The sequence below is a fragment of the Lynx rufus genome, unplaced genomic scaffold, assembly GCF_022079265.1.
Source record: "Lynx rufus isolate CCGP_SWC_20201006 ecotype Redwood Valley unplaced genomic scaffold, mLynRuf1.p SCAF_7, whole genome shotgun sequence".
Lineage (NCBI taxonomy): Eukaryota > Metazoa > Chordata > Mammalia > Carnivora > Felidae > Lynx > Lynx rufus.
In genome coordinates this window covers 43,616,123-43,688,211 of record NW_025814889.1, presented here as the reverse complement: position 1 = coordinate 43,688,211, position 72,089 = coordinate 43,616,123, and the positions used below count along the sequence as shown (strand labels likewise).

The 72,089-nt window shown below is 40.1% G+C and overlaps 2 protein-coding genes and 1 pseudogene across 3 annotated transcripts in view; 1 reads left to right on the top strand and 2 right to left on the bottom strand.

The window, feature by feature from the left end:
- The window catches only part of CLEC2D (C-type lectin domain family 2 member D), a 16,467-nt gene extending 10,454 nt beyond the window's left edge, over positions 1-6,013 (bottom strand). The window contains exons 1-2 of one of the 2 annotated variants that reach the window (XM_047065684.1): positions 5,860-6,013; positions 2,647-2,757 (exon numbers count right to left, since the gene is read on the bottom strand). In XM_047065684.1, the coding sequence (XP_046921640.1) occupies positions 2,647-2,757; positions 5,860-5,920 (172 nt within the window). In that variant the 5' untranslated portion in view covers positions 5,921-6,013. The remainder of the gene's footprint in view (positions 1-2,646; positions 2,758-5,859) is intronic. The other variant, XM_047065685.1, reaches the window with a different exon arrangement.
- A 40,144-nt stretch (positions 6,014-46,157) lies between these two features.
- On the bottom strand, positions 46,158-55,998 carry LOC124501852 (RNA-binding protein 8A-like; annotated as a pseudogene).
- A 2,495-nt stretch (positions 55,999-58,493) lies between these two features.
- Positions 58,494-71,851, top strand: KLRB1 (killer cell lectin like receptor B1). Its single transcript, XM_047066786.1, has 6 exons — positions 58,494-58,640; positions 64,562-64,660; positions 65,323-65,397; positions 66,609-66,763; positions 67,359-67,474; positions 70,933-71,851. The coding sequence occupies exons 1-6, from the start codon at positions 58,556-58,558 to the stop codon at positions 71,078-71,080; spliced, it is 678 nt and encodes a 225-aa protein (XP_046922742.1). The 5' UTR covers positions 58,494-58,555; the 3' UTR covers positions 71,081-71,851.
- Positions 71,852-72,089: the final 238 nt, after the last annotated feature.

The window sequence follows — 72,089 nt, the reverse complement described above, 5'->3', positions numbered from 1 at the left end:
TGATGAGGATGAGAAAAGACATAAAAATAGAGGCGGATGTGAACGTAGTACTTTAACCAATTATTACCTGCGTGTGAATTGCATCATGGATTTTGTTTTATGTTACTCAAGGGCATAGTTTTCCGTATTGTTCTGCTAACGCCAGGGCTTATCAGGGAGTCTGACCTCCTGTGAACCATCACTGTCTCCTGGGGCATGTAAGTTTGACAAGGCTATGATTCAACAGTAGACCTTTCACTGAGAAAATGAATGAATAACTTTCTTTGGCGGACTGCTCTTCTATCACAGTAATTCTCAAATATTCTTTGCAGTCAGAAGGAGAAAACAGTGGAAGGCAGCATGCGCTTGCATACTTCCCTCAAAAGTATCTCCCCGTCCCCAGGAGTAGAGGGCAGTACGATGGTGAACTGGGAAACCCCAAGTTCTCGTTCCTCCACAAGAACAACTTAAAAAATAAAAACAAACCAAAAAAAAGCCCAAGAAATTAGCTGACTGAAACTGGTAAGACCTGTGGAAAACAAAGGTTTATAAAAGTCTACACAAATCAAGCCAACACCCAATCAATAAAGGCCATCTTCAAAATGGTAGGAAAACGTGTTTTCTTCTCATGCATGGAATACCTTCTGACTAGTGCAGCGGCAGTTTGGGCCTAAGGTAGAAGGCAGCCCCGTCCCCTGTTCCCTCTCTCAAAATGGAGGTAGCAGGACAGACATTTCTCTTACTAAAACGGAAAAATTTCAGTAGAAGGACTTAATATCAGATTTGAGCAGCAGAAGAAAGATTCAGGGAAGTTACCAGTAGGACAACTGAAATTATCAAGTAGGAGGAGCGGACAGAAAAAAAAGAATGAAGAAAATGAACAGAGCTTAAGGCACTTGTTGGATGCCATGAAGCAAACCCACATACGCATCACAGGGGTCTCAGAAGAAGTAGGGAGACAAAGAGTGGCAGAGAGATTACTGGAAAAAGTAATGGCTGTAAACTTCCCAAATGTGATGATCTAAACATTCAAAAACTCAGCCAATGCCCAGTAGGATAAATACGCCCAAACCTCACCCTGAGACAAATCCTAATAAATTGTCAGGTCAAAGACAGAGACAGAGTTTCATTTCCGTGGGGCTTTCTTACTAAGTTTCCACAAATGAAACTTGACTTGGAAGGGATTTATGCTACTTTCTGTCCTGGACCTTAAAAGACTGAGCAGCCCTCCTCATTGTACCCTATTCCTTTCTTTCAGGAAACCCAGCCTTGATGGTGGCACCTTACAGAAGCCAATGATATCTTAAGAGAATAATGGAAAATAGCAGCCCCATGGTCTTATTCACTCACAACAGAATTATTGAGAGGTCAAAGAAGTCTCTATTTTTTAAGCCACCATGGTTTTGTGGTCCTCTATTTTTTGAATATTATCTCAGCCTAGATCCTATTAATACACTGTTTAAAAATTGCTGTGGGTGCCTAGGGAGGTCAGTCAGTTTAAGCATCTGACTTCAGCTCAGGCCATGATCTCACGGTTCAGAAATTCGAGCCCCAAGTCAGGCTCCGTGCTGACAGCTCAGAGCCTGGAGCCTGCTTCAGGTTCTGTGTCTCCCTCTCTCTCTGCCCCTCCCCTGCTCACGCTCTGTCTCTGTCCCTCAAAAAAAGTCAACATTAAAGGAAATTACTGGATTCTTGGCAAATATTCAAGCACAAATGCAATTTCATGAATCAAACACATCAGTTTCTACAGCTCTCTTTGGATGCGTCCTCCATCAGGACCTACACACAAGATCTTTGAAGTAATTTTAATTGAAAATGTAACTTCAATTATATTGTATGCCTGAAACTTACATAATGTCATATGTCAACTATAGCTCATTTTTTTTTTATATGAAGTTTATTGACAAATTGGTTTCCATACAACACCCAGTGCTCATCCCAAAAGGTGCCCTCCTCAATACCCATCACCCACCCGCCCCTCCCTCCCACCCCCCATCAACCCTCAGTTTGTTCTCAGTTTTTAAGAGTCTCTTATGCTTTGGCTCTCTCCCACTCTAACCTCTTTTTTTTTTTTTTTCCTTCCCCTCCCCCATGGGTTCCTGTTAAGTTTCTCAGGATCCACATAAGAGTGAAACCATATGGTATCTGTCTTTCTCTGTATGGCTTATTTCACTTAGCATCACACTCTCCAGTTCCATCCACGTTGCTACAAACATTTTTGATATATCCTTAACCTAAGAAAATTGTTTAAAAAAAAACGTAATTTGAGAGTAAATTTATATATAAATATATTAAATATATAAATATGTAAGTAAATACTTATACATATATAATATATATAGAAATGTATATGTATACATATATATAGTAAGACTACATGATAAAAGGCCTAGCAATAATATAAATTAAAGCACAATATGACTGGCAATGGGGTTCTACCTTCTGCAAACTCTGAGCATTCTATTAAAGTTTGTAATAATGTGACCCCTATATTACACAATTAAAATCTTAGACCCCACTTACAAGGTTATTGGAATTTAACTCAACTGGTGAAATGAAAAAAAAAAAAAACTTAGGAACTGTAAAGAACAGGGAAGTCATCAATAAGTCCTCTCTTCTTTTGGAAAGTGGACTTCTCTAGATGAACAAAGATTACAAATTACTTACCTACAACATATATAATTATTCCACTCAATATAAGTATGAAACATGCGATGATGAAGGAAAAGGCTCTATTTGGTTTAACTTTAGTAGAATGCTTTTTTGAAAGCAGGTAATCTGGAAAAAACATAATGAAAAACACGTTTTTGTTTTAGGTTTTTTTTTTTTTTTCCACGTTAACTGCAGAACAGACGTCAGACTGCTAGAAGCATTAACCGTCAAAATGTTACTTCCTCTTCATTCCTTTTCACTACAGGGGACAACTGGCCTGTCGTTTTATGAATGTACAATTTTGTCTCTGGAGTTTACTTGCTCACAGAAGAACTGATCTTAGTGCACAAGCCATGAAGTGGCTTTGCACCTGTCCCCCAAAACTAAATACAAATCTCATTCTATTTCCAGATCCAGCTACCAATTTAACAGAAATGTAAGAGAGGGAGAATCATGTTAATTAAATGACAGGAACGAAATCAACAAACTTGAGACTGTTGTAAATTCTACGTGATAAATTACCTTGAAACTTAAAAAAACACGGAAAGCGCATTTTAAAAAGCAATCACGGGGGTATCTTTTCATTAAAAGGGACTTAAAAGTCTTTTTATTTAAGTCAAAATTAAAGTGAGAAAATGATTCTCATAAAAGTCAATTTAGTGTTATTCCTAAAGACTGCCTAGAGGGCTTCTGAGATGGGTGGCAAGCTTCTTTATCTGACAAAGATAGTATTTTTTTTTTTTTTATTGAGAGAGAGAGAGAGGCAGGGAGAGAGAGAGTGTGTGAGCAGAGATGGGGCAGAGGGAGAGGGAGAGAGAGAATCCCAAGCAGGCTCCACACCCAGCATGGATTGTGAGATCATGATCTGAGCCAAAATCAAGAGTCAGCTGCCCAACCAACTGAGCCACCCATGCACCCCAGACAAAGATAGCATTTAACAAGGACGCTCACCTTAGAATAATTCATTAAGCTGTATATGTGTTTTGTATACTTTTCTATATTTGTGTTGTATCTCAAAAGACCCTACGTTATCTAAAACCTGCTGTAAATGTTTTTTTTTTTAATGTTTATTTTTGAGAGAGACACCATGAGCAGGGGAGGGGCACAGAGAGAGGGGGACAGAGGATCCGAAGCAGGCTCTGTGCCGACAGCAGAGAGCCCGATGCAGGGCCTGAACTCGTGAACCATGAAAACATGACCTGAGCCAAAGTCAGACACTTAACTGACTGAGCCACCCAGGTGCCCCTAAACCCTCTTGTCAAATTTCCTGTTGGAACCCTCTTCAGAGTCCATCACGTGGCCACCATACACACTTTTAGCTACTTCTTTTAAAGACTTTCTTGGTGAAACAGGCATAGTTTCCTGTAACATTCTATCCACACTAGAAAGTTTTTCATTAATGTTTCCCAGAACGATCAATGGTTGATGCACACCCAGGAAAGATCTGAATACCACTACAAAGGATCCAAACACCGAGCCGACATTGGAATTAGAGCCCACAGAATGCTGAACCAAGCCGGAGTAATTGCCGGCTAAAACCAAAAATATCAATACACCCCAAAATTTAAACAAAATCAAAAGTCTCGTAACAAAATGTTCATTCAAAATGTCCAGATGCCATGAAAATTTCAACGAACGTGGCCAAAGACAGTCAACGGAAGCCAATGCTGTGATGACAAGATGTTGGAATTATCTAACATATACTTTAAAGCAGCTCTTAGGGAAATATGCAAAAATCCCAAAGGAATAAAGAAATAAATGAAGTCACTCAACAAGGATTAGACATCGTCTTGTCCTCATATGAACTGCCTTTTCTCTAAGTCGATGACAACTTTTATCAAAGACAAAAGAAATTTTTTTCACTCCTAAGTTATGCCACTTCGATTTTCTGCAGCTGGTACAAAACTTTTTTTTTTTCCCCCACTTACTAAGTCATCACATAAAGCCTTGAATACAAGTGGTTTTTTACAGTTTCAAGCTTTGTATAAATGTATAATATATATAATATATATATAATGTATAATATATATAATATATAACGTATCTCATATAATATATATGAGATTATATGTGTGTATATACATTATTTTCTTCTTACTGTGCCTCCGATTTTAGATAATTCCATTTGAATGCTGTACTGTTTTTCCTTTGCTTTCTGTTTACTATTTTTACTTGCTAAAAAACTCTATACTGTTTGCCTTTTCTTTGCTTTTTATTTCTATCTTTTCTATGTATGAGCTTCCATTGTAGATTTCTACCTCATTTTATTTATTTGTTTGTTTATTTATTTTTAGAGAGAGAGAGAGAGAGAGAGACAGTGAGTAGAGGGAGAGAGAAAGAATCCCAAACAGGCTCCCTGCTGGGCATGGAGCCCTACATGGGGCTCAAACTCACCACCCTCAGATGATGCCCTGAGCCAAAGTAAAGAGTCAGACACTTAACTGACTGAGCCACCGAGGCGCCCTTATTTTCTACCTTATTTACCATTATTTACTTATTTACAATGCAGATACCCTGCATCTGTATGACACTTTAAAATGTGCATTGTTCTTTTCTGTGAAATTCACTGTTATTAACATTTACTAAGTTTTAGCCTCATAATTTAATTTTTAATTCCATTTTCTTTTTTTTTATAAAAAAAATTTTTTTTTTAACGTTTATTTATTTTTGAGACAGAGAGAGACAGAGCATGAACAGGGGAGGGGCAGAGAGAGAGGGAGACACAGAATCTGAAACAGGCTCCAGGCTCTGAGCTGTCAGCACAGAGCCCGACGCGGGGCTCGAACTCACGGACCGTGAGATCACGACCTGAGCCGAAGTCGGACGCCTAACCGACCAAGCCACCCAGGCGCCCCTTAATTCCATTTTCTTACGTTTGAATTTTTACTATTTGTGAACTGATATTTATTAATAAAATATGACTGTATATGTCAGTGAGATTCATTGTTACAAGGTTTATCCTCTGTCATCAATGGAACCGGACTCGACTCTCTGTCATCTTTCCCTAACAGTTCTCCCTCCTCACTTGTTGGCACAAGTGTACCCAAGTAGCTGCATATTTTTACACCAATCGTAAACCTGCAATTTATAACCTCTAGCATTCCATCTCTCGGCCTTGAAAACTCTCTCCAAAAGACTGTCTTCCCTGTGCAGAAACCAGACCCGCATTACTGCTCTTATCTTACCGCCCCAATTCCCACAGTCACTGCATACAGACCAGCTCCTTACTTGGGTTTCTCAGCAATTCCACCGGCACACAGGCTTTCTCCACACAATTGCTATCATGCATTTTGCCCCTACATCGCAGACAGCTAACAAGTGGCTTCAGATCGCTTCCAAGCCAAGAGAACCACCTCTCCTTTCAGTTTAGAACTTCCTCATTTACACACCCGCCTCCTGAAAAGAAAGGGGACCACATGAGTCAGAAAGCAGCTTGCCTTCAGAGAAGGTGGGTGCTTAGCAAAAATTTCTTTTCTTTTCTTTTTTTTTGCAAAAATTTCTTTAAAACTCGGTCATGAGAACAGTCAAATTTGTTACTGCTTGAGCATTACCAGAAGTACTGCTGTGAGGATGGAGGAGGTGATTCTCAGGGGCAGTAAATATGACGCACATAAAAAAGCGAGGGCAATCCTAATCTCCAATTAAAACCTATTCTCAAGAGCTCATTTTCCCTTAAAAAAATTTTTTTTTAAATCCAGAATCTTTGCTGGTCTTCCAGTTAACCCTGAAAACTCTCCAATACCTTAAAAGACGTTTGCTCCAATGCCCTCAAAGAGGTGTTTCTGGTTTGTTTTTGTTTTTTTTTTTTTTAATCGGCCCCTTCTGGTTCTCAGCGTAAGCTTGGGGGTCTCTCAGCTTGTAATACCATTGGCAGAGTAAATATGAATTGTCAAGCCGGCCCTTTTTGTATTTTTTCACAATTTTGTCATCAAAGGGGACAGAAAGTAAACTTTGATAGGTTTCACACTATACTGGAGTTCCTACATAGGTGGCACAATTAACAACATCAGTTTTACTATTATTATCATGGCATGATAACAAAAACCTACAGTTTATTACCCTTTACCATGATCTAGGAACACGGAGAAAAGATTTACACACGTGTTCTCATTTAACTGGTGCCACTAAATAACAGGGCTGACATTATTACTTTTATTTTAAAATGAGCTCCTCGAGTTAAGGGCAAAGCCATTTGTCTACGTTCAGTTACTGATAGATGCCATGATTAGATGATCTGTCTGAGGAACTAGTTTGAAACTAAGACCCTCCATAGTCAGTAAAGGTCAAACGTTGACCTTGTTAGTCAAAAAGCCACAAAAAACCCTCTCAGTTTCTGTTCCTGAAACAGCTCCTCTTAATGAGCAAAAGAAACGGAAAACTAGTGCATACAGTCCCGATGATGTGTTAGCTACATGAAAAACTACCTTTCTAAAATACAAGGGCTCTATATTAAACTGTGTGAATTTCATGACTTATAAGCCCTAGGATTCTGTTCACTCTTCTTATCAAATCTTGTGTCTAACAGGTGTTACCCTATACACGATACACTGGCATGTTTTTACACGGTGAAAAGACAGAGTACCCAGACAGTTATTTCAAATTTCACTTAGAAAAAAAGGATTTTTTTTTCTTTTCCCAAACAAGATTTTTTTAAATGAGGCATATATTTAAAAGGCACAAATGAGTGACTGTCTGGCTGTGGCGAAAAAGCCCTTCAAGGTTCCCGTCACTACTCAGTAGAAGGGACTCTCTCAAGTGACTAATGTAAAAATAATTGTAACAGGTTTTGTTCTGTTGGAACAGCTCACTGATAAGAAACTATAGGAAACAGCAAAACCTCATGAAAAGTATTTAGTCCTACTTTACCTCTGCCCCACTTTTCTTGGCCTTTCTGGTTTTGACAACAGAATGGATGACAGATGTATTCAATGTGAGGAAACATAAAAGATTGTGTGAAAGACATGGCCTTTGGAGCAAAATACTCTCAACTCAAACACAAGTCTTATAGCCTGGTAGTTGTTTAACTTTACGTGTATATGGTAGGCAGAATATTGGCCCCTCAAAGATTCCCCGTCCTAATCCCCAAGCCTGTGGATATGTTACCTTACATGGAAAAGAATTTAAAAATGTCTTTAAGAGGGGTGCCTGGATAGCTCAGTCAATTAAGCATCCAACTTTTGACTTCAGTTCAGCTCATGATCCAAGGCTATGGGATCGTGGCCCTGATGGGTCTCCATGTTGAGCATGGAGCCTGCTTGAGATTCTCTCTCTCTCTCTCTCTCTCTCTCTCTCTCTCCTTCTGCCCCTCTGCCCTATTCATGCTCTCTCTCCCTCTAAATAAATTTTTTATTTAAAATAAAGAAAGTTGAGGCACCTGGGTGGCTCAGTCAGTTAAGCATCTGACTGCAGCTCAGGTCATGATCTCACAGTTTGTGGGTTCGAGCCCCACATCGGGTTCTGTGCTGACAGCTCAGAGCCTGAAGCCTGTTTCAGATTCTGTGTCTCCCTCTTTCTCTGCCCCTCCCCTGCTGGCACTCTGTCTCTCTCTCTCTCTCTCTCTCTCTTTCAAAAATAAATAAACATTAAAAAAAATAAAACTAAATTAAAAAACAAAAAAGGTCTTTGAAGATGTGGTTAAGAATCCAGAAATGTGGTCTATATATACAATGAAATATTACTCAGTGGTCAAAAAGAATGAAATCTTGCCATTTGCAACAATGTGGATAGAACTAGAAGGTATTATGCTAAGCAAAATGAGCCAGTCAGAGAGAGACAAACATCATATGATTTCACTCATATGTGGAACTTATGAAACAAATTAGATGAACATAGGGGAAGGGGAAAAAAAAGGGAAGCAAACCATAAGAGACTTAACTATAGAGAATAAACCTAGACTTGCTGGAGGGAAGGTGCATGGGGAATGGCCTAAATGGGTGATGGGTATTAAGGAGGGCACTTGTTGGGATGAGCACTGGGTGTTATACAGAAGGGATAGACCGCTGGGTTCTACCCTTGAAACCAATACAACATTATATGTTAACTAACTTGAATTTAAATAATTAGATTTTTGAAAAATTAAAAAAATTTTTAAAAATGAAGACTGTTGGGGCGCCTGGGTGGCTCAGTCGGTTAAGCGTCTGACTTCAGCTCAGGTCGTGATCTCGCGGTCCGTGAGTTCAAGCCCCGCGTCAGGCTCTGTGCTGACTGCTCAGAGCCTGGAGCCTGTTTCGGATTCTGTGCCTCCCTCTCTCTCTGACCCTCCCCCATTCATGCTCTGTCTCTCTCTGTCTCAAAAATAAATAAACGTTACAAAAAAATTTTTAAAATGAAGACTGTTAAGATGGAGAATTATTCTGGAATATGTGGGTGGCTCAATTTAATCACATGGGGATCTCTGTTCGAGGAAGGTGGCAGCGTTACCCAGAGAAAGGCTTGAAGGAGCTGTGCTGCCATCTTTGAAGATGAAGCAAGAGGCCACAAGCCAATGAACGCAAGTGGCTTCTAGAAGCTGCAAAAAGCAAGGAAATCGATTCTCCCCCAGAGTTCCAAAGAGAACAGAGCTCTACCAACACCCTGACTTTTGCCTATTAAGATCCATTTTGAAACTCTGACCTCCAGAACTATAAGATAATAATTCATATTGTTTTTAAACCACAATGTGTGGTAATTCATTATTTCACAAATTATTACAGCACATTAACTAAATTCTCTCACCCGCAAGATCTATATGGTGACAGGCTTGCTCTGAAAAACGAAATCTATGATTTAGGTAAACGTGTCCAATAAACTTCAGCTTAACACTTAGTATCCAATAACTATTAATTTATGCCTGCTTCAGGAAACATTATGAACTTTAGTATCTAAAATCTTCCTGATGAAGCTTTGGTCTGGAGAATATCAACAACCTTTTTTCTGCCGGGTTCAGATAAAGCCATTTCCCCCAAGTGGACCACTGGCCAGAGATTACTCTGATTGGCTCATGCCTGGGTTAAAATATTCTGAACATCAATGTTTCTTCAAGGGTAAGAGTCATGGGGGGCGGGGGCGCCTGGGTGGCTCAGTCAGTTGAGCGTCCAACTTCAGCTCAGGTCACGATCTCATGGTTTGTGAGTTCAAGCCCTGTGTCGAGCTCTGTGCCGACAGCTCAGAGCCTGGAACCTGCTTTGGATTCTCTGTCTCCTTCTCTCTCTACCCTTCCCACCTCCCTCTCAAAAATAAATATTAGAAAAAGCCGGGGGGTGGGGGGGTAAGAGAAATGGTGTGTTTCATCCTAGTGCATCATGAAAAGAATCTGAGAAAAATGAGGGAAGCCATCCAGACAAAGCAACTATTGCTAAGTAGCTCAGTAAAGAAAGCACCCTCTTCAAGAAGCAAAAACATTGAACATGAGCAGTTAATGATGAATTGTAACTGGGGAGAAAAATGACTCTGTGCAGGACCAGGTACATGGACATCAGTCTGTCCAGGAGCCGATCTCCATGCTCAAAGGGGCTTTATACTCAGTTTAATATGCTGCCTTCAATGTCTTCAACTTATTACTAATATCTAAACAAGACACTCCAAGCTTTTATTTTGCACGTGACCGTGCAAATTACGTAGCAGGCCCTGACCCTTTGTGCGTAAAAGAGGTGGTGTAGTTTTTGTCTCGTCCAATATAGCTTTCATTTTTTTTTTTTTTTTTACCTTTCATGTTTTTAATTACACTTGGGTGACTGGGTTGGTTAAGCCTCAGATTCTTGGTTTCAGCTCAGGTCACGGTCTCATGGTTTGTGGGATCAAGCCCCATGTCAGCTTTCCATTAAAAGGAGTTGGACCACACAAATCATATGACCACTTTGCCGGCTCGCTTTGACATGTTACCATCAACGTCTAACTTGCCTGCCTCAGAAAGCTAATGAGGCCAAGAAGATGCTAATTCTGATGGAGCTTGGCATACCTGAAACTTCCGGGGGTCACTAAGAACAAAGACTGGGGTTTAATGAGCATCAGAGTTTAAAATATTGTGACTTCCAGTCGGTTAAGCGTCCAACTTCAGGCTCAGGCCATGACCTTGCGGCTTATGAGTTCGAGCCCCACGTCGGGCTCTGTGCTGACAGCTCAGGGCCTGGAGCCTGCTTCGGATTCTGTGTCTCCCTCTCACTCTCTACCCCTCCCCCTCTCATGCTCTGTCTCTGTCTCAAAAAAAAAAAAAAAAAACATTAAAAAAAATGAAAATATTGTGACTTCCAGAAAGACTGGTGGAGTAGGAGAATCCTGAGCTCACCTGGTCCCATTGGTACACCTAAATAACACACACATCAGTGTAGCTCACCTAGAAAATGACCCCAAGACTTGCTGAACAGACTCTCCACTCTTTTTAATTTTTTTATGTTTATTTTTGAGAGAGAGAGAGAGACAAATGCGAGCAGGGGAAGGACAGAGAGAGAGGGAGACACAGAATCGGAAGCAGGCTCCAGGCTCTGAGCTGTCAGCACAGAGCCTGACGTGGGGCTCGAACTCACGGACTGCAAGATCATGACCTGAGCTGAAGTTGGATGCACAACTGACTGAGCCCCCCAGGCACCCCTCTCCATTCTTGATCATAGAGAGGAGGCCACATCAAAACTGGAAAGATGGCCTGGAGACAGGCTGGGAACCAAACTAAGCTGCAAGGCTCACCGCAATAGGGAGGTACACCATAGGCATGGAGAAGGGAGAGGAAGAGACCCACGCCGGGGACCCCAGACAAGGGGGACTTGCACTGAGAAGATGAATCCCCATCATGTCTGCCTTTGAAAATCACAGGGGCTTAACTTCACACGTTTTTATAATCAGCAGGGCTTAACACCGGAAACTCTAACAGTTAGCAGGTTTGGTTCTGACGGAGCTTGAGGGTGACAGGGAAACTGAGTTCCAACCCTTAAAAAAAAAAAAAAAAGCATAAGAAACAACCCCATCTACACAGATATAACATAAGAGCAGCAGTTTGAAAAGCATAGCATATGGGGTATGCAGTAAGGTAGACTTATTTCCTGGCCTCAGAGCATGTACAGGAGGGGCAGACATCTTTGGGACACTTCTCTAAGAAGTGCCCTCTGGCTGGTGCCATCTCTCTCCTCGGCCCACTAGCCTAGATACACGGACACCTGTGGGAATCAGCCCAAAGACTCTCCACGTAGCTTTGCTAACGGTGCACCCTGCTCCCACATTCTCCTGCAGACTACACCCTCCAACCGTCCTCATTCAGCAGAGTCCCTCTAAAGTGGATGCAGGTCTCATCCCCAACAATGGCCAGCACCACTCCAAAGTGACTTGTCCTGGGGAGAGGGTAAGATAACCACACACGTAAGTAAGACTCTAGCCCCAGCAGTGGGCTGAGACCGGGCGTCTATCTGGTCTGACCCAACTCAAGCCCAAGGTGGCCTAAGACTGGCCCTTTAACATCACGGAGACCAAACCCTGCCTATAACAGGCCAAGGGAGCCATTGCAGACAACTAGACTGAAGGCAAACACATCTCAACCACAATAATAGGGCACACGTCTTTGCTCTGCTAATTTATCACCTTCTAGCCCCCCACTACCATAACCACTGACCTTTTTATTGTCTCCATAGCTTTGCTTTTTCCAGAAAGTCGTATAGTTGGGATCACAAACTTTTTCAAATTGATTTCTTTCACTTAGTAATGCGCGTTTAAGTTTCCTCCAAGTATTTTCATGCACTGATAGCTTATTGCTTCATAGCTGTGAATAATATTGCCTTGTCTGAATGTTCCGTAGTTTGTTTAACCACTCAGCCACTGAAGGACATCTTGATTGCTTCCCAATTTTGGCAATTATGAATAAGGCTGCTGACATCCTTGTGCAGGTTTTTATGCGGATGTAAGATTCCAGCTTCTTCGGGTCAATACCAAAAAACATGATTCTCTATTTTGACCATTACGTTTGGAGACTCTGGGAGCTATACGTCCTTATTTTAGTAGGGAGTCAGCTTCTTTAGATGTAGCATGCACACTCTGGCCCACTTTTGGGTTCTGTGGTTCCAGTGACAATTTTCAGAGTCAGGGTTATTTTGGTCTTGGTTTATCTGGTACCACAGGGGCTCCCGTGGTCTCTCCTGGTGCTGCAGGAGGGGGGCAGAAGGAGCGTTCTCAACCCGCCCAGCCTGGTGCATCCAGCTGGAAGAAGGGAGCCTTCAGCCACAGAAATGAAGAAAACTGCCTGGACAGTGTGCTTATTAGGGTGTGTTCACCCCTGCTGGCGTTCCTGGCCTTGTGGTGTCTCTGCACGGGAGAAGAGAGTCTCAGGTCTGGAAGGGTGAGTGCTTTCTTCAGCTGCTTACTGACAGTGGGGATCCCAGTAGATCCCTTTCACTAGCCCTACTGGACTTGCCTGGTAGTGTTAGTGGGAAGCCATCAATCAGTGCAAAAGAAGAATCTACCTGGGTTGTCTTTTATTGTTAGGTTGGGGGTCAGGAAATACCAAGCTGTAGTTGACTTCTTTTAGGTACAGTGGGAAGGGCATACAAGGTGCCCTGCCACCGTGTTAGTTCTCCAGTTCTAGGATCCCAAACCAGCTCCCTTCCATCTCACCATCTTGAAAAATTCTCGACTGCCTATCCCTGGTGTGATTTTCAGACGGGGATCACGGACAGATAATGCTAGCCCAGCCTGTCCTACCAGAAGTTATGGCCCCACCCACATTTTCTATCTGAGTTCCTGTTGTGATAAATCTTATCCAAGGTCACTTCCTTTGTCCTTCTCTCTTTTTCCATTTTTATTACTTTGTGTCTTCCCACGTCTTGCTCTCCACCTATTCTGTGGTTATCCCTGCTCTTGAGGTCTCAGTGGTCTCTCTGGTTATTACATTGTATTCTAAGAAACACAGAAGTCCAATCTTAGACCTAATGGGAATGCTGAAAGAATCCAATTTTCTGGGGTGCCTAGTGGCTCAGTGTCCGACTCTTGGTTTGGGCTTCGATCGTGATCTCACGGTTCATGAGATCAAGCCCCAATCAGGCTCTACACTGACACCGTGGAGCTTGCTTGGGATTCTTTCTCTCTCTCTCTCTCTCTCTCTCTGCTCCTCCTCCCCACTCTCTCTCTCTCTCAAAAATAAACAGATGGTGAGTTAATATGGCAGAGCAGCTTGGAGACGCTGAGCTTGTCTTTGTCCCTGAAACGCAGCTAGATCAGTACCATACCATTCTCAACACCTAGGAAATTGAGCTGAGGATTAACACAACAATCCGTATAACTTGAGCCACAGAACTCAGCAGGTACCTGGTGTAGACAGGTGAACTGGGGGAGAGAAAAGCCACAAAAAGTAGGGAGCCACTTTCACAGAGAGAGGACAGAGAGAAAGAGGTAAATTGTGGCGCACTGGGATTGCGCAAGAAAAGTACTCCCCCTGAAAGTAGCTGGAGAGAAAGAGTGAAAACGCTCGCAGGGGACTAAATAAGAAATCTTTTCCCCAAAATCATCGATGGGGAGAAAGGAGAGGGATTCAATACCACCAGGATTCTATAAACAGTGGAGTGCAAAGTCTGAAGTTTCAGAGGTTAGTGACTGGCGGTGCTCTGGTGAGGAACTACGGTGAATTCCCAGGAGCAAGCAGCGGGGTCTGAGGGGTCTGTATGCCGGAGAGAAGCAGTTCCCTGCTTGGAGGGCCTTTGCCCCCCTACAGTCAAAGGTCCCAGCGGACCCTGGAAAGCAGCCACGTTTGCTGGTACTGGGACGCAGAAACCAGAGTGCGGCGAAACCTGGCATCGGGCTGTGGGTTGTGACTTGGCATCTCTGAACCTCTGCTACTACGTGATCATAAGAACATTTTCTGGGGCAAGCCATTGCTCGGCGAGACCCTCCCCCAGAGAGTCAGTGGGGGTCCAAGCCACAGGGATCTCTGAAGTGTGGGGTTTGGAACACAACCCCATCTGAGATAAAGCTCTGGAGTGAACTGCCACCTGACAGGCAAACAGCTTGGACATGGACAGGGTAGAGGTGGGGAGTAGATGGAGGCCTGAGCCAAAGGGGAGGTGCCTGAATGCAGGTCAGTGAGAGCAAGAAGCTCCTTCCCCAGAGACTAAGGAGCTGGGTGAAGCCATTTTCACCTCTCACATGCACACAGATCCACCGCAGTAAGTTAAGCAGCAACAGTTAGTGGAGAAAGGAGCCATTATACCAAGCCATTATACCATTAATCCAAGCACATCCCCCAGAAGACCAGCACAGTCCCTCCACCTGCTTAGCATATGGACTATAGAATGCTTCATAGTTTCAGTTCTAGGGGAAACAGGATGTAACTTCATTTGGGTTTCATTCTGTTTGCTGGTTCATTTATTTGTTCATTCTCTTTGCTTCTGTTTTTGCTTAAATTGTTTTCTTTTTTCTTTCCTTCTTTCTTTCTCTTGGACACAGAAAGAGAAAAATGTATTTCCTTGTATTTTATTTTTTATTTTTTTAAAAAGTTTTATCCGATTTCATTTTATATTCTATTTTATTATACATTTTTTTAATTTTTTAATTTTTTCTTTCCTTTCCCTTTTTTTCTCTATCAAGCTTCTTTCAACAAGGACACTGAAACACACCTAAAATCTAGCTTCCTTTGATTTTTTTTTGTTTTGTTTTTAATCTTTTAAAAGTCACAGGATATAAAATCAACACACAAAAATCTATTGCATTTCAATACACCAATAATGAAGCAGCAGAAAGAGAAATCAAGGAATCGATCCCATTTATAAATGAACCAAAAACCATAAGATACCTAGGAATAAGCCTAACCAAAGAGGTGAAATATCTATGCACTGAAAACTATAGAAAGCTTATGAATGAAATTGAAGAAGACACAGAAAAATGGAAAAACATTCTATTCTCATGGGTTGGAAAAACAAATATTGTTGAAATGTTGATCCGACCCAAAGCAATCTACATATTCAATGCAATCCCTACCAAAGAACACCAGCATTCTTCACAGAGCTAGAACAAACAATCCTAAAATTTGTATGGAACCAGAGAAGACCCCAAATAGCTGAAGTAATGTTGAAAAAGAAAACCAAAGTGGGAGGCATCACAATTCCAGACTTCAATCTGTATTACAAAGCTGTAATCATCAAGGCAGTATGGTACTGACACAGAAACAGATGCATAGAATAGATCAAGGGAACAGAAGAGAAAACCCAGAAACGGACCCACATACATATGGCTAACTAATCTTTGACAAAGCAAGAAAGAATACCCAATGGAAAAGAGACAGTCTCTTTAGCAAATGGTGTTGGGTAAACTGGACAGTGACATGCAGAAGAATGAATCTGGAGCACTTTCTTACACCATACATAAAAATAAACTCAAAATGGATGAAAGACCTAAATGTAAGAGGGGAAGCCATCAAAATCCTAGAGAAGAAAATAGGCAACAACTTCTTTGATCTCAGCCATAGCAACTTCTTACTTGACATATCTCCAGAGGAAAGAGAAACTAAAACAAAAATGAACTATGGGACCTCATCAAGATTAAAAGCTTCTGCACAGCAAACAATCAGCACAATTAAAAGGCAACCGACAAAATGGGAGAAGATATTTGCAAATGACATATGTGATAAAGCGTTAGTATCCAAAATCTATAAAGGACTTGTCAAACTCAACACCCAAAAAACAAATAATCCAGTGAAGAAATGGGCAAAAGACATGAATAGACACTTTTCCAAAGAGGACATCCGGATGGCTAACAGACACATGAAAAGATGCTCAACATCACTCACCATCAGGGAAATACTAGTCAAAACCACAATGAGATACCACCTCATATCTGTCAGAATGGCTAAAATGAACAGCGTATGTTGGTGAGCATGTGGAGAAAGCGGAACCCTTTTGCACAGCTGGTGGAAATGCAAGCTGGTGCAGCCACTCTGGAAAACAATATAGAGGTTCCTCAAAAAATTAAAAATAGAACTACCCTATGACCCAGCAATTGCATTACTGGGTATTTATCCGAAGGATACAAAACTGCTGATTTGAAGGGGAACATGCACCCCAACATTTATAGCAGTGCTATCAACAATAGCCAAATTATGTAAAGAGCCCAAATGTCCATCGACTGATGAATGGATAAAGAAGAAGTGGTATATATACACAATGGAAAATTACTCGGCAATCAAAAAGAATGAAATCTTAACATTTGCAACAACGTGGATGAAATTAGGAGTGACGATGCTAAGTGAAGTAAGTTAGGCAGAGAAAAACAAATATCATATTATTTTACTCACATGTGGAATTTAAGAAACAAAACAGATGAACATAGGCGAAGGGAAGCAAAAATAAGATAAAAACAGAGAAGGAGACAAACCATAAGAGACTCTTAAATACAGAGAACAAGCTAAGGGTTGCTGGAGGTGTATTGGGTGGGGGGGATGGGCTAAATGAGTGATGGGCATGAAGGAGGGCACTTGTTGGGATGAGCACTGGGTGTTCTGTGTAAGTGATAAATCACCAAATTCTATCCCCGAAATCATTATTAAACTATATGTTAACTAACTTGGATTTAAATAAATAAATAAATATTTAGGAAAAAATGTAATCCTTTCCCTTTTTATTGTGATCACGAAACTGAAGGAAACCACAATATGTACCCCAAAATATTAATTAATTGAATTACTACTGTCAGGGACCGCACAAAGCAATGAGAACATAAGCAAGAAGTCACTGTGACTTCTCCTTGCATGCTGCAACACTGTTATTGGGAAATAAGAAAACTTGGGTAAGTAACAGAAACGCAGTGTAATGAGGTTTCTGTTGGGGAAGTAACAGCTTTGGGAACACAAGCATGTCGAGAAACTCAGTATCTCCGCGAAAGGCCATGATTAAATGAAGACTAAGGATGAGTTGACGAAACTCCTCTATGGTTGCAGCTCTCTACACATAAACCACACCCCCAGTTGATCCGCTCCTTCAGTCTCTCTCCATCGTCTACGCCAGAATTCAGGTCTATGGAACCCCAGCTGCTGACGCGACTATAATCCCAATTACTCCTAGACGGCTGCGCCCTGAATGCTTCTCAAGTTGCTAAAAAAGCAATGCAGCAGTCCCCCCCCCCCGTATCCACAGGGAACACGTTCTAAGATCCCCAGTGGATGCCTCTGCAGATACTACTGGGAGCACACGCACACACACACACACACACACACCCCTATGACAGAGGTTAACTTATAAACTATGCACAGCAAGAGATAAGCAATAACAATAAGAAAAGAGAACAATTGGAATTGGAACAACACACTATAATAACAGTTATGCTGATGCGGTCTCTCTTTCAATTGATCTGCTTTTCTTATACTCACCCTTCCTCGTGCGATGGTTGAGACGATAAAATGCCTATGTGATGAGATGAACTGAGGTGAATGATGTAGGCAGGCAGGGAGATGGAGTGTTAGGCTACTGCTGACCTTCTGATGTTATGTCAGGAGAATCATCTACTTCCAGACCACAGTTTACCCAGGGTCTCTGAAACCACAGAATAAAGAGACAGTGCGTTAGTGGGCGACTCCTGTTCTCATTTCCAGTGGACGTGAACACCACGGAGCTCTGGCTTGACTACTGCGCATTCTGGAACGCTTCTACCAGTCCGGAGCTATCCGGTAGCCGGAAAAGTATTTAGGGTACGATTTCTTTTATTTATTTATTTTTTGGTAACAAGGTCGGGGAGATGGGGCGCAGGCATTTGAAAGATGGAAAGGAAACAGTGACATAATTCTATCATATGGCCTTACCTACTGTTAGGAGTTTGGGTTGCACACTGAGAGCAGAGGAGGAATTATAGAAAGATTTTATGCAAGAACGTGACCTGATCCTATCTGTATTGAAAGGATCTCTCTGGTCACAATGTAAAGAATGAATCAGAATGTATTTAAATTAGGAAACTGGGTAAGTCCCAAATTACCTAGACTTTTTCTGTTATAAACCGTGTACTTTTGCAAGCTTGTTCTCATAAGGACATGTTTCACACATGCGCTTTGAATAATTAATTCAACTAATCATGATTTCCACAGAAGTATCAGCAATTGACTTAAACAGCTCACTGACTTCCTGCTGGGAGGAGCAGAAGACTGACCATGAACTTAACGTCACTTTGAATTCCCCACACTGGTAGCAGAGCTATTGCTGGTACTTTATTTTTATTTCCATAGAGCTATAATGGAAGAACAACATATTTTAACATTTACTATGAGCTTCACATGCTGGCAAAGACTTTTATGTTATCTCATTTGAACCTTGTCACTAGGCAGTGAAACTGCTCCTTATACTTACTGTTCATATGAAAAAATTCTGCTCAAGGGGCTTGGTCATGGATCAAGGTCACAGCCGGTTGAGAAATGGAATCCATGCTTTAGATATATGCCTCGGAACCTAGTTTGTAAAAGAACACCAGGTTAGGGCCACGCTTTGACTCAAATTTCATCTGTGAGTCAGTCACACACAGTTTGTCAACGTAAAGTCTTGGGGTTTTTTGCTTTGTTCTGTTTTTTACTCTCCAGACGTCTGGAGAAATTTACCCGTCTTCGTCAAAAAGTTCACAGAAACCACGCAAGTAAGACGGAGTCTTATAATAATGAAGGCATGTCCACAGACCCGTTTCGAACATGTGCTATATCTGAGACACACTGCCAGTCTCCGAGGATACAGACGTGAACTAGATGGGAGTTCGTGCCTCTTGGAAACCCTGAGCTATAACAGATTGTATGGCAAAAAGCATCATATTCAGGGTGAAATAAAGTTACTACTCACTGGAAAAAAAGATTTAATCCCTGAATGAAATTTATTTGCATGCAGCTAATAACATAGCCTTAAAGGATATATAATAAGAATTTCATGGAATTACAAGAAGAAATTGACAGATACACCAACAAAGGAGGAGAAATGGAATAAGGGAAAATTGCAGTGTCAATTCCTAGTTGTTCTTTTGGGGATTCATCAGTCCCGTGTAGCTAACGCTATAAGGATTTTTAACATTTTGTTTTTTAAAACTCAATAGTATAGAAACAGCCTTGACATCGGGTGCTGAGTGCTTAAAGCGTTCCAGAAATTAACTCTGTGTGATTTAATCTGGGATAAAAGCAGAATTTTAAAGCCAAGAAAGGGTAAAATAAAGAGCGCTATTGGTTTATAGGTATAATATTTATGTAGCACCCTGTAATTTAAGACATAAACACCAAGAATTAAAGTGCAAAAAGCACTTTTCAGTGTTTCTAAGTTTTTAACATACAGAGAACAAAGTAAAGAGTTTCAGCACTTTTCAAATTCTCCTATATAATTGTAAGTGACAATGAGAGAATTTTGAATGTGTTAACACTTTTTAAAGGCCAGTCACAGGCCAGTTTGTAATTTTCTCATTGGTTATCAAAATAATTTAATAAATGGAAGAGCACAAAAAGAATTTATATATCTTATCCCATTGTGCAATACGTGTTCCATGAGGTTAAATTTTTCCCATAAATACAATGCCCGCGCGTGAGCCATACATAATCCCAGTAGAAAGAAAAGAAAGCTCAAAATATACCAGACACTATATTCAGTGTTGTCTGTACATTTCCAAGTGTGATGGGATGATTCTCTGCTAAGGCCTATCTGAAGGTCAGAAGGGTTTTTTATCTTTACAGGAAATTCTATTCTAAAAGGAAATTCTACTTACAGGAAGTAAGTACGTGTGTTATCTTTCTGTCACATTGCTCTTGGTTCTCTCTTCTCTACAGCCTTCTCTCTTTCTGGGTGGTAGCATGGTAATAAGGAGAAGCACGGACTTTGGGGTTTGACTTCCCAATTTCGAGCTTAACTCATTCAATGTCTCTGATTCCAGCTTACTTTTGTGAAACTGACCAAAAATCCCAGCTCAGGGAAGTCCCAGTTTATGCCTGTTGTGCTACAGAACCCTCTGGTCATTTTCACTTCTTAAATGAAGATGATTAAGATGATATTTAGATGACAAACTATAGGATCACCATACTTCTTCATACAGTGGGAGCGACAGAGCTAGTCTTGTAGGCTAATTATGCAGATTACATGAAAGAGTTGATCTAAAATATCTCACAGGGTTCCAGGAAGAGAACACAATAAATGTTAGGTACTAATATGCACCCAGGCCCCCAAGTCTGCTGGGATAGGGTTCTTCCTTATCCTTCAGCTTTAATCCTATGCAGTCTACCCCTCTCAGAGGGCGAAGTATTCAACAAACAGCATGATCCAAAACCATTTTTTACCAGTTCTTCCAGGGTTTCAAACTGAACCATGGCAGCTTGAGTCACAGAAGGTCTAAGTGGCTCCCTGCAGGTTCCCACTAACCTAGGGCCTCCTCCCCACCAGTGCCAGCCAGCTCCAGTGACCAGGATCCGGGCAGGGTCCCGGAAACCCAGGCGTCATTTCATCCAGGCACCTGCTGTCTCCAGTGGCCCCAAAGCCACTCCTGTGACTCCCCTGCAGGCTCCCACGAGTCATGAAACCAGCTCATCCAGCGCCTGCCTGATCCAGAGGTCCCAGACACCATCCACGGCTCCAGACAGCTGCCAAGGCAGGGTTCCCTGCAGGCTCCCAAGAATCCAGGCCCCTCATTGCATCCGGGAATCTGGCAGCCCCAGCATCCCCGTGTGGCTCCAGCAGCCCCACGCGGAATCCTTGACTCAGGCAGGGAAGCACCCGTGGCCCTAGGCAGCTCCCATGGCACCAGGTTCTACAATGCTCCCATGAGAACAGACCCTGGTTCACTCTGGAACCTTCCAGTTCCAGTGACCCCAGGCAGGCCACACGCTCTAGGCAGCTTCACTGGCCCCGGCCTCACAGAGGGCCCCTGGGAAATGAGGCTCCTGGCCCACCTTTATGCCAGCTAGCTCCAGTAGCCCCTAGTGGCTCAGTGGCCACAGGGAGCCCCCATAACTCCAGGTATCTTTCACTGTTCTCATGAGTTCGGGCCCCTGATCCACTCCATCACCTACCAGGCTCCTATGGCCCCAGGTAGCTCCAGCTGGCTCCCATGGCTCTGGGTGACTCCTATGAACTCAGGCTCCCAATCAATACCCACAAACCCTAGCTCCATGGGAGCAACACCTATGAACCCAAGGTCCCACTAGGGCTCAACATCAGGGTGAATACAGCTGGTCCAGACATACAACCATTTTCAGCATCAGGTCACCCAAGGACTCCAATAGCAAGCCCACCCCTGGATAACACTAGACTGCCCACCCGAATCTCTGGACAAGCTGAGTAGTGAAAGGCTGGCCTTCCAACACTAGTTTGTGAAGACTGGAGAGGTGCCTATATCCTCAAATGTACAGACACCAATACAAGGCCACAGTAATCATGAATAAGCAAGGAAACATGACACCATCTCCAAAGGAAACTGATAAAATTTCAATGATGGACCCTAAAGAAATGGAGATCTATGGACTGTCTGACGAGGAATTCAGAAGAATCCTCCTAAAGAAATCCAGTGAACTCTAAGAAAACACAGATAGACAACGAAAGAAAATTCAAAAAACAATGCATAGACAAAACGAGATGTTCAACAAAGGAACAGAAAACATTATAATAAGTCAAGCAGAAATCCTAGAGTCCAAGACTACAATGCCTGCACTAAAGAACTCAAAGAGAGCTTCAACAGGAGACTGCAACAAGCAGGAGTAGTGAAGACAATACAGGTCTATTAAAATCATATGGCCAGAGAAGCAAAATGAAAAAAAGAGTGAAGAAAGCCTACATGAATTATAGGATATCATGCAAAGAAATAATCTGTGCATTGCCGGACCCTCCAAAGGAGAAGAGTGGGCAAAAGGAACAGAAAGTTTGTTTATTTTTTTTTAATTTTTATTTTTTTAAATTTTTTTTAATGTTTATTTATTTTTGAGACAGAGAGAGACAGCGCATGAACAGGGGAAGGTCAGAGAGAGAGGGAGACACAGAATCTGAAACAAGCTCCAGGCTCTGGGCTGTCAGCACAGAGCCCGACACGGGGCTCGAACTCACGGACCGTGAGATCATGACCTGAGCCGAAGTCGGACGCTTAACCGACTGAGCCACCCAGGCACCCCAGAAAGTTTGTTTAAAGAAAGAACATCTGAGAACTTCCCAAATATGGGGAGGAATTTAGATATCCAAGTTCACGAAGCTATTAAGTCACCCCACACTTTCAACCTAAAACAATCTTCTCCAAACCACAAAATAACAAAACGGCATAAAATCACAAAGAGAGAATCTTTAAAGGAGCAAGAGAAAATGAGTTTTTCACAAATAAAGTAACCCCCGTAACGTTATTAGATTTCTCAGCAAACACCTTGCGAGCCAGGAGAGACTGCGATGACATATTTAAAGTGCAAAAGAAAAAAACTGCAAACCAAAATTACTTTACAGGGCAAATTTGTCTTTCAGGAATGAAGGAGAGATAAAGACTTTCCCAAACCATCATAAACTGGGGGTATTCATCACCACTGGACCTACCTCACAAGAAATGCTGAAAAAAGAGTTCCTCGGGATGAAACAAAAGGATGCTAATTAGTAACAAGAAAACATGAAATTGTAAAACATCCTGGTAAAGACATATACAGTAAATATACATAGTCAAGTGCAGAATATTCAAATACTGGAGTATGGTGCTATGTAACCATGGCTTTAGCATAAAGGCTTAATGGGCAAAACTGTTAAGAAATAACTATAGTTATGAGACTGTTTTCATGGACCCACATCATAAAAAGAAATAAATTATGACACTGAGAACACAAATCATTGAGGGGTAAGTAAAAGGGTAAAGTTTTTGTGAGCGAGCCAAGTTTTCAGCATAAAACGCTCTGTTTTATCTGCAACACATGTTATGTAACCCTCATGGTAACCACAGACCCAAACCCATGGTAAATTCATCAAGCATAAACAGACCAAATCCACTGCATACCCCTAGAGAAAATCAAGCACCTACAAAGAAAGCCAACGAAAGACAAAGAAAGGAACACAGAACTCCAAAAACAGTCAGAAAACAGCAGGATGGTGTTAGCAAGCCCTTACTTATCAGTAATTAATTCTCCAATCAAAAGGCACAGAGTCGCTAAAAAGGATTTAAAAGCAAGTTGCAACTGGTCATTTCTTATCCAATCACCAAATATTTGTAGAATGTTTACTGTTGTGGCTTGAGAAAGGAAAGTTTTGCATACTCTGAAAGGGGGGGGGGGGAGGAGGAGGGCAAGCACCTTTGACATCTGCAGGAGAGGTCTGGACAGATTTTCCAGAATGAGCCAGGCAAGGTGGGTGGTGTCTAGTCAAGAGAAGGATATCTCAAAAGGTCATGATTATCTGGTACCCTGAAAACCATGGCAAAGCCAAGAGCAATACGTTAGGAAAACAGTGGCACAGATAAGCTGCCTGATAAAGGAACCTTTTTTTTTTTTTTTTTTTTAACACACCCCTGCTCTGCCACGAGGGGCTTGAGGACACCCAGACCCACTTTATTTTTTTATTTTTTTTTAATGTCTATTTATTTTTGAGACAGAGAGAGACAGAGCATGAACGGGGGAGGGTCAGAGAGAGGGAGACACAGAATCTGAAACAGGCTCCAGGCTCTGAGCTGTCAGCACAGAGCCCGACGCGGGGCTCGAACTCACTGACCGTGAGATCGTGACCGGAGCCGAAGTCGGACGCTTAACCGACTGAGCCACCCAGGCGCCCCAAGACCCACTTTAAAAACAAGTCTCCCCCCAAAAGTTAGGGTGTTTGTGTTCGTGGAAAAGGAGACAGGGACCAGTTCCAAGTGGATCTCTACCTTCCACTTAAAATACCAACGCTTCTTGAGAGGAGCAGCTTTCACAGATTTTCCACCCAGGAAGGCCAAGGAGTTGGGGACGAGTGGGGGGGGAGGACGATATTGAGAAATAGGAAGGGCAGGGACCCTGAACTGGAACACTAAACACTTGTTTCCCCCTGCGGCCTTTCCAAAAGTCCTTAAGCTTCAGCCCATGGGGTCTGTCCCAGGGACTCCATTACTCGCCCCCCCCCCCCCCCCCGCCCCTAAGTTCTGCAAACTCTGATGAACAGAATAGGTCAGGGGCTCAGGACGTCTGGGGTGGGGGTCTTAGGTCGTATTTTTTCAAGTGGCCTGGCCAGGGCATGTTCAGCAGACTAGGAAGGCCCTCGGAGGTCACACCCTGGGCGAAACCCGGGTGGCCTTTTCTTCTTCCGCCTTTTTTGGCTGCCGATGCTGGTTCCTCCTTCACTCTCTGGGAACTCCGGAGAAAGAGGAAAAGTGGGGACGGAGGAGTCTTAGGGCTGCCCACCTCGGCAGGCCTTGCCTTGGCGTCTGCAGAAGCCCTGCGCTCCGCGCCCCAGCTTCTAGGCCGCACAGGCCTGTCGAGGGCCGTGCCAGGTGGCGCCGGCAGCCGCCCAAACCACGAACAGGGCCTGACCGCCACCTGGTCTGGTTCTTACTCTCAGTTTCACCTCCTTGTGTTTCTATTCGCTGCCACGAGTTTTGAAATAGACAAAGAGGAAGAACGGAGCCGCGCAAGCCTGTAAACAGGAAGCCAAAGTGGTTCACTGGCTCCTTGCCACACTCAGCTGGGCCGCTCGACCTGCTGTTTGGGGTCCTGGTGGACAACTTTGGGGACGCCTTTACCCTTGTCCTGAGTGGGGACGGAGCTCCTCCCAGGGCCCCTGCCATGCCCTGCTGCGCCACTCACTGCAGGGGAAAAGTCTGCTCCGGACTCGACATCGTGGGCGTGGCCTGGCCTAGCAAAGATGGCGACAGGGCTCTGCCTCTTTGGGTTGAGTCTGTCCCCATCACCCTCTCTTGGATTTTCTTGGGCGGGGGATTAGATTTCAAAGCCGACGATGGTCCACAGTGAGATTTGTCCAGTTGGAGCAGCAATGACACGTGTTTCTATTAAAACAAGACAGTAACTGAGGAAATCGGTCTTAGTTTCAACATTTTTCCCCTCCGTGGACTGTTTTAATTTCTGATACATTTTAGAAGTTTCAGCAGGTGATGATAATAACAAAGCACTCGACTGTGAAAGGCAGCAGTTTCTTAAGAAACTAAATATGCTTATCTTAGGATCCAGACCTCGGCATTTCACAAATGAGTTTCATTCTCTGGGCATTTCACAAATGAGTTGAAAATGGAGTTGAAAACGGATGTCCACAAAATACCTGTCCAAGCTTGTTTGAAATCTTTTTTTTTTTTTTTAATTTATTTTTGAGACAGAGAGAGACAGAGCATGAATGGGGGAGGGGCAGAGAGAGAGGGAGACACAGAATCGGAAGCAGGCTCCAGGCTCTGAGCCATCAGCCCAGAGCCGGACGCGGGGCTCAAACTCACGGACCGCGAGATCGTGACCTGGCTGAAGTCGGACGCTTAACCGACTGAGCCACCCAGGCGCCCCTGCCCAAGCTTGTTTGTAGCAGCTTGTTTGTCTGTCTGTCCCACAGCCGCCATGTCTGTCAATAGATGGATGGATAAGCAGTGTGGAACATCCAAACAATGGCATATTATCTAGGGACTTAAGTAAGGAGTGTGGGGGGGGGGCAGTCCTTAGGTCAAGAAAAGACCTAAAAGAAACTGTAATGCATGTTGCTAAGTGAAAGAAGACGATCTGACAAGGCTACATACTAGAAAACCCCAACAATTTGGCATCCTGGAAAAGGCAGAACTATGGAGACAGTGAAAAGATCTGTAATTCACAAGGCTGAGGGGTAAGAGAAGGGAGGGATAAAGAGGCAGAGCCCACGGGATTTTCAGGGCAGTGAAACTATTCTGTCTGATACTGTAATGCTGGACATGTTCTTATAGATTTGTCAAAACACAGAGAATATATAAATAGAGACAGCCTTAATGGAAAGTATGGATTTTTTTTGGCAACAAATGCACCACGCTAATGCAAGATATCAGTAAGAGGGGAAAATGGGAAGGGAGGGGAAAGTTGGCATATGGGAACTTATTTTCATCTGTTACTATGTGGCCGTAGGTTTTTAAGTGGACATACCCTGACCTCTAAAACTCCGACCTCCTCCTGTGACCGGCTCCCTGGAGATATCACCCCATTGTTGAAAGGTAAACTGAAACATATTTAAAATGCTGAGGGTTTATTTGAACAAAAATGGATTCGAGTCAGCAGCATCCGGTCTAGCAGACGGAAGGAAGCTTTGAAGAGTTTTACAAAATGAAAGACTCTACAAGATAAAAGAAGGGAGTAGCATCGAGCAAGTTGTGTTAGGAAAAAAAGTTAGGTCGATCTTCACAAAGTTACCTTCCTTTAGGGGATCGCAGGGGTCTATCGGGCAAATAACCTCGCTAGCACTGATCAGGCGATTTCTGATTGCCTGGCTTAAGATGCCATTTCTGGGAAAGCTGAAATTATAATTAAGTCTTTTCGGTAATGTGGAGCTTAACACAAGTGACTCCATTTTGGACCTGTTGTTTTGTTCTTAACACCACAAATGCCATTCCATAAACCTCTAATTCCTTCCACATACTCTTGAAGTAAATTTCCCTTTATGCGCGTCCCAGATAGCCCAGAGGCAGGGGGGGAGCACCCATAACCGCCAACCATCCCTCCTCCCTTAACTCACTTTCCTTATAGACTCCTCACCCAGTGAGAAAGTCGCTTCCCACGTCTGTCTCCGTCACCTTCAAAACCATTCAGTTGCTCTTTCCCTCTTTCCCCATTGCCAGGCTCAGAAAGAAGTGTAGTTTTAAAGAGAAAAACTTCTTGGGCTTTAACGAAGTCTGAAACAGACTCTGAAATCTTTGTTAGGTAAGTAATCTACATCCCTCCTTGTACCTGAGTTTTACATAGTTGTATACCGAAGTAAGAAAGTTAAAGCTACCTGCCAAGTGCCTAAATCCACATTATTTAATTTGATGCACCAATAACTGTGTTGTTGACTGTGCAGATCAGGGCTATACCCTGTGATAAAGTTTAGTGCTTCCTGTGCAAAACTGCAAAGGAGCCTTTGCAGATTAAAAATCCGATATACACAATGACTTTCCTCCCTACTTCACAAATTACTTAAAAGATAACAATAACACCATTTTCCATGACTTTTTTTGAATGATCAAAGGATGTTATATATACTTTTATGGATAACTTGTGTGTGTGTGTGTGTGTGTTTATTTTTGTAGAGACTGTAACTTAGCATAGGCAACATATATTAGGCCAACAGAGGAGTGAGCCTACCACCAGCCAGAAACTTTCTTTTTTTTTTTTAATTTTTTTTTAACGTTTATTCATTTTTGAGAGACAGAGAGAGACAGAGCATGAGCGGGGAAGGGGCAGAGAGAGAGGGAGACACAGAATCCGAAGCAGGCTCCAGGCTCCGAGCTGTCAGCACAGAGCCCGACGCGGGGCTCGAACCCACGAACTGAGATCATGACCTGAGCCGAAGTCGGACGCTCAACCGACCGAGCCCCCCAGGCGCCCCCCAGAAACTTTCTTAAACCCATTACACATGTGGTCTCAGTCTCCACAAAGCATCCTTATCTCCCGATTGTACTGGTTGTACTAAGAAATCTCCTCATGGTACTAAGAAATAGGTCTGAAAAGATTACTATATCTTGTCCAAGGCAACAAAATAAGTAAACAGGAAAGGGAGGGCGTGAATCCTCGCAATGTGATTCTAGGGTTTATACAAACTGACAGTTGAAAGACCTAGTATGTTGCAACTACTAAGTGAAACCTAAGTCAGGCACAGTTCTGTGGGTCCGAACTACAACTAGGTTTAATCCTTTACACTCTACTAAGGTACATTCAAGCTAGAAGTATGAATGAATGATCCCTATGACAACAAAATGACTAGAATAAAGTACCAAATAAGTGAGTACCATTTTCACCTATTAAACTGGCAAATATTAGAGAAATGAAAGGAAAGTTCTTGGGGATGTTAAGAATGAGAAGTGGCACTGTTATGCTTAATCAGCATGGAATTTAATTGACACAACCTTTCTAGAAAACAATTGGCAAGAGGTCGAGGATCTTAAAATTTTTGAGACCTTAAAGACCCAAAGATAAACAGTATGGACAAAAATCCATTTCTCCTCATCGTATGACAGTGTACATTTTGTTATGGGAAGCTTGTCTCCTTAATTTCTCAGATCTGTATACCTAGAGAAACTGTACTTAAAGAACGATGTCCAAAGAAGCATCCACCTATGAACCTGATTTATCTGGTAAGATTCCACACTAGGAGCTGATATTTTAGTGGGATTAGATGTTTGGGGCTTTTGGGAGGATGAATGTATTTTGCACGCAGGAGCACGGGCTGGACCTGGTAACTAACTTCTAATGCATAGAATACAACAAAATGATGGAATGTCACTTTTGACATTAGGCTACAAAAAACTGAATTCTGTGTCCCATAAACTTTCTTCCTCTTTATTCCTTAGGACCCTATGGAGAGATCCACATGTCAAACAACTGATATCTACAGCCAAAAGGCATTGAAGATCGGAAGCCAGCTAGCCGCCATGTGAATGAGGTTGGAAACAGAACGTCCTCCAGTTGAACCCTGACATGCCTGTCTCCCTGTCCAACATCTTGGGAAACTCTCAGGCAGAGCATCTCACTGAGGGACATTCAGATTCTTGATCTAGAAAGACTGCAATATAATCAATGTTTGTTGTTTTAAGAGGCTAAATTTTGGAGGTGATTTGTTAAACAACAACGAAACCAAAAAACCCATCAAAGATGAGTCAAGAAATAGAAAATGTGAAGTGGGTTAGGAGAGGATTAAATGTAGGTTATGGACTGCCAAAGTTTCCAAATTCGAATAGTATTATTATTAATACTTAAAATACTTTTCTCATAAATGAGATATTAAGTGTTAAAGAAATCACTTGGGTATGTCCACTATATCTCAATGAAATAACTAGTTGGAATAAAATAAAAGAATTCACTCAGGGTTCTGGAGGTGAAGACCATTTGAATACCATCAGAAAATGGTGGGGGGTGGTTGAAAAGTTTGGAAAATGAGTTGATTTTAAGAGCTCTCCATAGGTATTTAGAGATAAACAATGGATTTTTTTCCCCTATCAGTTGTTTCAAAATGGTATCATATTTATTTATATGTTTTTTCCTTCTCTATTCCACACAAATTCTGCTTGCATTGTTCTTAAATTTTTTTTTCAACGTTTATTTATTTTTGGGACAGAGAGAGACAGAGCACGAACGGGGGAGGGGCAGAGAGAGAGGGAGACACAGAATCAGAAACAGGCTCTGAGCCATCAGCCCAGAGCCTGACGCGGGGCTCGAACTCACGGAGTGCGAGATCGTGACCTGGCTGAAGTCGGACGCTTAACCGACTGCGCCACCCAGGCGCCCCTGCTTGCGTTGTTCTTAATGTGTGTCTATATGATTTCCCTCTTTGCTAAAATCTTTTGATGGTTTCATACCATCCCTGGTATAAAATTGGAAATTTCCGGATCATCTATATTATTATACCCATCCCTTCCAAAACTATCTTTGAACAAATGACTGGCTTGAAAAGCTGCCCCATACAACATGAACAATGTCCAGAAAGAAGTTCCAGGGGATCCATGCATAGACACCCTCTCCACGTTGTTTTATTGTTGTCCCCACTAAAATTAGCATAGAAAAGCAGGTGAACACTTTGTATGAGAATCCATGTTTCGGGAGAAATTAGGTAATTGCATAGAAATACTTTTTCATACTTGAAGAAATTATGGATGATTCAGACTGGAAAAAGAACTCCTCTAACAGGTAAAATGGAAAGGGTAAAGACATAACAGAGAGACGAAACATGAGCTGGAGGCAGTCAGCACAGAAAAGGGAGGTGAAAAATACCTCTGATATTTTTATCAGAAAGATAAGAATGCCTTCTGATATCTCAAAACTACGTTAGAGATATCATGATGTCAAAGTGACTCTGTGAACCAAATCAAAGCAATGAGAAAATGGTTGTTAAGAAAGAGTGAGCAGTTCTGACATGCATAGAATCGGTGTTCCTGAAGACTAGCCCACAATGGAAAACAGCTAAGCATTAGTAGAAGAAAACTTCATTGAAATAAGAAGACAACTAAATCTGAGCATTGAATAAATAAATAAAGCAGTCTGGGTAAAGTTTCTTATTTTTCGGTACAAAGAAGAAGTCTGTTGCTTACAATGCAGAATGTGAACCCCACCCTGGACTTTGCCACAGGCCCATCGATGGCGGGAAATAGAAGAATAATGTCTACACTGTCTGAGAAAAACAGCGAAAGAGGCAAGTTCTTATATCCATCGAGTTGTCATGCAAATTAAAACCAAAACTTAACATTAAGAACTTATTGAATATGATAAATATAGCATATATCGTTCGAAAAATAAACAACTTGATGAATAAGCCCAGCCAACTAACGGATGATTAAAACTAAGGATCTCAGAAAGGATAAAGACGTCGTATGAAATGACTAGAAGTGCAAATTGTTCACTGGGGTTAATGACTGTATTTAATATGAAGTTTAAAGTGGGTGCTGTATAACTAATATCAACACTATGTATGATGAAGTAAGTACTAAGGCTGAGCTACAATTGAAATTATCGTGACCTAAATATATAGATAGATAGATAGATAATATATATTGTAAATGTGGCTAAATTCTTCTTCTGGCAAAGGTAGAAATTCGTGTGATAGACGTTTGGTCAGCCAACAAATATGAAATTAAGAAAATCAATTTAAATCATAAAAGTTACGGAGCAACATCATAGCAGCGTAAGACATTCCTCATTTGCCCTCTCTCAACATCTGAAATTGGGCATCTATCCAGGAACGAAAGTGCTTCCGTGGGAGCCTGCGTTATCTAGCACCATATGCCAAGGGATTTAGGAGAAGCCTTACTCACCTGTGAACTGGATAATAGGCAGATAGACCCCAGTGGAACCAGCAGGATCCTGTGAACCAGATCCAATCCCTTTTGGTCGTGGTGCCTGGAAAACACAGACTCGGGCAGATATTTACAGACAAGAGGGCCTTCAGGAAAGTTCAGGTTTACGGAGGAAAAGTTCCAGCGCGAAAAAACAAAAAACAACCCAGAAGAGTTTGGATGCCTTGGAGTGGGTGGGAGGAACTTTGCAAGCATTATTCCTCCCAGAAGGTGGCACACTTTAGAGAAAAAAAAGAAAGCTGGTATTCCTCCCATGAGAAAAAAAGGGAGACCAAGTGAGCGCCTGGCTTACCCAATTTGTGCAGGACACTGCTAGAGAAGGCCTTCTCTCCCACACAACCCAGAGCATAAGCGTACGAATTCTGTGAGTCCGAGAAGGGGGATTGGGAGAGAGGGAGATGAGAATATCAGAGACACTGATCTTAAAGTGACACTGGTCTTGCCAATTGCCTTCGAGGCTCCAGCAGGAAGTCTGGCCAAGAGCTAGGAAAACCTCACCTGGGGATTCCCCGAGCTGGCCCTAAGTACTAAACTCACACTTGCTCCCACTCCGTGACTGGCATTCTGTGTGCACTTTCCAGGGTGGAAGCAAGAGGCAGCGAAATAGACAAAGAGAGGATGTGCAGAAAACAAGCCAGAGTTTGACGCAAGGGAGGAAACACAAGCTTCAGCTGTAGCACCACCTTCAGGAAAAGAAAAGAAAGGTTACCAAAGCCAGCTTGCTCTGTTTGTTATAAGGTGAAGAGAAGATATACAAATTTAAGAATTATGCCAAACTAGGAGCGCCTGGGTGGCTCATTCCCTTAAGCCCCGGACTCTTGATTTTGGCTCAGGTCATGATCCCCATGGTTCGTGAGATTGAGCCCCGTGTCGGGCTCCATGGTGAGCATGCAGTGGGCTTGGGATTCTCTCTCTCGCTCTCTCTCTGCCCCTCCCCTGCCTGTGCTCTCTCTCTCTCTCTCAATAAATAAACAGTTAAAAAAACAAACAAAGTGCTGAAAAAAAAAAGTTGCCAACCAAGAATACACAAGCTGGCTAAACTGTCCTTTAGAAATGGAGAAATCGAGATTTTCTCAGGCAAACAAAAACTAAGGCAGTTCATCACCATTAAAACTACCTCATAAGAAATGCTGAAAGGAGTTCTTCAAACTGAAAATGAAAAGATGCTAATTAGTACCATGAAAATATACTAAGTTATACAACTCACTGGTAAAGGTAAATGTGTAATCAGATTCAGAAAACTTCAATTCTGTAACATGACAGTGTGTTAATCACTTAACTACATTACAAAAGTCAAGGCAAAAGAGTATTAAAATCAATTAGAGCTACTGTAATTACTTAAATACAAAATGTAAAAAGAGGCAAATTTTGACATTAAAAACATAAAAAGAGAGCTAAAAGGGTAGAGTTTCTGTATGCAATCTAAGTTAAGTTGCTATCAGCATAAGATGGACTATTATATCTGTAAGACCTTTTATTTAAGTCTCATAGTAACTACAAAGCAAAAAAAAAACAAAAAACTATAGTAGATTCACAAAAAACAAAGAGAAGGAAATCAGAGCACGCTGCCATAGAAAATCACCATTTCACCAAGGTAGGCAGCAGGTGAGAAAAAAGAAGAACAAGATATTTTGGATCTACAAAATAGAAAGCAGTTAATAAGATGGCATTATGAAGTGCTAACATATCAATATTTACTCTAAAAATAAATGGATTTCATTCTCCAATTAAAAGATACAGAGTGGCTAGATGGAAAAAAAAAAAAAAAAGACGACCCAACAATATGCTGTACGAGATTCACTTCAGCTTCTGATAGCACAGAAATACAAGAATCCTAAAAGACTACTATGAACAATTATATGCTGGCAAGCTGGGTAACAAAGAAGAAATGGATAAATTCCTTTCTACCAGAAATGAAGCACAAAAAAATTGAATGTCTGAACAGACCAATAGCAAGTAAAGAGATGATATCAGGAATCAAAAGCTTCCCAACACAGGAAAGCCGAGGACCAGATGATCGCACTGGTGAATTCTACCAAACATTTAAAGAAGAGTTAATACCGGGGTGCCTGAGTGGCTCAGTCGGTTGCGCGTCTGACTTCAGCTCAGGTCATGATCTCACAGTCCGTGGGTTCCAGCCCCGCGTCGGGCTCTGTGCTGACAGCTCGGAGCCTGGAGCCTGCTTCCGATTCTGTGTCTCCTTCTCTCTCTGTCCCTCCCCTGCTCACACTCTGTCTCTCTCTCTCTCTCTCAAAAATAAATAAAGGTTAAAAAAAAATTAAAGAAGAATTAATACCAATCTTTCTCAAACTTTTTTTTAAAAATTGGGCAGGAGAGACTACTCTCAAATTCTCTTCACAAATCCAGCATTACCCTGATGAAAACTGACCAACATCCCTGATGAATATAGATACAAACGCTCTCAACAAAATATTAGCAAAACATGATCAACAGCACATGAAAAGGATCCCATGGCATGATAAAGTGGGATTTATTCCTGAGATGCAAGAATGGTCTAACATAGGTAAATCAATAAATGTGATACCCCACACTAATATAATAATTTTAAAAATTATATGATCATCTCAATAGAGGCAGAAAAAGCATTTGACACAATACAACATCATTCTATAAAAAGACTCAACAATTGGGCATAGAAAGAAGGTATCTCAGTATAATAAAGGCCATATGCAACAATCCCAGAGCTAGCATCATAGTCTATGGTGAAAGGTTAAAAGCTTTTCCTCTAAGATCAGAAACAATACAAGGGTGTCATTCTCACCACTCACTCAACATAGTACCACAAGTACTGGCTAGAGCAATCAGGTAAGATAAAGAAATAAAAAGTATCCACATCAGAAAGGGAAAAGCAAAACTGTCTCTATTTGCAGATCATATGATCTTATTATATACAGAAAATCCTAAAGACTCAACCGAAAAAACTGTTGGAACTGATCAACAAATTCAGTAAAGTCGTAGGATATAAAATTAACATAAAGAAATTAGTTGCATTTCTATCTACCAACCATGAAATGTGTGAAAAAGAAATCAGGAAAACAATCCCATGTATAATAACATCGAAAACATAAAGTACTTAGGAATAAATTTAACCAAAAAGTAAAAGACCTGTCCAATGAAAACTACAAGACTTTAATGAAACAAATTGAAGAAGCCACAAACAAATGGAAAGATATCGCGTGTTCATGGATTGGAAGAACTGATATTGTCAAAATGTCCATAATACCCAAAGTCACCTATAGATTCTATGCCACCCCTGTTAAAATTCCAAGGGGCATTTTCCAAAGAAACAGAAAAGAATCCTAGAATTTGTATGGCTAGCCAAATAGTCAAAGTAATCCTCAGAAAGAATAAAACTGGAGGTATCACATTTCTTATTTAAAAGTATACTGTAATGCAATAATAATCAAAATGACGTGCTACCAGCGTAATATGGACACATAGACCAATGGAACAGAATGGAGACTCAGAAATAACCCTCCAATAATGTCTACCAATATTTGACAAGGTAGCCAAGAAGATGCAGTGGGGAAAAAATATTCTGTTCAATGAATGGTATGGGGAGAAAATGGATACCCACATGCAGGAAATAAAATTAGGTAGACACTTGTACCTCTCAACAGTTAACTAAAAATGGATAAAGGGCTTAAACATAAGACCCCTAACTATAAAACATCTAAAAGAAAACATAGGGAAGAATCTCCTTTACATTGGTCTTCAAAATAGTATTTTGGATATGACACCAAAAGCACGAGCAACCAAAGAGAAATCAACAAGCAAGACTACAGCAAATTAAAAAGTTCCTGTACAGGGGCACCTGGGTGGCTCAGTCGGTTGAGCATCCAACTTCAGCTTGGATCATGATCTCATGGTTCATAGGTTCAAGCCCTGAATGGGGCTTGGTGCTATCAAAAGTTCCTATAGAGCAAAAGTAATGATCAACAAAATGAAAAGCAACCTATAGAACTAGAGAAAATATTTGCAAACCATCTAGCTGATAAGGGGTTAGTATTCAAAATCTATTTTTAAAAAAACTCATACAACTCGATACAAAATGAAAACAAGCAAACAAAATGGGGAGAGGATCTGGATAGAATTTTTTTTTTTTTTCCAAAGAAGACATACACATGGCCAACAGGTCAGTGAAAAGATATTCAATGTCACTAATCATCAGAGTAATGCAAATGAAAACTACAATAAGATATCACCTCAGACCTGTTAGAATGGATACCGTCAAAAGGCCAAGAAATAACAAGTTTTAGTGAGGATGTGGAGAAATGGGAACACTTGTGCCCTATTGTTGGAAATGTAAACTAATGTTTTAGCCAGTATGGAAAACAGTATGGAGGTTCCTCAAACAATTAAAGCTAGAACTACCATATGATCCAGCAATCCCATTTTGGGTTATATATCCAAGGAAAAGAAATCATTATCTTTAATTTTTAATTTTTTTTTACATTTATTTATTTTTAAGAGACAGAGTGAGACAGAGCATGAGCAAGGGAGGGACAGAGAGAGAAGCAGACACAGAATCTGAAGCAGCCTCCAGGCTCTGAACAAGTGGTCAACACAGCCTGATAAGGGGCCCGAACCCAAGAACCATGAGATCATGACCTAAGCTGAAGTCGGAAGCTCAACTGACTGAGCCACCCAGGCACCCCAAAATCATTATGTTGAAGAGATATCTGCACTCCAATGTTCACTGTAGCACTATTCACAATAGACATGGTATAGAAACAAACTAACTGTCCATCAACAGATGAATGGGTAAAGAAATATGAGGTAGACAGATATTATAAATGATATTATATAGACAGGTAGATCTATCTATCATTTATCTATCCAACTATTACCTATCTAACCATCTTTATATCTATCTATTTATCTACCTATCTATCCATCTATCTACCTACCTAATGGAATATATTATTCAGCCACAAAAATACGGAAATCCCACCATTTGTGACGACAATATGAATGAAACTTAAGGGCAGTATGCAAAGGAGTTAAGTCAAACAGTGAAAGACAAATACCGTATGATATTACTTATATGTAGAATCTAAAAAAACTGAATTCATAGAAACAGATAATATACTGGTGGTTGCCAGAGGCAGGAAATGTGGGTTGAGAGAAATGAGGGAAGGTGGTCAAAAAGATACAAACTAACAGTTACAAAATAAGTAGGTTCTGGATATATAATGCACAGCACGGTGACCACAGTTAACAATAATATACATTTGACAGTTGCTAAGGTAAAAGATTTAACCATAGGACAAAAGTTACAACCACATGAGGTGATATACATTAACTAGATCCATCATGGTAATCATTTCAAAATAGATACACTTATGAACTCATTATGTTGGATACCTAAAGTAATACAATGTTATATACCCATTATATCTCAAGAAAAGTGGGGAGAAAAAAGACAAGATAGCTGCAGGCCCATGTTTATTGCAGCCTTATTCACAAAAGCCAAGCTATGCAAATAACCTAAATGTCCATCAATGGATGAATGGATCAAGAAGATGTGGTAAGTATTTAAGATGGAATTTACTAGTCGGCCAGGAGAAAGAAGGAAGTCCTGCCATTTACAACAACATGGACGGACCTTACGATAAGTAAGGCAAATCACACAAAAAGATAAATGCTATATGATAGCATCCCTATGTGGAATCTAAAGAAATCAAACTTGTAGAAACAGAGAATAGAATGGTGGTTATCAAGGGCTGGGTTTCAGGAAATTGGGTTTCAAACCTGCAGTTAGAAAATGAATTCGCTATGAAGCTCTAAGGCACAGCATAGCACTTATAGTTAATGCTGTATTATATAAAGTTGTTAAGAGACTAAATCTTAAAACTTCTCACCACATAAAAGTAATAATAATCATATGATGTGTCGGAAATGCTATGAGGGTAATCATATTGCAATATATAAATGTATCAAATCAACATGTTTTACGCTTTAAACTTACACAATGTTATATGTTGATCTTACCTCAATTAAAAAAAAAAACTCCAATAAAAAGCTATTTATTTCCAGATATTTAAATGTGAATTCAGTATGAAAGTCATATACCACGAAACATTCTTTAAATTTTTTTTCAACAGTGAAAAAGGTAAAAATAAAAAATGTTTCCAGTTTTCTGGCTATAAAAAAGCAGGTGGCAGGAAGATTTGACCCGTTCCTTGATTCCTGATATAAAAGTTATAAATTAGAAGAGCTTGAATAAAGTGGGGTAGCCAAGAAAATGCAATGGGGAAACAATATTCTGTTCAACGAATGGTATGGGGGAAAAAATGGATACCCACATTATCATGTCCCTTAACTGTTTGAGTACAAACAGAATAACTGTTACATATCAATCTGGGTTAAATGGGTTCATTTCTTTAATATATTAAGAGCCTTAAATATTCACTAAGGAAACCTCTAGTAATTCAATATAGAAATAGTCAAATGACCAAAACAGAACATTTACCAGAAGGATCTACAAATGGCTCTAAAGCATTGAGCAGATACTCAGCTCCCTCAGAATAAAAGCAACGTAAACTTTTAACAAGATAAATAAAATAAATAGATGCAATATTACCACTAAAGACCTTAATAACATTATAAAACTTTCAAATTTCCAAAAGATGTGCACCTATGTCCTAGGAAAACAAAGAAAACATAGATCATATAGCAAAAAATAATCATAAAGCACATATGCACAAACACACACACAAAATAAAGAGATGAAATTATGGGTAAGCTGTTACACCAACAAAAATAAATGGGATAAAACATCCATTGAAGTTGCTGCTTGTATAAAATAAAAATTTCTGATTATGAAATGCATGTAAGCAAAATGACTAATGATATTGAAAATAAAAATACGGCCAATACCTGCTTGGGACTTATAGTAAAAAAATTAAATAAATTAGTGGTTCAATAAAATAATGCCTCGCATATGTAAGAAATCAACACTTTTGCACACAGTTCACTTGCATCAAGTTAAAAACTTGAACAAAATTTACAGATACCACTAAAGCCATTTGTTTTTCCTTTTCTTTCTCCCAAAGTTACCATCTAAACTGAGGTTGGTGCAGATAACTTGCATGCATATTTTTATGCATTTACCATAAATATTTATCAATAAATAACACAGAAAACCGTTTTATGTATTTTTTACATTGCATCGTGTTCAAAACCCAAGGCTCTTTTGTTTTAAGACTTTTTTTCTTCAGATAAATTCTCTTACTTTCACCACCATTTCCTATACCACAACCACCCACCCAACATCAGCTGCGAATTTACCCAACCCTTTTATTTTTTTTTTTGAAAACCTAAATTGTGCTTAACATTTGCTGTTGCTAACTTTGTATTGTGTATTTGTATTTTATATTTAAATTTTACTTATATAACCCTCCAAGCAAATAACATGAAGCATAACATAGTAAATGCTTCATGAATATGGACCAAATACCAGCAGAAGGATTCACATGACAAGGGGATCATATCACTTTATAAAAGAAAGACTTTGTGGAGTGCCTGGGTGGTTCAGGCAGTTAAGCATCCATCTTGATTTTGGCTCAGGTCATGATCTCATGGTTGGTGAGTTCGAGACCTGCATTCAGCTCTGCACTGACAGAACGGAGCCTGTTTGAGATTCTCTCTCTTGCTCTCCCTCTGTCCCTTCCCTGTTCTCTCTCTCTCTCTCTCTCAAAATAAATATATATTTTTAAAAAAGACTTTGAGGGGCGCCTAGGTGGCTTGGTCGGTTAAGCGTCCGACTTCAGCTCAGGTCATGACCTCACGGTCCGTGAGTTTGAGCCCCGCGTCGGGCTCTGTGCTGACAGCTCAGAGCCTGGAGCCTGTTTCAGATTCTGTGTCTCCCTCTCTCTCGGCCTCTCCCCTGTTCATGCTCTGTCTCTCTCTGTCTCAAAAATAAATAAACGTTAAAAAAAATTAAAAAAAAAAAAGACTGAGAATTTGGTAGTCCATTTAAATTCAGAGTAATTATTGAAAGCTATGGATTTAATGTTCTTGTGTTATCTGTAGGTTTCATGCATGTGATGATGTCTCTGGTCCTTTGTGGTCTTTGCAGTGTTCCACTCACAGAGCCCCCTGTAGAATCTCTTGTAGGGCTGGCTTATCCTTTAGTTTTTGTTTGTCTGGGAAAGTCTTTATCTCTCCTTCTATTCTGAATAACAGCCTTGCTGGATAAAGGAGTCTGCATACCAGATCATAATGCTATGAAACTTGAAACCAGTCACAAGGAAAAATTTGGAAGGCCTCCAAATGCATGGAGGCTAAGGAACATCTTACTAAAGAATGAATGAGTCAACCAGACAATTAAAGAAGAAAATTTAACATATATGGAAGCAAATGAAATGAAAACACGACAGTCCAAACTCTGGGATGCAGCAAAGACAGTCATCAAAAGAAAATACATTGCAGTCCAGGCCTAGCTTAGGAAACAAGAAAAATCCCAAATACAAAACCTAACTACACACCTAAAGGAACTAGCAGCAGAACAGCAAAGAAACCCCAAAGCCTGCAGAAGAAGAGAAATAATAAAGATTAGAGCAGAAATAAACAATATAGATTAATAAAAAAGACCATTAGAAAAACCAATGAATGTAACAGCTGGTTTTTCTTTTTGAAAAAATAAAAAAAAATTGATAAACCCCTAGCCAGACTTCTATGAAGTCTGGGAAAAGAGAGAGAACCCAAATAGATAAAATCATGAATGACAGAGGAGAGATCACAACCAACACCACAGAAATACAAACAATGATTAGAGAATCCTATGAAAAATTATATGCCAACAAACTGGACGACCTGGAAGAAATGGACAAATTCCTACACACCTACACACTCCCAAAACTCAAATGGCAAGAAATAGAAAATTTGAACAGACCCATAACCCATAACAGACCAAGTGAAGAAATTGAATGACGGAGCAAAAATCTCCCAACAAATAAGAGTCCCGGGCCAGATGGCTTCCCAGGGGAATCCTACCAGACATTTAAAGCAGAGGTCATACTTATCCTTCTCGAGCTCTTCCAAAAATAGAAGTGGAAGGAAAGCTTCTGGGCTCATTCTATGAAACCAGCATTACCTTGATTCTTAAACCAGATAGAGACCCCATCAAAAAGGAGAATTACAGCCCAATATCACTGATGAACATGGATGCAGAAATTCTCAACAAGATACTAGGAAATCGAATTCAACAGCTTAATAAAAGAATTTTTCACATGATCAAGCGGGATTCATTCTTGGGCTGCAGGACTGGTTCCATATTTGCAAATCAATCAATGCGATACAACACTTTAATAGAAGAGAGGATAAGAACCATACGATCTTGTCAACAGATGCAAAAAAAAGCATTTGACAAAACATAGAATCCTTTCTTACTAAAAGAAAAGTCGCGATAGAAGGAACATACCTTAACATCATAATAGCCATATAGGAAAAGCCCACAGCTCATATCATCTTCAATCGGGAAAAACTGAGACCTTTTCCCTGAGATTAGGAACACGACAGGGATGTGCACTGTCACCACCCTTGTTTAACATAGTGTTGGAAAGTCCTAGCTTCAGCAATCAGACAACAAAATGAAATAAAACGCATCCAATTTGGCAAAGAAGAAGTCAAACTTTCACTTTCCACAGATGGCATGATACTCTACATGGAAAACCCAAAAGACTCCGCCAAAAAGCTGCTAGGACCGATACATGAATTCAGCAAAGTTGAAGGATACAAAAGCAATGTACAGAAGTCAGTTGCATTTCTATACACAATTAATGAAGCAGCACAAAGAGCAATCAAGAAATCGATCCCATTTACAATTGCACCAAGAACCATGAGATACCTAGGAATAAACCTAAGCAACGATGTAAAAGATCTATATGCTGAAAACTATAGAAAACTTAATGAAAGAAATTGAAGAAGACAAAAAGAAATGGAAAAACATTCCATGCTCATGAGTTGGAAGCACAAATAGCGTTAAAATGTCAATACTACCAAAGCAATCTACACATTCAATGCAATCCCAATCCAAGTTGCACCAGCGTTCTTCTCAGAGCTAGAACAAACAGTCGTAAAATTTGTATGGAACCACAAAAGACCCCGAATAGCCAAAGTTATGTTGAAAAAGAAAACCAAAGTGGGAGGCATCACAATCCTGGACTTTAGCCTCTACTACAAAGCTGTAATCACCAAGACAGTATGCTATTGGCACATGAACAGACACACAGACCGATGGAATAGAATAGAGAACCCAGAAATGGACCCACAGAGGTATGGCCAACTAATCTTTGACAAAGCAGGAGAGAGTATCCAATGGAAAAAAGACAGTCTCTTTGGCAAATGGTGTTGGGAGGTTGGGACAGCAACATGCAGAAGAATGAAATTGGACCACTTTCTTACACCACACACAAAAATAACTCAAAATGGATGAAAGACCTAACTGTGATACAGGAAACCATCAAAACCCTAGTGGAGAAAACAGGCAACAACCTGTTTGACCTCAGCCACAGCAACGTCTTACTTGACACATCTCCAAAGGCAAGGGAAGGAAAAGCAAAAATGAGCTATTGGGACCTCATCAAGATTAAAAGCTTCTGCATTGCAAAAGAAACTATCAACAAAACTAAAAGGCAACCAATGAAATGGAAGATGATATTTGCAAATGAAATATCAGATAAAGGGTTAGCATCCAAAGTATATACAGAACTTACCAAACTCAACACCTGAAAAACAAATAACCCAGTGACTAAATAGGCAGAAGACATGAATAGACATTTTCCAAAGAAAATATCCAGGTGGCCAACAGACACATGAAAAGATGCTCAGCATCACTCATTATCAAGGAAATACAAACCAAAACCCCATTGAGATACCACTTCACACTGGTCAGAGTGGCTGAAATTATCAACTCAGGAAACAACAGATGTTGGCAAGGATGTGAAGAAACGGAAACCCTCTTGCACTGTTGGTGGGAATGTAAACTGGTGCAGCCACTCTGGAAAACAGGGTAGAGGTTCCTCAAAAATTCAAAAATAGAATTACCCTATGACCCAGCAAGAGCACTGCTAGGAATTTACCCAAGGAATACAGGAGTGCCGATGCATAGGGGCACATGTACCCCATTGTTTACAGCAGCACTTTCAACAACAGCCAAATCATGGAAAGAGCCCAAATGTCCATCAACTGATGAATGGATAATGAAGCTGTGGTATATATATACAATGGGATATAATTCGGCAGTGAGAAAGAATGAAATCCTGCCATTTGCAACAATGTGGATGGAACTGGAGGCTATTATGTTAAGTGAAATAAGTCAGTCAGAGAAAGACAAATATCATATGTTCCCACTCATATGCGGAACCTCAGAAACTTAACAGAAGACCATGGAGAAAGGGAAGGGGAAGAAATAGTTTCAAACAGAGAAGGAGGCAAACCCATAAGAGTCTCTTAAATACAGAGAACAAACTGACGTTTTTTTGGGGGGAGGGGCAGGGGAGGGGAAAAATGGGTGATGGGCATTGAGGAGGGCACTTGTTGGGATGAGCACTGGGTGTTGTATGTAAGCGATGAATCATGGGAATCTACTCCCAAAGTCAAGAGCACACTGTATACACTGTATGTTAGCTAACCTGACAACCAATTATATTTAAATAAATAAATACATACATACATACATACATACATACATAAATACATAAATACATAAATAAAGTGAATGGGCAGCACCTGGGTGGCTCAGTCAGTTAAGCGTCCGACTTCGGCTCAGGTCATGATCCCACAGTTTATTGGTTCGAGCCCCACTTCGGGCTCTGTGCTAACAACTGGAGCCTGGAGGCTGCTTCAGATTCTGTGTCTCCCTCTCTCTCTCCTCCTCCCCTGCTCGTGCTCTGTCTCTCTCTCATTCTCTCTCTTTCAAAATTAAATAAACATTAAAAAACTAAATAAAAAAAAACAACGTAAATGTTTCAGGGCACCTGAGTGGCCCTAGTCAGTTAAGCGTCTGACTTTGGCTCAGGTCATGATCTCACAGCTCTTGAGTTTGAGCCCCACATTGGTCTGTCTGGATCAGCACAGAGCCTGCTTCACATCCTCTGTCCCCGTCTCTCTCTGCCCCCCTCTGCGCATGCACTCTCACTCTCTCAAAAATAAACATTTTTTTGAAGGGTAAAATGTGTAAATGTTTCTAGGAAGATATTTGTGGTAAGTATTTCCTGTGCATCAAGGCAACTGGCCTAATTTTGTTCGCAGTGGAAATTTCTGAACCTCGAACAGAAATCATTTCTGTGCAGTATCATTTTTTCATTATAATGTTGAAAACATTCTCAGCATTGGCGTAACTCCTTATGAAACGAGCTATAGACAGTGCATGAACAATTTGGAAGAGTCTGTATTTTGCCTTGGGTTAATCGGTAGGTTCAGTTGGTGTTTAGATATCTTTAATTTTTGCAGGATGATCAGCTTATATTAATAATTCCAAGTTTAGTCACACACACACACAAACCATCTACAGTCAAATATAACCATTACCCTGATTTAAAAGTGTAAAACTTATTAGGGTATTTTATGAGCTGAACTATACTCCCCTCCCTGCCAAAATATTCATATATTCAAATCCTAGCCCTAGCGCCCCAGTTGTGACTGTTTGGAAAAATGGTCTTTAAAGAAATAATTAAGTTAAAATGAGGCTTTTAGGGTGAGCCTGTTTCCAATATGACTGGTGTCGTTGTCAATAGAGGAGATTAGGACGTAGATGCAGAGAGGCGATCACGTGAAGAAATGGAGAAAAGACAGCCATTTCCAACCCAAGGAGAGCGGCCTTAGAAGAAATGAACCCTGCTGACATCTTGATCTTGGACATCCAGCTGCCAGAACTAAGCCTTCCGGTCTGTGGCACCTTTTTACTGCAGCCCTAGCAACCAATACGGGCAGTGTTATGCATCTAATCCCCAGTGCAAATACGCAGCACAGGACAATCACAACAAGTGCATCACGCATTCATTCATCCCTTCAGTATGTGCGCATGTAGTTATCCTCTGGCATTACAAAACAGTCATGGTTCAAGGGAAAATTTCAATCTAACAGCCAAAACATAGATACTACCATATTGCAAATAAATTGCAAACGTGCTTTGCATGCAAACTCTACAGGCACACAGAAGAAGGCACCAAGTGTACCTGTTTTCACGGAACACTGAAGTCCTGAGACTTACACAACAAGAACAAAATTGCTACTTAAGCAGGGCAGCCGGACAGGAATGAGCGAGAAAGCAAAGCAAAGCGATGACAACCCACAGCCAACCGATAAGTTGTTTAGTGGTTAGCATTTATTTCTCTCAGTTCTCTGAAACCATGCCTAACGCTCTTAATGTCTCAAAACATTCTCAAAAGGCAATAGGTTTAACCGTTTGAATCCGGCAGGAATCATTTTGTTCACAATTCCGTATCTGAAAAAAGCTAGTGAATGGTGCATACAGGTCCATGTGTCAATGTTAAATGAGGGGAACGTGAGTGGGGTGATAGTGCTGCACTCTTCACTTCTTTCTCACCTCCCAATACCCCTCTGCATTCTTCCAACAATCCATTCTCCAATTCTCTGGGCAGGACTGAAAACACTGTCCTTGCATCTTGAGGATTTTCGGATAAGGTCACCTCTGTTCCCCTGTTTCTCATTACTGAACACCAGGTCAGCAATTTTTTTTTTTTTTCTATTGTGGTAATAACACCAAAAATTTACCTTCTTAACCATTTTTAAGCGTATGGTTCGGTAGTGTCTGTTAACTATATTTGCATTGTGAATCGTTTCATCTTGCAAATCTGCAACTCCATACCCAGTAAACAAAGTACTGCCCACCCCACCCCCACCACCACCTCCAGCCACTGGTAAGCAAGTGGTCTACTTGCTGTTTCCGTGAACTGTACTACTTTAGATAATTCATATAAGTGAGCCAATACACTATTTGTCTTTTTTGAGACTGGCTTATTTCGCTTAACATAACATCCTTAAGATTTACCATACGGTGTTGTACTATGTGCCAGAACGCCCTTCCTTTGCAAGGTTGAATAATATTCTATTGCATGTATGTACCATATGTTGAGGTCCTTTCTTTTTTTCTTTCTTTTAATTGAAGTGTAATTAACATACAATGTTATGTTCATTTCAGGACTACCACATATTGATTCAACGATTTCCTACATTACTTGGTGCTTAACCACGGTTAAGTGTGGTCACCATATAACATTATTACAATATTCTTGACTATATCCCCTATGGTGTACTTTTTGTCTTCATGACTCTTTATTTTATAACTAGAAGTTTATGCCTCTTAATCCCTTTATCTCTTTTACCCATTCCCCCACCCATCTTCCCTCTGGCAACCATCAATTTGTTCTCTGTGTTTAAGAGTGGGTTTTTTTGTGGTTGTTGTTTCTTTTGTTTTTACGAAACAAAAATGGAACATTTATTTATAACTAAAACAAAAGCAAAACAAAACAAAAACAAACAAAAAACTCCAAGCACGTAGAGTGAGAGATGAAATATAAACACAGTGAGTTCTACCCCACCCTTATTTCTCCAAGCCTCCATGGTCAAATAGAATCTCTGGAGAGAATATCTGGACAACAGAGTTGCAGTCAGTGCTGCCTCTAGTCTGGACTCCTGCTGCGTCTTTGGCCACCTCTCCTCTTGCCCCTGGGTGGACCTTGAACAAAACACCAGTCCACACTGGTGGCGCATAAATGCTGTCCCATAAAATGCTGCCCACTGAGTTCCTCCATAGCAACCTGGGTCTCCTTGAATGTTTCTTACTCAATTAGAATATACCCCTTCAGGTATCCTGTATGCCTGTCCACGTTGAGGTGGATGTTTTTTTATTTCCGCACACTCTCCAAATTTGTCATGGGTGTCTTCTCCGGTGACTTCCTCCTGGACTCCAGTGACAAATAGAATTCAGCCTTCAATAGAGTGCTGTGGTCCAGGTTCATGGCCATCCTGTTCCACACTGTCATAATCCTCCCACGTCCGTGCTCGAGACCCTTCTTTGAAGCCAAAGCCATGTCCCTTCCATTTCTTCACCTTTTCTTTCAGTTTGTGGACGCTTTCCTCCCTGTCCTCATCCGTGGCGAAATCCTCGCTCCTGGCCGCATGAGGACCCAGTTCTTGAACAGTGTTTTTTTATTCATTTATTTCTTTGTTTTGGTTTTTAGGGCCCACATATGGGTGAAATCAGATGGTATTTGTCTTTCTCTGACTGACTCATTTCACTTAGCATAATACCCTCCAGGACCATCCATGTTGTTGAAAATGGCAAGCCCTCATTCTTTCTTATGGCTGATTAATATCTTTATCCATTCATCTATCCATGGCTACTACTTGGGTCGCTTCCGTATCTTGGCTCTTGTAAATGATGCTGCTATAAATGTAGGAACGCATGTATCTTTTCAAATTAGTGCTTTTGTTTTCTTTGGGTAAATACCCAGTAGTAGGATTACTGGATCGTATGGTATTTCTGTTTTTAATTTTTTGAGGAACCTCCATAAAAAACCCAGTTTCCCACAGTGGCTGCACCAATTTACCTTCCCACCCATCTCACATGAGGTTTTGGTTTTTTTTTTTCCTCTACATCCTCACCAACACTTGCTATTTCTTATCTTTTTTATTCTAACCATTCAAGGTGTCAATGTATCATATTTCTTTATCCATTCATCTCTCAATGACTCTATGGGTTGCTTCCAACTCTTGGTTATTGTGAGTAGGGTTGTTCTGAACATGATTATGCAAATATCTCTTTGGGCCTCTGCTTTCAATTTTTTTGAATGTATACCCAGAAGTGGGGTTAAGATGTCATATGGTAGTTTCACTTAAAAATTTTAAGGAAGGTGTGATGCAAGCAAAAACACCCTTCGGACAAGCACAGGACCTGATGTGTCTGACAAGATGCAGGGAAGAAAAAGACGGCCAAAGGGGAAATAGATCGTGAGGTGAGGAGTCAACATGGTGGAAAAATAGGGGGACCCGGAGTTTCCTCATCCCTCAAACACAGCAGTATAGAGGCCAGAAGACTTGGAATTCTGGGCATCCAGGCTACAGAGTGACAGAAACATCTCCAGGGGCCCACGGGAACACCTTGGCGGTCCATAGGTGCATGATTGCAAGTTGGGAAAAATAAAATGGGTGGTGTAGGCACAGAGAGGAGGGATCCCCTTCTGTGGAGAGACACAAGGAAGAGAAAGAAAGGCTGTGGAAGTGTAGGATTGTATTTGGACAAGAGAAAAATCATGGAACAGGGAATGGAAAAAAAGAGAGAGAGAGAGAGAGAGAGAGAGAACCAATTTCTAACATGATCCAGGGTTGCAGGACTTTCTCCGAACTGGGGCCTGCCATCCTGTACGGGTGCCTATGGGAGAAGAAGGACCAGCTCTGGGATCTGTAGTGAGCTCAGAGGTACAGTTGGACAGAGCAGTCCTCTCCCTTAAGTGCTACGGGGAAAAAACATGTAGCCACTCACCAGCCCACCAGCCAGAGGCCCTTTGTCAGCTTGCTGGGTGGAGTGACACTACCCTGGAACAGGGGCACACAGATCAGGATCCTTTAAGACACTGGGGTTTGCAACCCAACCAAGCACCTGGGAGGCATGGGAGACTGTGGAGCAGGACAAACCGCCTGATTCATGCTCACGCGGCACTGTGAGGACGGCCTGAACAGAGTGGTCTGGGACACCCGGTCAGGGGAGGAGAGACGGGGGTGTCACAATTTTTCTGCCCATCACCAACAAAGTGGGGCTTCAGGGAATGGGACAGAGGGTCCACAGTGGAGGCGGGGCCAACCTACACAAACCACGCCCCTCCTGGTAACCTGCGTATCTAATGGAGCAAGACTGACCCTGACCCAGCCAGACGGCCCCTCCTCCAGACCAGTGCAGCCACTTGTTCCAAGTCACCATCAGATATTGGTCCAATGGTTTTGCATTTTCTGATTTGATTCTCGGTCAATTCTTTATATATATATGTATATATTTCCTTTTCTTCCTCTTGTTTCTTCCCTTCTCTATTCTAATTGTGGTTTGTTTAAGCAGACACTTTTGATCTATTGTTTTGCACCACTTCTGTATCTCCTTCTTTATTTTCCTCTCTCTCTGGATTAAGCCATATAGTTCCTCTAATTCTCTGCCTGGTCAATATGTTTTTTCCTCTTCTCTCTTTCCCCACCCCTGTCATTTCTCTCTTGGTAGGGGATAAGGCTTTTTCTGCCACCTCCCCCCCCTTTTTAATTTTTTTCCAGGGTACTTCAATGAACAAATCAAAGCACACTTGATGGAAGATCCAAATCACCACTATGAATAGGGAGATAAATCAACCAGGGTCACAAAAAGAGAGAGCATGCAACATACTCCAAAAACACCTCCTGAAGAGCCAGGCCCTGGGAAGTGTATGACCCCTTTTAATATAATAGTGCTCACAGCAGCAGGACACATAATAAGCTATTAAGACACATAAGGGACAGAAAACTAGCCAAAATGACAGAACAGAAGAACTTTCCTCAAAAGAAATTACAGGAAGAAATGACAGCAAGAGAATTACTCAGAACAGATATGAACAATATATTTGATCGAGAATGTATAATAATAGTTACAAGATTAATAGCTGGGCTTGAAAAAAGCACAGAAGACATCAGAGAATGTATTGCTACAGAGATCAAGGCACTAAGAGACAGTTACGACAAATTAAGAAATGCTGCAAAGGAGATGCAAAATAAACTACTTGCAGTGACAGCAAGGATGGAGAAGACAGAGGGGAGAATAAGTGAGAGAGAGGATAAAATTATGGAAAATGATAAAGCTGAGAAAAAAAGAGATAACAAAATACTAGACCACGAGGGGAGAATTAGAGAGTATCATAGGAGTTTCTGTGTCATAGGAGTTTCAGAAGAAGAAGCAGAGAGAGAAAGGGGCAGAAAGGTTACTTGAAATTCTTATCAAATTATAGCTAACAACTTCCCTAATCTGGGGAAGGAAGCAGACATCCAAGTCAGGAGGCACAAAGAACTCCCTTCAGATGAACAAGAATAGGCCTTCTCCATGGCATAACATAGTGAAACTGGCAAAATACCAAGATAAAGAGAGAATTCTAAAAACAGCTAGGGACAAACAGGCCTCAACCTACAAGGGTAGACACATAAGGCTACTAGCAGACCTGTCCACTGAAATTTGGCAGGCTAGAAGGAAGGGGTAGGAAACAGTCAGTGTGCTGAATAGGAAAAAAGTATGCAGCCAAGAATCCTTTATCCATCAAGGGTGTCATTCAGAATAGAAGGAGAGATAAAGGCTTTCCCAGACAGGCAAAAACTAAAGGAGTTCATGACCACTAAACCAGCTTGCAAGAGATCCTAAGGGGGACTCGGTGTGTGGAATGCTGCAAAGACTACCAAGGACCAGAGACATCACCACAAGCATGAAACCTGCAGGTAACACAATGACACTAAATCCATATTTCAATAATCACTCAGAATGTAAATGTACTAAACACTTCAATTAAAAGACATAGGGTATCAGAATGGATAAAAAAAATAAAAAATAAGATCCATCTATATGTTGTCTACTAGAGACTCATTTTAGACCCGAGGACACCTTCAGATTGGAAGTAAGGGCATAGAGAACAATCTATCATGCTACTGGAAGTCAAAGAAAGCTGGAGTAGCCATACTTATATCAGATAAGCTGGATTTTAAACTAAAGACTGCAACAAGAGATGAAGAAGGGCATTATATCATAATTACAGGGTCTATCCATCAAGAAGAGCTAACAATTATAAATGTTTATGTCCCCAACGTGAAAGACTTTAATAACTTTAATAATTTTAAGAACTTTAATACTCCACTCACAGAAACTGACAGATCATCCAGGCAGAAAATCAATAAAGAAATAATGGCCTTGAATGAGACATTAGACCGAAAACTTGACACATACATTCAGAACTTTTCATCTAAAAGACACAGAATCATGGAGCCCCTGGGTGGCTCAGTCGGTTAAGTGTCCGACTCCGGCTCAGGTCATGATCTCGTGGTCCGTGAGTTCAAGCCCCGCATCGGGCTCTGTGCTGACAGCTCAGAGCCTGGAGCCTGTTTCAGATTCTGTGTCTCCCTCTCTCTCTGACCCTCCACTGTTCATGCCATGTCTCTCTCTGTCTCAAAAATAAATAAACGTTAAAATAAAAAAAAAAAGAAAAGAAACAGAATCCACATTCCTCTAGAGTGCACATGGAACATTCTCCAAAACAGATCACAAACTGGATCACAAAACAGCTCTCAATAAATACAAAAGAATTGAGATCATACCATGCATACCAGATCATAATGCTATGAAACTTGAAACCAATCACAAGGAAAAATTTGGAAAGCCTCCAAATGCATGAAGGTTAAAGAACATCTTACTAAAGAATGAATGGGCCAAAAGGCAATTAAAGAAGAAATTTTAACATATATGGAAGCAAATGAAATGAAAACACGACAGTCCAAACCCTTTGGGGTGCAGCAAAGACAGTCCTCAGAGGAAAATACATTGCAATCCAGGCCTAGCTCAAGAAACAAGAAAAATCCCAAATACAAAACCTAACCACACACCTAAAGGAACTAGCAGCAGAACAGCAAAGAAACCCCAAAGCCTGCAGAAGAGAAATAATAAAGATTAGAGCAGAAATAAACAATATAGATTAATAAAAAAGACCATTAGAAAAACCAATGAATGTAACAGCTGGTTTTTCTTTTTGAAAAAATAAACAAAATTGATACACCCCAGCCAGACTTCTCTGAAGTCTGGGAAAAGAGAGAGAACCCAAATAGATAAAATCATGAATGATAGAAGAGAGATCACAACCAACACCACAGAAATACAAACAATGATTAGAGAATCCTATGAAAAATTATTTGCCAACAAACTGGACAACCTGGAAGAAATGGACAAATTCCTACACACCTACACACTCCCAAAACTCAAATGGCAAGAAATAGAAAATTTGAACAGACCCATAACCCATAACAGACCAAGTGAAGAAATTGAATGAGCAAAAATCTCCCAACAAATAAGAGTCCTGGGCCAGATGGCTTCCCAGGGGAATCCTACCAGACATTTAAAGCAGAGTTCATACCTATCCTTCTCGAGCTCTTCCAAAAATAGAAATGGAAGGAAAGCTTCTGGGCTCATTCTATGAAACCAGCATTACCTTGATTCCCAAACCAGATAGAGACCCCATCAAAAAGGAGAAATACAGCCCAATATCACTGATGAACATGGATGCAGAAATTCTCAACAAGATACTAGGAAATCGAATTCAACAGCATAATAAAAGAATTTTTCACATGATCAAGCGGGATTCATTCTTGGGCGGCAGGACTGGTTCCATATTTGCAAATCAATCAATGCGATACAACACTTTAATAGAAGAGAAGATAAGAACCATATGATCCTGTCAATAGATGCAAAAAAAAAAATGTGACAAAACATAGAATCCTTTCTTACTAAAACAAAAGTCGCGCTAGAAGGAACATACCTTAATATCGTAATAGCCATATAGGAAAAGCCCACAGCTCATATCATCTTCAATCGGGAAAAACTGAGACCTTTTCCCTGAGATTAGGAACACGACAGGGATGTGCACTGTCACCACCCTTGTTTAACATAGTGTTGGAAAGTCCTAGCCTCAGCAATCAGACAACAAAATGAAATAAAACGCATCCAATTTGGCAAAGAAGAAGTCAAACTTTCACTTTCCACAGATGACATGATACTCTACATGGAAAACCCAAAAGACTCCACCAAAAAGCTGCTAGGACCGATACATGAATTCAGCAAAGTTGAAGGATACAAAAGCAATGTACAGAAGTCAGTTGCATTTCTATACACAATTAATGAAGCAGCACAAAGAGCAATCAAGAAATCGATCCCATTTACAATTGCACCAAGAACCATGAGATACCTAGGAATAAACCTAAGCAACGATGTAAAAGATCTATATGCTGAAAACTATAGAAAACTTAATGAAAGAAATTGAAGAAGACAAAAAGAAATGGAAAAACATTCCGTGTTCATGGATTGGAATCACAAATAGCGTTAAAATGTCAATACTATCAAAGCAATCTACACATTCAATGCAATCCCAATCCAAATTGCACCAGCGTTCTTCTCAGAGCTAGAACAAACAGTCGTAAAATTTGTATGGAACCACAAAAGACCCCGAATAGCCAAAGTTATGTTGAAAAAGAAAACCAAAGTGGGAGGCATCACAATCCTGGACTTTAGCCTCTACTACAAAGCTGTAATCACCAAGACAGTATGCTATTGGCACACGAACAGACACACAGACCGATGGAATAGAATAGAGAACCCAGAAATGGACCCACAGAGGTATGGCCAACTAATCTTTGACAAAGCAGGAGAGAGTATCCAATGGAAAAAAGACAGTCTCTTTGGCAAATGGTGTTGGGAGGTTGGGACAGCAACATGCAGAAGAATGAAATTGGACCACTTTTTTACACCACACACAAAAATAACTCAAAATGGATGAAAGACCTAACTGTGATACAGGAAACCATCAAAACCCTAGTGGAGAAAACAGGCAACAACCTGTTTGACCTCAGCCTCAACAACTTCTTTCTTGACACGTCTCCAAAGGCAAGGAAAATAAAAGCAAAATGAACTATTTGGAGCTCATCAGGATAAAAAGCTTCTGCATTGCAAAAGAAACAATCAACAAAACTAAAAGGCAACTGAAAGAATGGGAAAAGATACTTGCAAATGAAATATCAGATAAAGGGTTAGCATCCAAAGTATATACAGAACTTACCAAACTCAACACCTGATAAATAACCCAGTGAATAAATAGGCAGAAGACATGAATAGACCTTTGTGGGAATGCAAACTGGTGCAGCCTCTCTGGGAAACAGTATGGAGGTTCCTTAAAAAATTAAAAATAAAATTACTCTACAACCCAGAAATAGCACTGCTAGGAATTTATCAGAGGATATAGGAGTGCTGACGCATAGGGGCACATGAACCCCAATGTTCATAGCAGCACTTTTGACAGTAGCCAGATTATGGAAAGAGCCCAAATGTCCATCAACTGATGAATGGATAAAGAAGATGTGGTTTATATATACAATGGAATGCTACTTGGCAATGAGAAAGAATGGAATCTTGCCATTTACAACACCACAGATGGAACGGGAAGGTATTGTGCTAAGTGAAATAAGTCAGTCAGAGAAAGACAAATATCACATGTTTTTGTTCATATGTGGAACTTGAGAAACTTAACAGAAAACCATGGGGGATGCAAAGGGGAAAAAAAGTTTCAGAGAGTGAGGCAAACCCATAAGAGACTCTTAAACACAGAAAACAAACTGAGGGTTGATTTGGGGTTAGGGGAGAGGGGAAAATGGGTGATGGGCATCAAGGAGGGCACTTGGGATGAGCACTGGCTGCTGTATGTAAGCGATGAATCATGGGAATGTACCCCCAAAACCAAGAGCACACGGTATACACTGTATGTTAGCTAACTTAACAATATATTATAAATAAGTAAATAAACAAACAAACAAACTTTTAAGGAACTCTTTTATTTTACTTAGCAGTTGCACTATTTTACTATTCCAGCAACAATATACAAGCATTCTAATTTCTCCACATTCTTGCCAACACTTGTAATATATATTTTTGTAATAACCATACTAACTGGGTATGAGGTGATATTTCACACCAAGTAGTATGGTTTTCATTTGTTAAGATGATTAGTGATGTTGATCATCTTTTTTATATGCTCATTGGCCATTTTTACGTCATCTTGGAGAAATGTCTATTCAAGTTTTTTGCTCATTTTTTTAATCAGACTCTTTGATCTTTTTGTTATTATAGATGAGTCATAGAAATTCTTTATATATTCTGTATATTAATCCCTTATTAAAAATATGATTTGCAAACATTTTCTCCTATTCTGTAAGTTGATTTTTCACTCTGTTGATTGTGTCCTTTGATGCACGAAAGACTTAAAGTTTAATGTAGTACCCATTTGTCTATCTGTGCTTTGGTTGCCTTTTTTTTTTTTTTTGAGTATCATATACAATAAAAAATTGTCAAGTTCTGGGGCGCCTGGGTGGCACAGTCGGTTAAGCGTCCGACTTCAGCCAGGTCACGATCTCGCGGTCCGTGAGTTCGAGCCCCGCGTCGGGCTCTGGGCTGATGGCTCGGAGCCTGGAGCCTGTTTCCGATTCTGTGTCTTCCTCTCTCTCTGGCCCTCCCCTGTTCATGCTCTGTCTCTCTCTGTCCCAAAAATGAATAAACGTTGGAAAAAATAAAAAAAATTTAAAAAAAATGCTTTAAAAAAAAAATTGTCAAGTTCAATGTTATTAAGATTTTCCTGTATGTTTTCTTCTAGAAGTTTCATAATTTTAGGTATTACATTTATGTTGTTAATGCATTTTGAGTTAATTTTTATATAAAATGTAAGATAAAATTCCAACTTTGTTCTTTTGCATGTTGGCAGATACTTCCCAACATCATTTACTGAAGAGACTCTCCTTTCCCCATTAAGTAGTGTTGGTGCCCTTGTTGAAGATAATATGGCCAAAAACATGGAGTTATTTCTGGTTCCTATTCGTTTTTATTTGTTTATTTGCCTGTCTTTATACCAGTTTCACACTGTTTTTATTACTGTAGCTTTGTGATATGTTCTGAAATCAGAAGGTATAAGTTCTCCAACTTTGTTCTTCTTTTTCAAGATTGATTTATTTGAAGTTCTTAGGGATTCCATGTGAATTTTAGGATGATTTCTTTCTATTCTGAGAAAAAAAGTGTTACTGGAATTTTGATAGGAATTGAATTTAATCTGAGTTAAATGTGAAGTATGCACATTTTAATAATATTAAATCGTCCAATCCATGAACATGGGATATCATTCCATTTATTGATGTATTATTTAATTTCTTTCAGCAATGTTTTGTAGTTTTCAGTGTTCGAGCTTTTCATTTTCTGAATTAAGTTTATTCCTCAATATTTTCTTCCTTTTGATGCTTTTGTAAACGTAATAATTTTCTTCATTTTCTTTTTTTCCCATGTCTACCTGCAGTACTGCAGCTCTGCTTGCTGCTCACATCAGTTTTCAGTGGCTTCTAAAGTTGACCCAGTCCCCTAAGCACTCTGCCTTAAGCAAGACAAAAACCAGTCCCTTAAGTAGTCCTCAAACAACCTGGAATGTTGGATGCACGAGCCACTCTGTTTTTTTCCCCCATCATGAAAGAAACTACATGGGATTTCCTCATGATATCTCCACAATATGCTGTGTAGGAGTAAGGGCACTAATGAGTGTATCAAATGCTGGGAGCTATCATACCCCTTTTGTTGGAATCTCTTCTTAATTTTACAATGCCCTGGGTGCTGCGGCTTCTCAGCTCATCTCTGGAGTTCTTACTGAGGTATTCTTGTCCACACATTGTTGTTAATTTAGTGGAAGAAGATGAGCCTGTGGCTTCCTAGTCTGCCATCTTACTGAAGTCACCATTTTCTTTTATATTTTAAGCCTAGAGTGGTTTCTCTTTTTTTTTTCAACGTTTATTTATTTTTTGGGAGGGGACAGAGAGAGACAGAGCATGAACGGGGGAGGGGCAGAGAGAGAGGGAGACACAGAATCTGAAACAGGCTCCAGGCTCTGAGCGGTCAGCACAGAGCCAGACGCGGGGTTCGAACTCACGGACCGCAAGATCATGACTTGAGCCGAAGTCGGACGCTTAACCGACTGAGCCACCCAGGCGCCCCCCTTTTTTTATTTATTTATTTTTTTAACGTAGTATATTCCTAAATTCTGATAAACTTTTTGCAAAAGTGCCAAGTGTAATTAGATGAACATAACTAAAAGCATTCTGCAGGTATGAATTCAGATGAAGGTTTTATTTTTTATGTATACAATAGCGGTTGCACAATAAAAGTCTTTTGTGATAGATGATTGTGAAGACGGCTGTAGCAAACAAAATGAAACATCAATGTGTTGCATATGTAGTATGGACAACTAAAGACTCTTCTTTGTTTCTACTTCTAGCCAGTTCATTCTTTCGTAGCCCACAAGACTTCTACAAGTTTTGCTTGAAGGGAAATAAATGTCTTTGAAGGGAGCACTCAAATAAATTAGTTTTCATTTGGCTACTGTGGATTCCAAAAGTCACAGTCATGCTTCATTTAAATGAAACTCTAGTATGCCACACCATGATTTCAATCCCCTGAATTATCAGACTTCTGTTCACTCTGTTGATCTTTCTCAAATATCCTCACACTTTTCACTTGCTACATGATTATTTCTTTGTGTGTGGTTCGTGAACCACCTCATTAATCTGGGATGATTTTTTTTAGCACATCCCCCACCTTAGCCTAACTGTGTCTTAGGAAAGGAAGGATACATGTGGCAAGAGTCTACAATATTAACAAGTTTTTGGGTGGTCCCTATATAGACACTAAAATTTGAGAAACAGTATTCTATATAGGTGACCCAGTATACCCTTCCATAATCCTGGCAGATTATGTTTACTTTAAAGATTTAGATGAGGTCTGTGACAAAACCAAATATCATAGCACAAATAAAGTGACTGCTAGTTACCAAATAGTCAGATACTTAAGGAACGTTGTCATTGAATCACTGAAGAGAGCATATAATGAATGGTATTATCAACCTAAGCTTGTTTTAGTGATTCGATATATTATACTCAAGACTTTCAGAATTTTGGGGGAAGGTGAAATATCCACCTTCTAAATATTGGTGGATAACCATTGGCGCATCACTCTAAAAATTAAACTCTTACAAGGAAATAAAAAGAAATAGCTTAGAAATTTTTTAAATTCAGAATATTACCATCAATCATGCTGGATATATTTTTATAATACAGGAAAATATATTTTTCATATGTTTCTAAAAACAGCAACCCTTTTTATTTTTCCCACCATCCACTTAAAGATGCATAGATTGTAAATGTCATATGCTTTCTTTTCAATTCTCACACATGCTTACTTTTTTCGTAAGTATCCGTAGCATTTAAAGAATAAGAGTGTGTCTCTATAACAGGCACAGAATGAAAACTTTTCTTCTATGAATAGTCACTTCCTCCTTCTGGGGAATCAAAGCCGGGAGACCACTTCCAGTGTTCAGTGATTCTGAGCATTTGGTACAGTTCTGCTCTGATTACAGCAAGTGACTTTGAGGAAATCCCTGGTTTTCTCTCGTATCATTTGCAATGTGGGAATGTCAGACTTGGTGGCATCTAAGATCCTGCTCTAAGGTTCTATGCCTGAAAATCCTTGAAAAAAAGGAAATTCTACAGACTCAAGGCCTCTACTTTCTATAATTCTGGTAGATTTCAATTTTGTACTTATGTGGAGACTCTGTTATAGTCACGAGTGCCTTTAGAACTAAGCTAAGCATGGTCTATGGATCTTTAGCTATTTGCTTTTTTAAATTATGTTATTAAGGGGCCATGTCCACATTTACAATGCCATTTTTCATATTTCGTAGCTTGATCTACAGCACAGATATTTCACAAAGAATTTAGAACTTTTGAAAGGCATCCTGCCATTTTTTGCATAAATGTTTACTTTTTACAACATTGCATTAAATGTTATTTCTCTTGATTACTGAATCTTTTTGGAGAGTCCCTTAAATTTGCACCCTAGATGAATGTCTCATTTGTCTCATGCCGGTCCTGACCTGGAGAAAGATACTCAAAAGGGAGGATTAGAACAACAACAAGATCTTCCCCAAATTTTGTCAAACAGCTGACCAGTTAACTAGCAAAGTAGACGTTACATATCTAAGTATATTGGAAACTCAGTAAGTGGATTGTCTCACTAATTTACGGAGAAACCCCACAGCTAAAAGTGTAGGTGGGAGGAGATACAAAAGAAACAAAAAAGCATTTCAGACTGGGCACTTCCTTTCGCTGATCTTGACTCATAGCACTTGGAGTCTGTCCTTACCCACAAGTTTTGTGCCACGTTCTCCTGCTTGCAATGGACAGACAAGTGACATATGCTGATTTAAACTTATCCAGGGGTCCTTGCCTGGAAAGGTCATCACCCCCATCTCTTCCTCAGGGTAAGTGCCTTTTGTTTTCCATTTGGCATTTGTTTGTCTTTCAGAGTTAGATTTTTCTCTTATATTGATGGTTTTAAATCACAGCTCTGAGGATAAGCAGCAGTCCTATATATATAGGATATATAGGATATATATACACCATATATATATATATATATATGGATATATAGGATATATAGATATATAGGATATATATATATATACATATATATATGGTATAGCATATCTTACCTGTAGGTAACAGTAACTGTGACGAAAAGCACACACCTAGTAGATTTCTTTTTTTATCAAGATATTAGTGTGAAGAGTGAACATCACTCCTATTCCTGAGCCTTGGTTAAAAACCAGGAAGAAATATTTTACACGTATGAACAAAGTAATATTTTAGAGACTTCCTATCATGGTAACGTACCTTATTCCAAATCCTTCCCCAAAATACTAATGCTAAGTTTTACTGCATTCCCTCCCATAGTGTTTCGCCCCCCAATATGAAGTATAAGTGCAATGATTAATATCCTTCGCTATCCAAAGAGAAGGAGAAAATTTTTTCTAGAAGAATATCATATTCAAGATCAAAGACCTCAACATAATTATAATCTGATAGTTTCTAACTTTGAAACTTGATGCTTGAAATGTATCCTGGTTTCGACGGAGATAAGCCATGAGACACTGGAGAATATCATTAAAAGAACCTATTTGACACTTGTTGGAATCAGCACTTTTCTGTGTCAGAGGAATTAGTATTTTCAGTGGGAAAAAAAAAAAAAAGGGTAACGGTCATGTGAGGTAATAGGTGACGGATGCCAATAGCCTGGAAATGGATGAAAAAAGCCCAGAAACTAGGCAGAAAATATGCACGGAATTATCATGATGTTCTGAAATCTAACCAAATGTACTACTGGGATTATTATCTAACCTGAAATTCATTTCATATTGTGCTAAACATTGGGTTATAGCCTTTTAAGATGATTTGGTATAGATTTGAAACTACTAAATTATCAATGTTCTAAATTGGGAAAAAAGGCTTAGGGTTACCAAATAAGTTTCACTATGCTCTTCATTATGGGGGTTAAGGGGAATTGGAGGATCTTGATAACTACAGTCAGGGTTTGGTGTGGCCACAGTTATTTTTTAGGGAAATAATGAGACTTTCTCTTACCCTATTCAGATCTAGCAAAGGTGGAGAGGGAGGAGGCTGGTGTTTAAAAGGGATGACCTAAAGTGAATACAGAGAAAGGCAGTGAGATTTTCCTCAAAAATTACTATGACCCCAAATCAGTGCGTCCAGAAAATTTGTCCAGTCTGATCATATTTTTGTCCTATTTCACCATCGTGAAAGGAAATCTGAAACAAAGTAGAATAAGGCCAACAAAACGTGTAATTTAAAAACACTGATCTGATATTACAATTATTGCGAAACCACTGCTGAGCTCCTTGGCTAAACTCTTCAGGCTGTGGTAACTGTTAAACAGTGAACGCACCAAAAGGAGTCAGCGAGCTAGACGGAGATGTGAGCTGTGACCTATTTTGTTATAGCCAATGGTTTGGTTCCTTAGAAAAGTAAGTAAGGTGTTTGTAAAATGCCTCTAGACATTGTTTGTTCATTCAAAAATAAACTATTGGTTTTGAAGCTACAGCAGGGAACAAAATAGAGAAAAAATATTTTCCTTTACTGCAATTATACTACTATAAGAGACATAATAAACAAATAACTGAGTATATGTAAAAAGATCATGTGATATTTAAAACATTTTTTTTAAATGTTTATTTATTTTTGAGAGAGACAGAACAAGCAGCGAAGGGGCAGAGAGAGACACACAGAATCTGAAGTGGGCGCCAGGGTCCAAGCTGACAGCACAGAGCCTGATGTGGGGCTTCAACTCACAAACTGCGAGACCGTGACCTGAGCCGAATGGGACGTTTAACCAACTGAGCCACCCAGATGCCCCAAAATATCACGTGATATTGAGTGAAATTGAGAAGAATAAAAAATAGAAGTAGAATTTAGTTTGGTGGGGGGTACTGTATCAAATGGAATATTTACAGGAGGTGATGATAAGAAGACATTTGAGTCAAGACCTGTCAAGACTTGTGGGACAAAGTCATGCTTTCTGGGAGAAGAGTCTTTTAGGAAGCTGGACACACAAGTGCAACCTCCCTGACATCAGAACTTACCTGTCATACTGTAGGAGAGCACGCAGATTAGGGTGAAATATCAGCATGTATATATGGAGAGCCACAGGAGATGAAGTTAGAGAGGTCATTCGAAGCCAGATTGAATAGAGATCTGCAGACCACTTTATAGACTTGTCCACATTCAAATCTCCATAGAAAGCCATTGAAAGGTTTAGAGCAATGGAGTAGAATGGTTTAATATATTGTTTACACCCAAAGAGTAGCCCAGAGTGGGTATTTCCCAATAACTAAGGTTTACTTGGCTTCTTCAACTTGTTATTGTAACTCCATTAATTTCAATCTCATATAGTGCAGCAGAAGAACTTAATACAGAAGAGCATCCCAAGCACAGGACCTTCCATTCAATTCCTTAAGTTTTATCAAGAATGAAGAAGTATCTTTAAAAGTCACTTCAGGCGCACCTGGGTGGCTCAGTCAGTTAAGCATCCAACTCTTGATTTCGTCTCAGGGATGACCCCAGGGTCATGGGATTGAGCCCCATGTTGGGCTTTGTGCTGAGCATGGAGCCTACTTAAGATTCTCTCTCTCTCTCTCTCTCTCTCTCTCTCTCTCTCTCTCTCTCTTTCTCTCTGCCCCTCTCCCAGGCGTGTGCTCTCCTTTTCTCTCTCAAAAAAAAAGTCACTCCAAATTTCCTTTGAGCTATACAGATGGTCCCCTACTTACTAAGGTTCAACTTGCAATTTTTGGACTTTCCAATGGTGTGAAAGCAATACACTTTCAATGGAAACCATACTTTGAATTTTGAATTCAATCTCTTCCCTGGCTAGCAAGGAGCGGCACAATCTTATTGCGTGATGCGGGGCAGTGGCAACGACAGGTCCCCATCAGCCACACCATCATGAAGGTCACAGCCAATGCAGTCATCCTGTTCCCGTGCAACCATGCAGCTTTTCACTTTCAGTACACTATTCCGTAAATTATGAGATTTTCAATACTTTATTCTAAAATAAGCTTTGTGTTAGATGATTTTGCCCGAGCTTAGGCTAATGTAATTATTCTGAGCCCTTTTAAGATAGGGTAGGCTAAGCTATGACGCTCAATAGGTTAGGGATAGTAAAACTATTTCCAAATGACTATCTTTTCAACTTTCACTGGGTTTATGGGGATGCAAGGAATATACATAAGGAACAAATTGAGGAAGATTTGTAGTTTTTAAAAAAGATTAAAAAAATAACATAATATTTATTGAATAATTACTATGTGCCAGATACTATGCATAGCATTTTAGAAGAATTGTCTCATATAGTCCTTTCAAAAACCTTATGAAGTAGATATTAGTCTACATCTTATAAGTGAGAAAATTTGTCACTTATGAAGCTAGAATACCTTGCCCAAAGCAACATGTTCAAGTACAGATGTGCTAGATTTGAAAGCCTCTGCTTCTAACCACTGCTGTGCTTCCATAATAAATATTAAAATAGTCACTATATGTCTCCATTTTGCAAAGTTTCACGGGAAAAAAAGGACGAGGAAGGAAAGAGACATAAAGGTAAAATAATATACATATCTACAACCGGAAGGAGTGATATTTTAGGGCCAGTCTTAGGTTCATTGACTGCATTTAGCCATTCTGTATCACAGTGGTTTTCATTAGAAGTTCTAGGTCAATGTTAATCAAATTTGGTGTTCTCAGATTCGGATGTATGCCCAGAGTTTAGGAGTCCCCTCTGGGTACTTACTCATAGGTGATAATCTATGTGTCACTACCTTGAATCTTACCAATCACCTGTTTCTTCCCATAATCTTTGATCACATTAGCTATTCTAAATTCCATCTACTGGAGAACATTTTAGAAAGAGCTAAGATATGAATGTCAACATACTAACTAAGGGGACCATTAGTAGTTTTCTGCAAATTGGGTTGCACAAAATTATTGCCAGGGACAGTGTAAAAAAACAAAGTGCAAATGGACTTGTAAGTCACTCTGGAACATTTAAGAAGAATAAAAGATAGCATTTTAACAAACCTGGTACTAATATTCTTAACAACTGACTCAAATAAATGTCTATATAGAGAAATATTAGAAAAAATATAAAAAGAATAGATAATATAAATAAATCCAGAGCTTTAGATAAATTAAAAAACCTTTACTTGTAAAAGCCCTCTGCTCTAATAATATAATTTAGAAAACAACTTGTAATATATCTTACAGCTATATTATATATATGTGTGTGTATATATATGTGTATATATGCATGTTATGGCTATATTACATATATATGTTATATATGTGTGTATATGTGCATGTGTGTGTGTGTGTGTGTGTGTGTGTGTGTGTGTTACAAACCAAATGAGAGCAAAAGGGGTCTTATAATTAAGTCAGAGGTATAGGCATTACCTAAACACAATTTCAAGTGGAGAAACTAAGGTATGAATTACTAGACTAATTCCTATCAGAGTTGATTCAATTTTGGAATCTGAGCTGGTGTTTTCCTGCAAGTTTTTTTATTAGAACATTACTCTCAGGGGCACCTGGGTAGCTCAGTCAGTTCAGAGTTCGACTTTGGCTCACATCATGATCTTGCGATTCGTGAGCTCAAGGCCCATGTCGGGCTCTGTGCTGACAGTGCGGAGCCTGCTTGGGATTCTCTCTCTCTCCCTCTTTTTCTGACCCTCCCCCACTCACACTCTGTCTCTCTCTCTCTCTCTCTCTCTTAAAAATAAATGAACATTAAAAAATTAAAAAAAAATACTCTCATTATTTTTCCCCATGAAATTTATAGTTTTAAAGATGTCTAGAACAAAATATATTGATAAACTTATGATTAATTTATGCTTCCATTTCATTAATTAATATAATCACAATTTCTTTTTTTAATGTTTATTTATTTTGTGAGAGAGAGAGGGAGCAAGAGCATGTGTGCTTGCAAACAAAGGAAGGGCAGAGAGAGAGGGAGAGAGAGAATCCCAAGTAGGCTCCATGCTGTCAGCACAGAGCCCAATGCAGGGCTCGATCTCACAAACCATGACACCATGACCTGAGCAGAAATCAAGAGTCAGATGCTCAACCAACTGAGCTACCCAGGCTCCCCCATAATCACAATTTGTGATAAACAGGATAAACATGAGACACAGTATACTGTAAATGATATGATTGCAGAGAAAAACAAATGTATTTGATATTTTGTTAGACTATGCAACGTTGTAGACATAAGCTCATGTTATGTTATATTCATCGAAATACTAAAATAATATGCAGCCTCATAAAACACTCTTCTCTGATTCAAGTTGGAGATAATTGCTTTAGACAACAATAAAGCAGAGGAATCCATGTCTAAGAATAGAATTGTTGTGTGTCACGAGAACCTAAAATGGTACTTAGCACAAAATACAGCCTCCATAGAACTCATTCTAACATATCTTGACTGGATGAAGGCCATCCTTTTTAGACAAAATTCTTTGACTTACTTCCTACAATAGGGCATGTGCTTCATTTTCATACAGCACTTGGCAATTTTTGAAACTTTTCACATCTATCCCGTTTGATTGTTACACCAATCTTTTGTACCTAAGACAAGCGTAAATATTTCTGTTTTACTCATGAGCCAAATCTCAGGTGGATCTGACTGAGAACCCATCTCGTGGAGCTCTAATATGGCTGATAAGCGTTCTTTCCTGCCCCCAGCTCCCAACTTGAATCTGTCTATATGCGACCCAAACCACCTTTGCTTTTTGTTCCAGATGGACCCAACCAGTTAACTAAGTGTATTTTCTTAACTTCTCAGACATCTGTCAAGGTCCACCTTGGCATCAGTTGGCTCTGAAACTTGGTTGTACTGGGGTTATTCTTCTTACCTTGACTGTGATTGGGTTGAGTATTTCAGGTAAGTGATTCAAGATCATTTGCTTCAGAATACATATTTTGTTCCTATCACAAATATTAGAGTATCAAATAATTTGGCAACCCCCAAACTTAGCGAAAGACCGATGAAAGAAAAACAATTACAAAACAATGCTTTTAACAATGCTCAGCCCAAATCTACTCTGTGAACTTCAGCTTTTTGGATTTCTGTTCCTAATTGTTCTGATCATCTTCATGAGGTGTTTCAGATGTGCTCCAGAACTAAAATTAGATCACCACTCTAATAAAGACATGACAATAACAAAGATAATTTGAATTTTCCATTATTTACAGTTTCTTCAGTACCTATTATATTCCAGATTGCACTAGGCAATCTCTCCCATGGGGTAGGCATAATTATATTCCTCCCGAAAATGAGAAAGCTTGGTCAGGAGTATAAACAACTTAAGAGTAGATAACAGGTAACAACGTCTATGTAAGTTCATTGTTAGGTGTTTTTTCTTGTTTGTTTGTTTACGTATGCTGTGTTCTAACTAGACCCTTTGTTACTACATAGCTATTGCCTTTATATTCTACCCACATTCAAGCTTGTTGAGATAACACAGTTTCCCGAAGTGATAATAACATATCCATTTTGCCACATTCAGCATTTAATCTTCTTACTGGTTTCTCCTTATTTACTAGTAATATTCTTAAGACAAAACTTGTCAATAGAAGAAAGCGGTGTGGATGTTCACGAGAACAGGAATGAAACAACAGGTAATTTTGTAGCTTGGAAGTTCCTAAAAATAACAGCTCGTATTTGACCGATACCATACATTACATTAGTAAAGGCTCCTAACAACCCATATATTCAGATAGTATGAGCTTTCTGACTTTATGTTTGATAACCCTGGGGAATGGGAGGGTTAAGCAACTCACTTAGGGTCATACACCAAGTAAGAGGCGACAGTGGAAATTGTACCTGTGGCCTGACCTCAGAGCCGATGATCTTAACCACTAGGTCACACTTCCACACTTAGAGGAAACAAAATAAGTATTCTGAAGCCAATGATCGTGAATCACTTACCTGACACACTCCACCCCAACACAGATGTTGCTGCTAGAATATTCAAGAATTAACAGCCAAATATCAAGTTAAGAAGTAATATACGCACCTAAGTGAAACAGTGGATGATTTTAGTGAGCATGTCAAACAGTTAACTTTTGACTGAAGTTAATTAGTAAAACTGAAATATAAAATAAGTTTCTAAATATTTATCATATTCACTACTAAGAGGTTAATCTTGCTTCACGAAGCAGTGTGCATTAATAAAGACACTGTGGTTGAATGACTGTAGTAAAATATGATTGTGGATGGTGCACATGCTCCCAGATCACCAATTTTAAGCAACCTGGAAAATCCTTCTGGAAAATGTTACCCAACAGATTGCACTAAGTAAGCAAGTATATACTTTGGCAATTGGAAATTTTCCGTAGTACTGGTCATCAATTTAGGGCGATAAATTATATTTGCTTTGCAGTTTACAAGTTGTTTGAGGTAAAAACTCCTTTCGATAAGTTTGATATTGTTGGATATGTACTAGAATCAACACTACTGATGAGCTTGAGAAAATTCAGGAATAGTTTTGACTCTTCACACCATCTGATTATGTGCACTTAAATTATTCTGTCAGTGCCTTAAAAAGTAAGATGTGGCTGCATAAATGATTTGAATGGTCTTTTCCTATTCTAACACTCCATGATTCCATTTATGCTCCCTACAACTGGTCATGGATTTCCAATTCTTGATATCAGAATGGAGAGTGTCAAAAACCTCAGAATTATAGCAAATCCATTCATTGTTCTCACAATGATAATCAGAGACTTTTGTGCATTTATGATGACTTGTGCGTGTGTGATTGGTTGTGGTGGGTGGAAACAGGAGAGAACTATAACACTTATTTATTTCATCTTTCTCTTTACTTCAGAGAAACCAGATCTGTTAAAGTGTCCAAAAGATTGGCGTCTACTCCGAGAAAAATGCTTGTTTTTTTCTCTCGCTTCCAACACTTGGAACTACAGTCTAGCTGACTGTTCCACAAAAGAATCCAGTTTGCTGCTTTTTCGAGATCCAGAAGAATTGGTAAATAATTAAATAAGATACCTTAATAGAACTTAGCACTTTTTTCTAACCTTACCACGGCCTTTGGGGTTCAGCCCAAAGGGGCTATGCAGATACAAGTAGCAACTTTGACTTCAAGAAGCTCACAATCCGAGAGACGAAACAGACATATAAGGAAATAATTGAATGTAATTTGATGAATGCAACAATATAAATATAGAGAGTAATATCACAAAGAAGGAATAATCAACTCTGATGGGGAGTTAGGAAAGTCATCATAGATGAGGTAAGACTTGAACTCAGTTTTAAATTTTTTTTTTTCAACGTTTATTTATTTTTGGGACAGAGAGAGACAGAGCATGAATGGGGGAGGGGCAGAGAGAGAGGGAGACACAGAATCGGAAACAGGCTCCAGGCTCCGAGCCATCAGCCCAGAGCCTGACGCGGGGCTCGAACTCACGGACCGCGAGATCGTGACCTGGCTGAAGTCGGACGCTTAACCGACTGCGGCACCCAGGCGCCCCGAACTCAGTTTTAGAGAAAGAATAGAAAAATGCAAACCATGAATAGATCACACAGATTCAGTATTCCGCCATTTTGTTTGCTTTATTTATAGAGACACGTACAAAGCCTGATACCTAAAAAAGAATTTCTGTTTTGGATTGGATTAAATTTAACATTATCAGAGAAGAAATGGAAGTGGATAAATGGGTCATTTTTAAATCCAAACATGTGAGTATTCGATAAGCCAATTTGAATATTCACGCTATACCAGCTTTGTATTTCGAGAACGTAAAATTGTTATGAAAGACTGAGTTTTGTGGTTTCCATTTGGCTCAGAAATTTTCAAGATGTCCAGAATAGACTTAGAAGATGAACGATTCTGAAGCTGGTTGGTTGAAAGTCCCATATGGGAAAAGACATCAGCCCTTTAGAGCAATATATATATATTTTTATCTACAACAGAGATTTAGGAAACAAGGAATAGATAATTTGGTGGCGGGGTGGGGGGGATGGGGATCGCATTAAACAATCTCTAGCTGTAGGCTTTTAGCATGCAGAATTATTTAAGTAGTGTTTTTCAGTGAATTAAAAAAAAAAAGTAAATATCAAGAGTGTGGAACTCAGGCCGGAAAGCCTTACTGATAACGTAAACAGTCGATTAACATATATTTTAAATACATTATAGTTATTCTACACTGTATTCTTGCAATTAGCTAGAGAAAAGAAAATGTTATTAAGAAAACCATAAAACTAGAAAATACAGTAACACACCGTATTTATCAAAAGACCATGTGAAGTGAACGCATATAGTTCAAACCCATGATGTTCAAAGGTCAACGGTATATTTTAATAAGAGGTGCAAAGGAGACAATTATTTGAGGGGATGCGATGAATATGGCATAGGCCACAAAGGATCTATTAGCTATTTTCTATTGGGTGTCTCATTGTAATTTTTTGTGTAAGCTGTCCAAGAAAATTGTCGGTTCAATAGGAGGGTTGATACTACCCAAATAAATTACATATTTTAACAGAATTAATGGATAATTGTGTAACAAAGGCAGAGAATTTTTTCCTCGGAAGCAAAAGTATGCATTCAAATAATGTTTCTGTAAAGAACTTCTTTTGATAAGTTGTTCAGAAGAGATGATGTTGTGTTGCTTTATTTTTTAACTTATTTTAATGTGTATTTATTTTTGAGAGAGAGACACAGAGCATGAGCAGGGAAGGGGCAGAGAAAGGCAGACACAGAATCTGAAGCAGGCTCCAGGCCCCGAGCTGTCAGTGCGGAGCCCGACGCGGGGCTCGAACCCACAAACTGTGAGATCGTGACCTGAGCTGAAGTCGGACGCTTAAACCGACTGAGCCACCCAGGCGCCCCTGTGTTCCAGTTTTTGAGTCTGTGAAGACTTCAATCACATTTGTATAAATGAGAGTTAAAACTTTTTTATCATTCAAAAAACATGAGGAATATGAGGAAAACACATGAGACTTAAAACACAGGAACATGTCCAAGTTTATCTAAACTATAGTGTAAACGTGTAAGGAAAAGTGTTAAACATTGAAACATATGTTGGCTTAATTAGCAAATTTTTACGTTGTTTGACACATGTTCTAAAATATTTTTTAAAGGTGATTCTTCAAAAACATTATTTTAGGGGCGCCTGGGTGGCTCAGTTGGTTAAGCGTCCGACTTCGGCTCAGGTCATGATCTCCCGGTCCGTGAGTTCGAGCCCCGCGTCGGGCTCTGTGCTGACAGCTCAGAGCCTGAAGCCTGCTTCAGATTCTGTGTCTCCCTCTCTCTCTGCCCCTCCCCCGCTCATGCTCTGTCTCTCTCTGTCCCAAAAATAAATAAAAACGTTGAAAAAAAAATTAAAAAAAAATTATTTTAAAGTCTAAGTGTTCCGAGGTAGAATAAATTTATGAAAGGGCAAGCCTACTCTTCCTGGTGGATAAAATGTGCTTTCACACCACACATGTATACCACACACACACCAAAAACAACACACACACGTCAAACACACATCACACATACACGACACAAGCCACACACAAAATACGCTGACTACACGTATATAACATATGTACTCCATCGGGGCGCCTGGGTGGCGCAGTCGGTTAAGCGTCCGACTTCAGCCAGGTCACGATCTCACGGTCCGTGAGTTCGAGCCCCGCGTCGGGCTCTGGGCTGATGGCTCAGAGCCTGGAGCCTGTTTCCGATTCTGTGTCTCCCTCTCTCTCTGCCCCTCCCCCGTTCATGCTCTGTCTCTCTCTGTCGCAAAAATAAATAAACGTTGGAAAAAAAAATTTAAGAAAGAGTATTCATTAAATTCTGCTTTTATTTTAACTGTCAGCCTGGCTTTCAGCTAAAAAAAAAAAAAAAAAATAGAGGGTGATAGTAATTGTTTTTGCAGGATTGATAGGGATTAAATGAGATAAGGTAGAGAACCAGGCTGAGATCTGGTTAAGGAAAGCCTAGGAAGCCATTGACGATCTTTTGGAAAGAAAGTCTTTGATTTGGCCATCTAAGCATTAAAAAGTTATCTTGTAAAGCGGAAGAAGGAATCAAATGGGTAGAAGAGATAAAACATGGCGGACTTTGACAATAGCCCAGTTGAGAGAAGTTCATAATTTGACTAGGGTGTCAGACACTAGGAAGGAATCGGATTGGCTGCTCAGGCCGAAAGGGCTGCATGGAGAAATGCAGTGAAGGAACAAAGAAAAGCTGTGACAGACCCCTATCCTCTTTGTTTAAAATTGGTTAAGAGAGTCTTGAACCATCCCATCCTGGCACCTCACCTTAGTGACGCCTATTCCCAATACATTCCATAAGCCTCATGCGTGTTGGAACCAACGACATTTTGAAGCAGACACTCACCAATTTCTGTTTGGAATGAGGAAAAATGGAAGCCTCTGGCCCATACCACACAAACTAAGCCTCTTTTTTTTTTATTTTTAAATGTTTTTATTTATTTTTGAGACAGAGAGAGACAGAGCATGAGCAGGGAGGGGCAGAGAGAGAGGGAGACACAGAATCTGAAGCAGGCTCCAGGCTCTGAGCTGTCAGCACAGAGCCCGACGCGGGGCTCGAACTCACAGACCGTGAGATCGTGACCTGAGCCGAAGTCGGACGCTTAACCGACTGAGCCACCCAGGCGCCCCGCTAAGCCTCTTTTCTAAGCTGATCCAAATTCTGTAGACCCTGCATGTCCGTCACCTGTTGTCTCCTTAATATGTTTACTGAGCGCACACTTGAAGCATTGTCAGACCTTCACATGTGCTATCTCAATGCCTCCCCCAAATATCAAGTAGTCCTGTCCTATTTAAGAAAACTGAAGCTCAGTAAAGTTAAGAAACTTTTCACATGTATTAAGGACAGAATAAGAATAAGAAGAGAGCCCCAGTTTGCAAAGCTTGGTGTTTGTTTGTTTGTTTGTTTGTATATATTAGTTTGAAGCTTCTTGGTAGAGAATGCTTTTCCAGTGAAGATAAACTGGAAAGGGCCGGAGATTTATTATTAGCTTTAAATTAAAAGTTTACACCATTAGGTTTGTGACTGTGCGCTTGCTCTGTACTCAATAATTTAGCAGCCCATTGTTTCCTGAAAGTTGTAGGAGACGCTGGCTGGATGAGGAGAATTATGTGAGAAAATTCCAAGCACTAAATGACGCTTTTCGTTTGCTCCACAGATTACATATTGTTGGTTATACTAAGAAAAACAGCTGTGTTTACGTCTCACCGACAGGAATTTTTTCTGAGGACTGTGACACAGACAATAAATGGATCTGCCAGAAAGAACTACAACCTGTCAGAAATAAGGCGTTTTCTGGCTCTTGACTATGCATTCCCTCTCAATTTCTCTACTTTCCATCACAGGTCTCTGCATCTATACAGCTAACCTGGCCCGATGTATATCTAGAAGCACAAAGTGAACCAATACTGACTCTTCTAAAACTGTCGTGAATCTTACAGAAGTTCACGGCTAACCTACTCATTGTATGAATGAGGAAGCAAATACATAGGGAAACCAAGTATCATTTTAAGATACAGTGATGTTCCATGGAGAGGAGCCCAGACCAGCTGACTGGTTTCCAGTCTTGGCCTATACATGTGGCCTTCATTGATCCCCTCTATGCTTTAGCTCACCTCTAGAAAAGTTACAGTAAAAGATTTCTAAAGTCCTGTGGATATTTCATAGTCTATGATTTTTCATATTATCACACAACTGGATTGTTCCAGAACATTGGCCTAAGTCCATTCTCTTGACTCTGATATCAGAATCTCATGACCAAAGGAACTTGGGAAGGGACCTAAACTCTTCCGCCATTCCAGTGTTCTTCCTATTTTAATTTTCTCATTACTTTTTTATTTTCCTTCTATGTCCCCTTCTCTCTAGGCTCACACACAGGCGGTAGGAAATATGTAATTAAATTTTTCATTATTTAGTGAAAAATAAGTGATTTTTTTCATCAAAAGGGAAATATTTATTCAGATAAATGTCGGGAGTGTTCACTTTTTAAAAATATGCCACATTTTCTATGGAGATCAAACAATAATAATCCTGGACTTATTCTGTAAGGAGGTTTACAATAAAGTTTCTGAAAAATAGGTACCTACTTACTTTGATCATTCAATGCCAATTTGAATTACACAAATTCAAATACATATAATAATGACCTAAATATTTCAATTTCTGTTTTTCATGATGACTTATAATACTTGTTAATATAAAATTTTGAATATACCCAAACCCCAAAGCATAATTCATTTTGTGTCAGATACTTGGGAAATAAATTACTTAGGGAGACATTCTACACAAGAGCGTCATTACAAACGATGTAACATA

Bases quoted from the DNA above. Each gene is read 5' to 3' on its own strand.
- KLRB1 (XM_047066786.1), top strand. From the start codon at position 58,556: ATGGACAGACAAGTGACATATGCTGATTTAAACTTATCCAGGGGTCCT. The intron at 66,764-67,358 runs GTAAATAATTAA...CTTTATTTATAG, and splicing joins TTCGAGATCCAGAAGAATTG to AGACACGTACAAAGCCTGAT. The intron at 67,475-70,932 runs GTGAGTATTCGA...TTTGCTCCACAG, and splicing joins TCATTTTTAAATCCAAACAT to ATTACATATTGTTGGTTATA.